Source organism: Myotis yumanensis, unplaced genomic scaffold, assembly GCF_028538775.1.
Source record: "Myotis yumanensis isolate MYYU_CA2020_CCGP unplaced genomic scaffold, mMyoYum1.0.hap1 SCAF_23, whole genome shotgun sequence".
Classification (NCBI taxonomy): domain Eukaryota; kingdom Metazoa; phylum Chordata; class Mammalia; order Chiroptera; family Vespertilionidae; genus Myotis; species Myotis yumanensis.
In genome coordinates, this window is record NW_027223774.1 from 5,641,929 (window position 1) to 5,694,182 (window position 52,254).

General features: G+C 44.1%; 2 protein-coding genes and 1 pseudogene across 2 annotated transcripts; 2 read left to right on the forward strand and 1 right to left on the reverse strand.

Annotated features, from left to right (window-relative positions):
- Window positions 1–6,246: 6,246 nt before the first annotated feature.
- LOC138999658 (zinc finger protein 615-like) lies at window positions 6,247–22,615 on the reverse strand. Its single transcript, XM_070401840.1, has 4 exons — window positions 22,432–22,615; window positions 17,680–17,806; window positions 17,321–17,416; window positions 6,247–8,839 (listed from the first exon to the last, which is right to left on the reverse strand). Exons 1-4 carry the CDS (start codon window positions 22,510–22,512, stop codon window positions 6,813–6,815), a joined length of 2,331 nt encoding a protein of 776 aa, XP_070257941.1. The 5' UTR covers window positions 22,513–22,615; the 3' UTR covers window positions 6,247–6,812.
- Window positions 19,836–20,006, forward strand: LOC138999929 (small ribosomal subunit protein uS14-like). Its single transcript, XM_070402146.1, has one exon. The coding sequence runs from the start codon at window positions 19,836–19,838 to the stop codon at window positions 20,004–20,006; it is 171 nt and encodes a 56-aa protein (XP_070258247.1).
- Window positions 22,616–40,748: 18,133 nt separating the features above from the next.
- Window positions 40,749–46,401, forward strand: LOC139000175 (gamma-soluble NSF attachment protein-like; annotated as a pseudogene).
- Window positions 46,402–52,254: the final 5,853 nt, after the last annotated feature.

The window sequence follows — 52,254 nt, forward strand, 5'->3', positions numbered from 1 at the left end:
CCATAGTAAAACAAAGATTTATATTTTTGATATTTATCTTATATATTTAAATGCCATTTAACAAAGAAAAATCAACCAAAAAAATGAGTTCATAGGTTCGCCATCACTGATCTAGTCTGTTCCCAGCAGTCAACATCTGAGCCTCAACCTACCTACTGTCCAGGGTCCCTGGGTGTGCAAAGCTCCAGCTTCATGTATGTCTACAGACACACTGGCCTACTCCCCCAAACAAAAAAAAAACACAAAAAAATCGGATACCAAATTAAATCTGAAATATGAACCGGAAACTTGCGTTCACTAACTGGCCCCCTGCCCAGGATTCTCTGTGTATCACAATCCTGGCAAAGACACCGCATTCAATGACTCTCACCTACCACTCCAGTTTTGGGTTTTCTGTTGTTAATCCACACCCGAGGATATTTTCCCATTGATTTGGAGAGTGGAAGAGAGAGGGAAAGGCAGAAAGAAATATCGATGTAACAGAAACACATCTCCTGCATGTGCCCCGACGGGGACACAGGCCAGGGAGGAGCCTGCATCCGAGGTACATGCCCTTGACCGGAATCGAACCTGTGACACTTTGGTCCACAGCCTGAGGCTCTATCCACTCAGGCAAACCGGCTAGGGCTCCCGTTCTTGATCACTGAGCCCCACAGCACCACCCAGGCCGACAACAAACCCTGCCTTTTCCATTTTCCATCATTAATGTCTTCATAAACTCGGTAACACCTACACTAAAGCCAAGACGCCCTCGTGATTGAGACATAAGTCCCCAGAGCTGCCCATCTCTCGCCTCACAGGCACCCCGCTCCCCTCGTCCGCAGCCCCTCGCAGACCCACCTGATGCTGAGCTTCTCAACACTCCACGGCAGCGACCAGTGCCCCAAGCCCTCTCTCTCACTGTTGCTAGGGACGCTTCTCGGGAGTCCCGTTCTGGCCGTGGGCGTGGCTCTGTTACGCAACGTGGCCACGCCCACCACGTCGACCGCGCCACTCAGGCCCCCAGTGGCCATCGTGGTGTCTGCGCCTCAGCGCGCAGAGAAGAAATTGAAGTCACTTTGTGGACGTCTCTTAGCCTCCTTGAAAGTGCCAACAACACTGCGTTGAACAAGCCTTCAGAGGCCGAGCCTAGTCGAGGCCAAGGTGGAGCAAGTTGTATTCCCTTCATGCTTTGGGCAGAAACGGGAAGATGGCGGCGCCCTGGCACGATTGCTGAGCAGCACCTTGGGGGCAGCCATCTTACAGGAAGTGCAGTTCCCTGGGGGCAGAGGGGACCCCCGGGACCTCATGTTGTGAGAAGACTTGGGATGAAAAACTGCAAGTTTGTAGGAGCCGAGGCTTACGAGGTGGCGGTCAGACCTCACACGGCGCCCAGGAGGCCTTTCAGTCCTGGTGAGAGCTGGGCATGGGGTGGGGCTGGGGGTGGGATTGAGTATGGCCAGTCTGGATGATTTTTGGTCAGATACCTGTTGTAGAGACAAAAGCAATGGTGAGGGCGAATCGAGGCCCACAGGTTCACTGGAAAAGTGATTCTCGGGATGAGGAGGACCCAGAAGGTGGGAAGTCAGAACTCCTCCCTCACGAAGACCAGAAATACTTTCTTTCTTTCTTTCTTTCTTTCTTTCTTTCTTTCTTTCTTTCTTTCTTTCTTTCTTTCTTTCTCTCTCTCTCTCTCTCTCTCTCTCTCTCTCTCTCTTCTTTCTTTCTTTCTTTCTTTCTTTCTTTCAAATATATATTTTATTGATTTTTTACAGAGAGGAAGGGAGAGGGATAGAGAGTTAGAAACATTGAACAGCTGCCTGCAACAGCCTACTGGGGATGTACCTGCAACCAAAATACATGCCCTTGACTGGAATCAAACCTAGGACCCTTCAGTCCTCAGTCCAACACTCTATCCACTGAGCCAAACTGGTCAGGGCCTTTTATTATTTACTAGAGGCCCCGTGCACAAAATTCGTGCACTGGAGGGGGGGGGCGGTGTGTCTCAGCCCAGCTCTCGGGGAATCCCCAACTGACAGCTCCCTGTAGAGAGCGAGCATAAGCCAGCACTGTTGTGGAGGCAGGAGAGGCTCCTGCCACCAACACTGCGCTCGCCAGCCATGAACCCAGCTTCTGGCTGAGAGGCGCTTCCCCTGTGGGTGCGCACTGACCACAAGGGGGCAGCTCCTGTGTTGAGCGTCTACCCCCTGGTGGTCAGTGTGCATCTTAGTGACCGTTCGTTCTGCCGTTCGGTCGATTTGTGTATTAGCCTTTTATTATATAGGATTTTAAAATCTTTATTGTTGAGCTCTATCTGGTTTGGCTCAGTGGATAGAGCATCAGCCTACGGACTGAAAGGTCTTCCGGTCAGGGGCACATGCCCAGGTTGTGGGTTCGATCCCGGGTGGGGGCTGTGGAGGAGGCAGCCAATCAATGATTCTCATCATTGATGTTTCTATCTCTCTCTTCCTCTTCCTTCCTCTCTGAAATCAATAAAAAAATAAACTTTAAAAAATCTTTATTGTTGAAAGTATTATATATGTCTCCCTTTTCCCCCCCATCAACTCCCTCCAGCCTACCTCTGCTCCCCACCCCATGCCCTCACCACCCCACTGTGTGCATCCACGGGTTATACTTTTATTAATTGCCTGTTTGGCAGCCAGTTTTTTAACTACGTGTACTTCTCACAGCAAAGCTATGAGGAAAAATACAATGAGATACAGTTAAGTTGTTCAAAGGCACACAGCTTAGGATTCAAATCAGGCGAGTGTGAGTTCAGAACCCACTCCTAAGCATTATTCAAGGTGAAGGGTGGATTTCATTGGAACATAAGGATCCTGGGTGTGGTAGTAGGCTTAGGTGTGCGCTAAACTGCCTTCACCTGGAGTTGTCAAGCTTTGAAAGGTCTCACAGCAGCCTGGCTAACCTACCTTTGCTTGGGTCCTGACTGTTCATTCCCATGATGTTGGAAAAAATACTGTAGTAATTTCGCCAGCATAAATGAATACTACATACCTACAACTATAGTCTACATATTTCAATCCAAGAGTCACTTGTAATAATGTTCAGCAAATGATTAGCATCTGATAATACTGCATCTCACTTGCTAATTGGTTCTGTAACCATATGGAATGACTTTCTACAGCAGTTTTAACATGTGCACCAGCCAGTGTTCCAACTTGTGCTAAGCCACAGCCTAACCTTGTAGACATATCCTGTATAAATGTAAAATTATGTATGTACTGTAGGACACATCATTGTAATCCTAAAGTATGGACAAATGGAAAAGAGTTAATTTAGCCCAGCCGACCTGGATATCATGGTTAGATTCCCCGTTGGGGCACATGCCTGGGTTGCAGGCTTGGTCCCCAGTAGGGGGCATGCAGGAGACAGCTGATCAATGATTATCTCTCATCATTGATGTTTCTATCTCTTCCTCTCCCTCTCTGAAACTAATAAAAAAATTTTAAGTTAATGTTAAATTAAAAATTCATACAAAAGTTGGAGTCTGGAGTGTCTGTGTCTTGTATAAGTGAGCACTGTAGCATAAAAAAGCAAACTGTATCAGACATTTAAAAAAAAAGACAAGCCCAGCCAGTGTTGTTCAGTGGTTGAACGTCAACCCATGAACCAGGAGATCGCAGAACTTGGTCAGGGCACATGCCCAGGTTTCAGACTTGATACCTAGTAAGGGGCATGTGGGAAGCATCTGATTGATGATTCTCTCTCATCATTGATATTCCTATCTCTCTCTCTCCTCCCTTCCTCTCTCTGAAATCAATAAAATTTTTAAAAGACAAAATTAAAAAATTTGCATTAATATGTGATGTAGGTTCAAACACCCATCCCAGAAAACATATGAAATTGGCACATAAAACTTCAGTTGAAAAAGCATTGTTGAAGTGGTACCTGCAACAGCATTTTTATGGGATTCCAGTGCAGGCAGTTGAAATGAAATCTGCAGCAATGAAATTAGCAAACCATATGAACACACCATTCAAAGCAAGTGGCTTTGGCGTTTTCCCAAAAGGCACAGAATTATGAACAAATTTACGGCAAAGCTTCAAGTGCTCCATCAGAAGATATTGAACTATTTCGGCAAAAATTACTGGAACAAATAAATAATGAAATGCTATTACAGTCTCAGGTTTACAGTGCTGACAAACTGGTTTGTTCTGGCGTTATGTACCTGAAAACACACAAGCCTCAATATATGAACAATCAGCAAGGACAGGATCTCAGCACTGCTTTGTGCCAAAGCTGATAGATAGCATAAACGGACACCTGTAATTGTTGGCAAATCTCATAAACCTAGAGTTTAAGAAATATATACTGAACTACCTGCCTGTTTTGTACATCACTTACCCAGCCCATGGACCAGGGCCACATGCGGCTCTTTGGCCCCTTGAGTGTGGCTCTTCCTAAGCCTTAGGAGTACCCTAATTAAGTTAATAACAATGTACCTACCTATATAGTTTAAGTTTAAAAAATTTGATTTAAGTTCAAAGAAATTTCAATCATTGTACTGTTGATATTTGGCTCTGTTGACTAATGAGTTTGCCGACCACTGGACCAGGGGATAATTCTGGCAACAAAATGAATATACTGCACCTGTTTTTACTAGTAGAGGAAGTAATGGTTGCATTGCAGGGTGAATGAAGAAGATACAAGAGCACAGTGTACCTTACAAAATTTAGAGTTATAATTTAAAATAGGCAATTTTGAATTTTACTGAAACATTGAAAGGAAAAGTGCAAACACTGAAAAATGTTTGGAAGAATTTGCTTGACTATAAAGATGCAGACTTGGCTTTAAAAGGGATAGAGGGCCCTAGCTGGTTTGGCTCAGTGGGTAGAGCATTGGCCTGCGGACGGAATGGTCTTGGGCTCAATTCCAGTCAAGGGCATATGCCCTGGTTGTTGGCTTGATCCCCAGTAGTGGGTGTGTAGGAGGCAGCCGATCAATCATTCATGTTTCTAGCTCTGTCTTTCTTCCTCTCTGAAATCAATAAAAATATACTTAAAAATAATAATAGCCCTAACAGGTTTGGCTCAGTGGATAGAGCTTCAGCCTGTGGACTGAAGGGTCCCCAGTTCGATTCCGGTCAAGGGCATGTACCTTGGTTGCAGGCACATCCCTAGTTGGGGGTGTACGGGAGGCAACTGATCAATGTTTCTCTCTTATCGATGTTTCTAACTCTCTATCCTTCTCCTTTCCTCTCTGTAAAAAAAATCAATAAAATATATTTTACAAATAATAATAAATAAAATGGCTAGAGGTTACTGACTGCTGTAGGACAATACAGAATATTGGTGAAGAAGAAGCCAACTGTTTTACAGTGGTTAGAAGATGAAATGACCCTGGGCATCACAGCATGATGAAAGTGAAATAGCAGATGAGGTTATATCTTAGAAGATGAGGATGGAAGATGAGGAAAAAGAAACAACACACCCAAAAATAAAGTTATCAGTGACTAGATAACATCTCAACAATCTAATAACATTTATTGACAATTCATCTGATAACAAAATTCAGTTTTATTACACCCTTTTATCTCGTTAATCCTCACCCTAGGATATTTTTCCCATTGATTTTTTTTTTCTAGAGAGAGTGTAAGGGAAGAAAGAGTAACCTGTAACCTTGAGAATCTAACTCATGACTCCTTGCTTCAAGGGCCAATGCTCTAATCACTAAGCACACCAGCAGGGCTATTACACCCACTTTTGTAACTTTAGGGAGTTAATTACTTTAAAAAACTAGGAGACTAAAAATGTTCAAATAAAACTTGATAGTTTTTTCAAAGCATGATTACCTAAAGCAAGTGCTTTGACATTGAACATAAATGTCACACCACAATGGGAGTGTCTGGATATATCATCATCCAAAGACAAATAGTAAAATATATTTGCTTTTACTAATATAAAATTTAAATTTTGTTTTGTTTTTCAGAACATTACTTGTTTAGTTAAATAAAGTGTACATTCAGAAAAAATGTTTATTTCTATTTAGACTGCATACTTATTAGAGTCTCAAAACTACAGTGCGTATATAGCAATAATGCATACAGAAAACTTTTGTGAAATTAAACTTTTCATATAATTTTAAATATTGTTGCAAGTGTTACATATGTCCCTTTTTTTCCACCATTGACCCCCTGCTGCCCACCGCCCCCTGCCTTCACCACCCTATTGTCTGTGTCCATGGGTTATGCATATATGCATACAAGTCCTTTGGTTGATTACCTCTCACCCACCCACCCTCCCACCACCTTCCTGCCAAGTTTCCACACTTTGTTTCATGCTTCCATGTCTCTGGATCCACTCTGTTCATCAGTTTACTTGTCACTTAGATTCCAAATATGAGATCATGTAATATTTATCCTTCTACGACTGACTTATTTCACTTACCATGATATTCTCCAGGTCCCTCCATGCTGTCTTAAAGGGTAAGAGATTCTTCTCTTTTTTTTATGCTGCATAGTATTCCTTCATATAAATGTTTCACAGCTTTTTTATCTACTCATCTTCTGATTAGTCCATTATGTTGGTTTTACAGCATAAGGTTTCTCTTAAGTATGAGTTCACTGATGTAAAGTGAGATCGCTCTTCATAGTGAAGCCTTTTGTACACCCATTACACACACAGGGCTCCCCTCCTATATATTTTTTGCTGATGTCTGATGAGATGACTCTTCGCTGTAAAACCTTTCCCACATTCACTACATACATAAGGTCTCTCTCCTGTATGAAACCGTTGATGTAAAATCAGCTGCATCTTTCTTGAGAAGCCTTTTCCACATTCACTGCATACATGGGGTTTCTCTCCTGTGTGAGTTCACTGATGTGAAATCAAAGAACTCTTCACAGTAAAGCCTTTCCCACATTGATTGCATGTACACGGTTTCTCTAAAGTATGAATTCGCTGATGTACAGTGAGACTACTCTTAACGGTGAAGCCTTTTCCACATATACTACATACAAAGGGTTTCTCCCCTGTATGTGTTAGCTGATGTTTGATGAGAAAACCCTTCCTGGTGAAGTCTTTCCCACACTCATTACATATGTAGGGTTTCTCTCCTGTATGAGTTCGCTGATGTGTGGTGAGATGGTTCATCATGGTGAAGCCTTTCCCACACTCATTACACATACATGGTTTCTCTCTTCTATGAGACCGCTGATGTAAAAGCAGCTGCATCTTCACTGGAAAACCTTTTCCACATTCACTACATACATAGGTTTTCTCTCCTGTGTGAGTTCGCTGATGTAAAATCAGAGAACACTTCACAGTGAATCCTTTCCCACATTCACTGCACACATAGGGTTTTTCCCCTGTGTGAATTCGCTGATGTAATATCAGAGAACTATTCACAGGAAAGCCTTTCCCACATTCACTACATACATAGGGTTTTTCTCCTGTGTGAGTTCGTTGATGTAAAATCAGAGAACTGTTCACAGTGAAGCCTTTCCCACATTCATTGCATATATACGGTTTCTGTAAAGTATGAATTCGCTGATGTACGTTGAGATTACCCTTCATGGTGAAGCCTTTTCCACATACATTACATACATATGGCTTCTCCCCTGTATGTGTTTGCTGATGTTCAAAGAGAAGGTTCTTTCTGCTGAAGCCTTTCTTACACTCATTACATATGTAAGGTTTCTCTCCTGTATGAGTTTGCTGATGTCTGGTAAGACTGTTCATCAAGGCAAAGTCTTTGCCACACTCATTACATATATAGGGTTTCTCTCCTGTATGAGTTCGATGATGTTCAACAAGGTGACACTTCTGGATGAAGCCTTTTCCACATTCACTGCATATATAAGGTTTCTCCCTTGTATGAATTTTCTCATGTTTACTGAGATTAGACTTTGTAGAGAAGGTCTTCCCACATAGACTGCATCCATGGGGTTTCTCTCCTGTATGAGTTTGCTGATGTATGGTAAGAGTGTACATAACAGCAAAGCCTTTCCCACACACGTTACATAAATACGGTTTCTCTCCTGTATGAGTTCGATAATGTGCAATAAAACGACACTTCTGGATGAAGTCTTTTCCACATTCACCGCATATATAAGGTCTTTCTCTTACATGAGTTTTTTCATGTTTCTTCAGATTAGACTTTGTAGAGAAGGTCTTGCCACACAAACTGCATTTATGAGGTCTCTCGCCTGTATGAGTTCGCTGATGATAAATGAGGTGCCTCTTTTTGAACACTTTCCCACATTCACCACAAATATAAGGCTTCTCGCTCATCTGAGTTTTCTGATGTATACTGAGCTGTGATTTCTTGAGGAAGGTTTTGTCACATTCAGTGCATTCATACTGTTTCAGTCTTGTATGAATTCTGTGATGTTCAGTGAGCCTGGATTTTCTGGAGAAGGCTTTTCCACACAGACTGCATCCATAAGATTTCTCTCTAATATGATCTCTCTGATGATGAACGGGCTGAGATATCTTGATGAAGGCTTTCCCACATTCAATACATACGTGGGCTTTCTCTAGGTCGTGAGTTCTCTGTTGCTTTATAACCTGGGCATTGTTATTGATGTTTTTCATATTGACAGGAAATTTAATTTCAGTGTCAAATTGTTCATGGTTGCCATGCAGAATGCCTGTCCCATCTCCATTCAACTCAACAGAATTAATTAAGTTACAGCTTCTGTTTTGGTTTTCAAAACATAAATTTGATTTTAAAGGTTTCTCACATATCTCAAACATATCATGATTTTGCTTTAATAGAAAATGACCTTCACTTTGATTAACATTTGTAGATATATTATGTTCACAGCATTGTTCCACACTATTCTGAAGGCTTCGATTTTGCAAGTGATAATGCAGAGGATCATCAACTTGCTTGAGTTCTAGGGAAAAAGGAGAACAGTAAATTCTGTAATCTCTCATAATCTTAGTTTGAAATAGAACTGTTTTTATAAAATGCTTTCACGTGAAGTAATTATTTAGTGGCAATTCTATGTGTTGTAGAATAAGAAATATATTTGCTCTTGCCGGAGACCAATGCCAGCATGTCATAATTTCAAGAGTTTCATCAAAAGGTTGATGAGACTTGGGGACTCAACAGGGTTGAGTCACACATGGAGTCACCTGTTGGGAATGGCTGAAGGCATTTCCCCAAACCTGAATAGGAAACGGATTGTGGCTGCCAGACAGTTAAAAGGCATCTTAATCTACATGTTATTGCCTCCTACTGGCCAAACACCTGAACAGCCGTAGGCTAATTCTTCCATTCTAACAATGGACTCTGTACAAATCCCTGACCCTTTAAAGTGTATTATCTCTGCCTCACCTCAGGACAAATTGTGTTAATAAAAAGCATGGGGTCCTGGGGACCGAGAGAACCTAAGAAAGAACCTAAGACCTTAGACCTAAGATCTTGGATCTTAGCTCCTTTAGCTAAGCTCCTCTGACCCCCAATGCCTTTCAAAATTATATCTCGTCTCCGGACTCTTTATTAGTCTCTGGATTCCTATTAAATCTATACACAGCCTTCTCCAGATTCCTCAACCCTTCTTGATGCTGGGACAAGAACCCCGGCAGCTCTTTGTCCACAGTTCTTGACACTGCTTATAAAACCCTTGTAATTTCCTAAGTGATAGGAGTATCTTTTGTTATATATTTAAAAAAAGCCTTCCAGCCCTAGCTGATTTTGCTTAGTGGTGAGAGTATCAACCTGCCAACTTAAGAGTTGCAGGTTCGATTCTGATCAAGGCCATGGGTACTTTGGTTGCAGGCTCAATCCCTAGCCCTGGTCAGGGCACATGCAGGAGATAGCCAATGAATGTGTCTCTCTCAAATCAATATTTCTCTCTTGTCTCTACCCTTCCCTTACTCTCTCTCACAAAATTAATGGAACAAGTATCCTTGGGTGAGGATTAACAATAACAAAAGAAGACCCTTATAATAACAGCTGAGTTTATGCTCATGAAATAACTTAGCACAGGGTTTCTTCATACACTCAGGATGGAGATAGTTACCGGAAAGACCAATTGATGAGAAGGCTGGACTTTCTCAATGACCTCTGGGAAAGGAGGGAGAGACTAGGAATTGAAACTCTATAAAAACTCTTAACCAGATTTCATCATCTTCTGGGTTAGTGAACACATACATGTGCTCGATGGGTGGTTCGCTCCAGTTCCATGGGAACAGAAGCTCCTCTATTCAGGAATCCTTCAGACCATGCACTATGTACCTATTCATCTGTATGCTTTATAATATAAGTACTTCTCCCCTGAGCGCTGCTCTAACAAATTAATGGAACCAAAAAAAAAGCTCATGAGCACTTCCAATTTATAGCCAGTTGGTCAGAAACACAGGTGACCATATAAACTTATGATTGAAATCTGAAAGGGTATAGTCTTATGGGACTGAAATCTTAACTTGTAAGGTCTGACACTATATCTGTGTAGATTGTTTCAGAATAGAGTCAAATTTGTTGGGCCTCCAGGTTTAATAATTTGAAGGATAGACACCTAAAAAAAAAAAGTAATAAAGGCAACCACAGTCTCTGAAACATGGTTCAAGGAGCAATGGAGATGTAAGAGGTTGAGGAAACCAGGATATACAGACTCGGGCAAAAGTAGGTTTTATAGTTGTTTATACGGAAAATCATGGAATAATTAATAGATAATAATATAAGTAGAAACCCTGTGTTTTATGTACCCACCAATAAAAACCTACTTTTGCCCTGTATTTGAAGAAAAGACAAAGTTCAATGATGGGATTGCTGAGATAAGCGGGACAAAGTTACTGAAAGTGAGGACTCAAAGATTACTCCAGGAATTACGTGGTGTGAGGCCCTGGGTAGGTGGAATGCAACAAGAGATATTATTGAAGTTCAGAATAAAGGGATTTAGAGTGAATTGTGAAACAAAGTTTAAGATAATTATTACATATCCACGTACCAAGATGAAGAAATTGGTTGAATGTATAAAACTTATGAAAGATCTATTCTGAAAATACAGGTATGATTCCCATCAACATACACAAATTCTTTAAAGAAAGAGACTGAGACTGGTTTTCTTTTTTAGTGGTTTTTTTTTCCTCTGATAATCCTCACCCAAGGATATTTTTCCCATTGCTTTTTAGACAGAGTAGAAGGGAGAGACACAAGGAGGGAGGAAGAGAGAGAGAGAGATTGAGAAACATCAATGTGAGAGACACACATTAATTTGTTGCCTCCCGCACACATTCTGACCAGGGCTGGGAATTGAACCTGCAATCCAGGTACATGCCCTTGAACAGAAATCGAATTGGCGACACTTTGGGCCGACAGTCTAATCACTAAGCCACACCAACCAGGGCTTTAGTGATTTTTTTTTGAGTTGTATAAAAACTGGATTTATTTTATACTGTGGGTTTGTGGAAGGCAAAAGCAATGACCATTTGGGGTCACATTTCTGTATATCTTAATATGTGAAACATTCACCTACACAACAACAGTTTGATAAGTAAAACATATATATATATAGAGATAACTGAACACAAATATTCCCAGCAGATGTACTTATAATACCCCAAACCTGGAAACAGCCAACATCATAGACAGATCAATAGGCAAAGTCATTATTCATAGAACACAATACTACTCACCAATCAAAAATTAACTTAAGTGTTGAATCTCAAAATAACCGTATTGCATGAAGAAAACCACTATTTGTCACACAACACACCTGATAGTGCCTATAAAATTATGAAAAATACGAACTAATCTATTGTATAGGGATCTTTAGTGGTTTTTTAAAAGTTGATTTTCGAGAGGGGTGGGGGTGGAAACCATAAATGTGAAAAACATCAATTGGTTGTCTCCCATACAAGCCCCAACCCAAAGATTGAACCCGCAACCTAGGAATATTCAATAGGAGTGAATCTCCAGCAATTTTATGTACAGGTCAACTCTCCAACTGAGCCACATGGGCCAGGGCTTTATTTATTTATTTTTTTACTGAAAAAAAAATTTTTTTAAGATAGAGGAAGAAGATGGAAAGAAACATCGATATGAAAGGAAAACTTTGATCAGCTGCCTTCTGCATGCCTTTAACACAGCGGTTCTCAACCTGTGGGTCGCGACCCCTTTGGTGGTTGAATGACCCTTTCACAGGGGTCGCCTAAGACCATCCTGCATATCAGATATTTACATGACGATTCATAACAGTAGCAACGTTATAGTGATGAAGTAGCAACGAAAATAATTTTATGGTTGGGTCACCACATGAGGAACTGTATTTAAAGGGCCAGAAGGTTGAGAACTACTGCTCTAACAGGACTTGATCCTGCAACCTGGACATGTGCCCTGACCAGAAATCTAATTGTGACTTCCTGTTTTTACCTGGTTCATAGGATGACACTCAATCACTGAGTCACACTAGCTGGGATCCCATTGATTTTTTTGTTTTTGTTAATCCTCACCTGAAGACATTTTTTTTTTAAAAGAGATTTTTATTGCCCTAACTGGTTTGGCTCAGTGGATAGAGCGTCGGCCTACAGACTGAAAGGTCCCAGGTTCAATTCCAGTCAAGGGCATGTACCTTGGTTGCGGGCACATACCCAGTAGGGAGTGTGCAGGAGGCAGCTGATCGATGTTTCTAACTCTCTGTCCCTCTCCCTTCCTCTCTGTAAAAAATCAATAAAATATATATTTTTTTTTAAAAAGAGATTTTTATTGATTTCAGAGAGGAAGGGAGGGGGAGAGAGAGATAGGAACACCAATGATGAGAGAGAATCATTGATGGGCTGCCTCCTGCACACCCCCTACCAGGGATCAAACTGGCATCCTGGGCATGTGCTCCTGACCAGAATCAAACCTGGGAACCTTCAGTCCACAGGCCGACGCTCTATCCACTGAGCAAAACTGGCTAGGGCAAAACATTTTTTCCATTGCTTTTCAGAGAGAGTAGAAGAGGGAGGGAGGATGAAAGAGAAAGAGAAAGATCGATGTGAGAGAGACACATTAACTCGTTGCCTCCCCCATACGTCCGACCTGGTACCGGGAGTGAATCTGCAACTGAGGTACGATGTGCCCTTGACCGGGAATCGAACCCCTGACCCTTTGTTTTGAGGGCTGATACTCTAACCACTTCGCACACTCGCCAGGGCTTTCCATTGATTTTTAGAAAGACTGGAAGTGAGGAGAGAAGGGGAGAAGAGAGAGAGAGAGAGAAAGGAGAGAGAAACAGCAATGTGACAGAGACAAATTGATTGGTTGCCTTCCACATGCCCCCGTACCAAGGGTGGGGATCAAACCTGCAACCCAGGTACCTATGCCTTTGACCAGCAATCCAATCCTGAATGCTATAACCATTGAGCACACTGGACAGGGCATCTATCTTTTGTACTGCTAACTTCAAAAATATTAGGCTCTCAAAATGCAAGTTTTAGCCAGGCCAGTGTGGCTCAGTGGTTGAGCATCAACCCATGAACCAAGAGGTCATGGGATCCATTCCCCGTCAGGGCACATGCCCAGGTTTCAGGCTTGATCCCCAATAGGGGGCGTGTAGGAATCAGCCGATCGATGTTTCTCTCTCATCAATGTTTCTATCTCTAACCCTCTCCTTTCCTCTCTCTAAAATCAATAAAAATGCAAGTTTTAAAGAAATAAGGCAATCACAAGTATGGAACACATTAAACAGTGTTTAGGAAGATGACAGAAACTTTCTCATCAAGATGATAGCGTATCACAGAGATCACTGAAAGATAATCTGCAATTTTATATGACAAGAAACTTGTTTACCTGGGAGGAAGTGTCATTTGAGCATGATGGGAAAATAATAAATTTTATTTTTATATCCTAGCAAAGGATAGTCTGAAAATGCAAACAATACCATTTAGTAAATAATAGCCGAAACCGGTTTGGCTCAGTGGATAGAGCGTTGGCCTGTGGACTGAAGGGTCCCAGGTTCGATTCCGGTCAAGGGCATGTACCTGGGTTGCGGGCACATCCCCAGTAGGAGATGTGCAGGAGGCAGCTGATCGATGTTTCTCTGTCATCGATGTTTCTAACTCTCTATCTCTCTCCCTTCCTCTCTGTAAAAAAATCAATAAAATATATTTAAAAAAATAAAAAAATAAAAATAATAATAATAAAAGAGAATCTCATACTTAGGAACAAACTTAAGAAAAGGAACTGTAAAACTTTTTTTTTTTTTTTAATGAGACTTAAGAAATTAAAGACCAAATTAGAGCCCTAGTCGGTTTGGCTAAATGGATAGAGCTTCAGCTTGTGGACCCAAGGGTCCCAGGTTTGATTCTGGTCAAGGTCACATACCTCAGTTGCAGGCTCCTCCCGGCCACAGTCTGGTGGGGCTTGTGCAAGTGGCAACCAATCGATATGCTTCTCTCAATATACTCTAACCCAGTGAATCATATTTAATTTAATTACATGTTTTAAATAGGTAAATTGTATGGTCTGTGAATTTTATCTAAGTAAAACCATTAAAAACATGATGTGGCCCTGCCGGTGTGACTCAGTGGTTAAGCATTGACCTATGAACCAGGAAGTCATGGTTCAATTCCCGGTTGGGGCACATGCCCAAGTTTTTAAATTTTTATTTACTTAAATTTAAATTCTTTATTGTTTAAAGTATTACATAAGTCTCCTTTTGCCCCCATTGACCTCTCCCTGGCCGCTCCCACCCCCCAGCACATGCCCTCACCACCCCCTACTGTCTGTGTCCATTGGTTATGCTCATATGCATGCATACCAGTCCTTTAGTTGATGTCTTTCACCCTCTCCCCTGCCTTCCCTCTTAGGTTGGATGGTCTGTTTGATGCTTCTATGTCTCTGGATCTATTTTTGTTCATCAGTTTATGTTGTTCATTATATTCCACAAATGAGTGAAATCATGTGATATTTATCTTCCTCTGATTATGCCTAGGCTTTGAGCTCATTCCCCAGTGTGAGACGTGCAGGAGGCAGCCGATCAATGATTCTCTCTCATCATTGAAGTTTCTAGCTCTCTCCCCGTCTCCCTTCCTCTCTGAAATCAATTAAAAAAAATATTTTTAAAACATATAATGTGAAAACAAAAGCTTTAAAAAATGAATGCAGCCATTCATTTTCTAAGAATGAAGAAAAATCTGAATTAGGAAAACTGGGAAATAAGTCACATGAAGCAGTTATGATGTAGGTTGGGCTGAAACTCACGTAGCATGCTAACAAGATCTTTTCTACTTAATCGAATGAAATGGTAGAGACCTTTAAGAAGAGAGCTAAACATGTAAAGAACATCCCAGGTGATGCCAGGATGGACAGAATTGAAAATGTATAGTGCAGGAAAACAACCTAAATTTAAAATAGAATGGAGGAAAGATGATTGCTGCTCTTACACCCACAAAAAAGAGACGTCATAGGCCAGCTGCCATGATGATGAGTAAAATACATAGAAAGAAAGTGGACATTAGACAATTTTTTTCTACCTCCACGCCCCTCCATCCCTACCCCAACCCCACTGCACTCAAGATTTTGGCTTTAGGGAAGAGTGAACAGCATGAGTACCTTTATTTGACCACTAAACAGTGGATTTACTGTTTGCCTTTCTTTTCTGAACGTTCACCTTTCCTCCCCACTCAAAGAATTACCTCCTCTACATCTAGAAAGATCCATTCACACCAATTTTCCCCAATCTCTCATTTGGTCCAGGACTTCATTCATTAGCTCCATTGATTACGCTTGCCTTTTTTCCCCCTTTGAATCCTGCCCTATGTGTAGCTTTGGGCCAAACTTCTCCTGAAAACTGATCCTTCAAATGAATTTCTGGTGATCTCTACGCTACCCACTAGGAACATCTGAATCTCAGTTCAGACTCAAACTGGAAAACAGTTATATGGACTAGTAAATTTTACCAAACACTAAATGTACACATTTCTTTTTTTTTTTTTTTAATATATCTTATTGATTTTTTACAGAGAGGAAGGGAGAGGGATAGAGAGTTAGAAACATCGATGAGAGAGAAACATCCATCAGCTGCCTCCTGCACTCTCCCTACTGGGGATGTGCCCGCAACCCAGGTACATGCCCTTGACCAGAATCAAACCTGGGACCTTTCAGTCCGCAGGCCGACGCTCCATCCACTGAGCCAAACCGGTTTCGGCGTACACATTTCTTAAAGTAAAACAGGCCAATAAAAATATCTTCCAAATTGAACTTGACCCAAATAGATCAATCTTCCTGGTTCAATTCCAGATACAAAATTGTTTTGATTTTCAACCTCATCTCAAGATGTTTAGAGAGGAAACCAGTTAAAGACACCCGTATCTATTAGTTCTATTTCCAGGTCTCTGGCAGATTCTCCATTAGACAATACTGAGGGAGTAGTCAATTTGGGAGTCCATTTCACAGAACAGAAAGTGGTCAACTCATGGCAATAGAGGAGATGTTTAATATTGATGAGAACTGAGTATGAAGAACCTTGATAGGATCAAGGCAAAGAACACATAAATGCACTGTGAAAATAAGGGTATCACGGGACCCACCATCCAAGATGGGGTTGGATGTTATGAAGGAAAATCACTATTTTCCAACAGAGCAGGTAGGCCCTGTCATAAGAAAAAAATGATGAATTGCCTGGCTCAGTGGATGAGTGTTGACCTATGAACCAGGAGGTCACAGTTCAATTCCCAGTCAGGGCACATGCCCGGGTTGCAGGCTCAATCCCCAGTGTGGGGTGTGAGGAGGCAGCTGATCAATGATTCTCTCTCATCACTGATGTTTCTGTCTCTTCCTTCCTCTCCCTTCCTCTCTGAAGTCAATAAAATATATATTAAGAAAAAGGTGATGAATTCAAAGTTCCGTCTTTCCAGAGAGGCCTGGAAAGTGGAATTTCATAGCAAGAGAGGTGCTAACATAGGCAGAGACAGTGTGGCTGTGGATAAAGAAATAAAAAAGATCTGAGAATCGCCCTGACCAGACTGAAGGGTCCCAGGTTCGATTCCGGTCAAGGGCATGTACCTTCGTTGTGGGCACATCCCCAGTGGGAGATGTGCAGGAGGCAGCTGATCAATGTTTCTCTCTCATTGATGTTTTGGACTCTCTATCCCTCTCCCTTCCTCTCTGTAAAAAATCAATAAAATATATTTTTTTAAAAAAGATCTGGGAATCATAGGGCAAAGAAAATCTCACAAACAAAAACAAGAGTAGAAAAAATAAATGGGTCAGAGCTCAGAAGAGACAAATGGGGTATGTTATATTCCAAATTTTTACAAAGAAAAAAAGGGTTCTCATATGTGGAAGAATGGTTTGAGTTTCCTCATTCACTGTCACTGCTCTGATGCCATTTCTGACTAGAATGTGACTTCCCGGCCGCCCACCTTGCTGGCTCTCACCCCCTCACCTGGAAAGACTGGACAGTGGAGTTCATCCTGTACTATCCACAGTTCCTCCCCTCGTTCTAATTTGGAGAGCGCGTCTGGTTTGGGGGCTTGACATCCTGCGCAAGAAAAAATGACAAAAGACTTAGACATACTGAATTGGGTGGGATTTGTCAAGAAGGGAGAATGAACAGTTTTTACAGCTAACACAATAATTTTTCTATTAGGAGAGGAGACATTATAATATCTTGCGTGGGGCAAGAGAAGGATCTGAGATTGCATCATGTCAGAGAACTGGAGTTATTCTGAAAGTTAAGCAGCTGAGAAAGGAAAAAGCCACTAACAGGGCAGCGTCTGAGTGACACAGGGAAGTTGTCCTCACCCAGGGCCATTAGGTGGCTGTAGGTCTCCATCATCACGTCCCTGTACAGGTCCTTCTGCTCAGGGTCCAGGAGCTGCCACTCCTCCGAGGTGAACTCCACGGCCACATCGTGAAATGTCAGGGATTCCTGTAACAACAACCTGCTATTTAATGGCGTGAAGTCTTTTTTAAAAAAATATATATTTATATTTAGTGTTGACAGTATTACAGATGTACCCCATTTTCCCTTCGACAGATACATTCTTTTTAATATATATATATATTTATTGATTTCAGAGAGGAAGAGAGGAGAGATAGAAACATCAATGATGAGAGAGAATCATTGATCAGCTGCCTCCTGAACATCCCTCACTGGGGATCGAGCCGCAACCCAGGCATGTGCCCTTGGCCGGAATCGAACCTGGGATCCTTCAGTCTGCAGGCTGACGCTTTATCCACTGAGCCAAGCCTGCTAGGGCAATGGCATGAAGTCTTTTAAGATGCTATGGAGCTCTAACCAGTTTGGCTCAGTGGATAGAGTGTCGGCCTGCGGACTGAAAGGTTCCAGGTTCGATTCCGGTCAAGGGCATGTACCTTGGTTGTGGGCACATCCCCAGTAGGAGGTGTGTAGGAGGCAGCTGATCGATGTTTCTCTCTCATCGATGTTTCTAACTCTCTCTCTCTTTCTCACTTCCTCTCTGTAAAAAATCAATAAAATATATTTTTTTAAAAAGATGCTATGCCAGAACCCGTTTGGCTCAGCGGATAAGAGCGTCGGCCTGGGGACTGAAGGGTCCCGGGTTCGATTCTGGTCAGGGGCGTATACCTTGGTTGCGGGCACATCCCCAGTGGGGGGCGTGCAGGAGGCAGCTGATTGATGTTTCTCTCTCATCAATGTTTCTGGCTCTCTATCCCTCTCCCTTCCTCTCTGTAAAAAATCCATAAAATATATTTTTTTAAAAAAGATGCTATGGAAAAAATGTTATTTTTCTGATCATTTTCACTTTATAGGCTGCATCTATATAGTGAATGGGGTTTTATTTTATATACAGTGGAATAACCACATGCCTCGTAAAATACTATTTTATAATTGTTCATTCATCTATGAATTCATCCAATTAGGTGTTACTATAATGTAAAAAAGTTAAATTTTTTTGTTAGCCTAGAAACACCTTTCATATATTCTAAGTCATATATTTGAGACTATATATGTATATATTTTTTCCAGATTAATGAAGGTGTATTTTTTTAAATCCAAACCCAAGAAATCACTTATTATTATATTTTTTTTTACTGATTTATGAGAGAGAGAGGAAGGGAAAGTTAGAGAGACACAGAGAGAAACATCTTTTGGCTGCTTCCCTCATGTGCCCCTGACCGGGGATTGAACCTGAAACCTTTTTGGTGTACAGACCAATTGTGCCACTCGGCAGGGCATGAAGTTGGTTTTTATAGACTTCTACAAATCCGTTACTGAAGAAAGAGAAAACAAACCCAATCACCTGAGCCTGGAGCATGTTCTTCTGTTCTCTGAAAAGAACTAGTAACAGGGAGGCTCTGTCTTTGGTGTGTTCGGGGTCTGCTCTAAACTTCTGCTCAGAAATCTGTCTTCAGTCAGGTATGTCCGAGGAAATGCTGATACCCAACCCTGCAGCTTCCCCCTGCTTCTTCCTAGAATAAAAGAACATTATTCTATTGTTCCTGGTGTCGTCTTAAGATACATCCAAACCTGTAGAGAATTTTTCTGAATTTATTTGAGTCAAACTGAAAACAATTGCCAGGAAGCAAAATAAGAACGGATTAAGACTTCTTTACAGAACAAGAGTTCTGCACCTTATTTTATACATCAGAATCAAAGAAAAGGAGGGTTACATCAAATCCAGTGGTGAGAGATTAGGGAAGGGGGAGAAAGCAAAGGAGGGAATTCTCTGGGACTGGGTAAAAAGTAAAAGAAATAGACACATACTTCTTCTACGAAGGTGGGATAGGACAGTTGACAGTTAATAATTAATGTGATAACAATAACAATGATGAGCTCTGAAATCGCTTGCTCTGTGGGAGATTGGGTCCTGAGGGGTCTGGAAAAAAAATTTAACCCAACATTCCAAAGGTATGTTATCTTTGATGCAAAAAGACAATGGACAGACTGTTTGCTTCGTTGCTACAGAGAGAGTCAGATGGGTCACCAGCAGCTCTACTGGAGCCATCTGAGGAAATTCGGCCAGAGTTCTCGTTCTTGCTGGGTTTGCTCAAACCTCCATGGTCTGATCCGGAAATATGGCCTCAACCTGTGCAGCCAGTGTTTCGGTCAGTATGCGAAGGACATAGGATTCGTTAAGTTGGACTAAGTAAACGTCCATGAATGAGTCATTTAAGACATATACCTTATGACAGAATGCTATCTCTTTTTACATAAAATTTAAAAAAACCTTCAAAAAAAAAAAAAAAAAAAAGACAATGGACAGGCTCCGTTAAGGCATACAATGACTCAGCGGATTGAGTGTTGTCTCATGCACCAAGAGGTTGCTGGTTCGATTCCTGGTCAAGGCCTGCAAGAGGCAGCAGATTGATGTTTCTCTAACATTGAGGTTTCCATCTTCTCTCTCCTCCTTTCCTCTCTGAAATCAATAAAACTATCTCTCTCTCTCTCTCTCTCTCTATATATATATATATATTTTAAAAGAATGGAATCAGCCAAATATCCTACTATAGACAGTGATTTAAAAAGCCCTAGCCAGGCCCTGGCCAGTTTTGCTCAGTGAATAGAGGGTTGGCCTGCGGACTGAAAGGTCCCAGGTTCGATTCCGGTCAAGGGCATGTACCTTGGTTGTGGGCACATTCCCAGTGGGTGGTGTGCAGGAGGCAACTGATCGATGTTTCTCTAACTCTCTATCCTTCTCCTTTCCTCTCTGTAAAAAATCAATAAAATATATTTTTAAAAAAGAAGAAGAAAAAAGCCCTAGCCAGGCCCTAGGCCAGTTTTGCTCAGCGAATAGAGCGTTGGTCTGTGGATTGAAGGGTCTGGGGTTCAATTTCAGTCAAGGGCATGTACCTTGGTTGCAGGCTCAATTCCCCGGGCGCATGGGGGAAGCAACCAATCAATGTCTCTCTCACATCAGCGACTCACATCGATGTTTCTCTCTCTCTGTGTCTCTATTCCCCCCCCCTCCACTCTCTCTAAAATTAATGGAAAAATATCCTCCAGTGAGGTTTAACAACAACAAAAAAGTAAATGTCCTTCACAGCTTCTACTAGGTTTTCAGAGCTTCTCCCAGGTCTGCAGTTTCTTCAAGTCAACCAGCCTAAATTAAGAATCAACATCCCATAGAGACATGTTTTTAGGGTGGGAAATGCTCCCCTTCATCCTCAAGGAATTGTGTATTTAAAAGAGAAAATTCTTTCCCAGAAACGACTAACAGATTGTCACATATATAGCCGGTTAGAACTGTGCCATGTACCTAAGCTCATTCCACATTGATTCAATCACTAGCAATGGGAATTGGACCCACCAAGGTTGTCTAACACAGATCAGTACTTACTAATACACTGGCATACGGGTCATGTTACCAAAGGGATGGGTATTAAATAAAATGGAGATTCAGTTAGCAAAGAAATACCTATGAACATATGACAGGCAAATAGGCAACAGTGTCTGCTGCTGTATACTCAGCGGTGAGTGCAGGCGATGAGTTGGCAAACATTCTCTGAAAGAGAGAGATGAACATTTTCCAATTTGCAAACCAAAGCCTGTATCACAACAACCCAGTTTTGCCTTTGCAGCGAGAAAAGTGCCACAGAGGATACATGACAAATGCATGTTGTTGGTTTATCTTCTGAATTTGTAGTTAGTCAACTACTAGATTAAAAGTTAAGCCCTAACTGGTTTGGCTCAGTGGATAAAGCGTTGGCCTGCGGACTGGAGGGTCCCAGGTTCGATTCCGGCCAAGGGCATGTACCTTGGTTGTGGGCACATCCCCAGTAGGAGGTGTGCAGGAGGCGGCTGATCAATGTTTCTCTCTCATTGATGCTTCTAACTCTCTATCCCTCTCCCTTCCTCTCTGTAAAATATCAATAAAATATATTTTAAAAATAAAAATTGCCCCGACCGGTTTGGCTCAGTGGATAGAGCGTCGGCCTGCGGACTGAAAGGTCCCAGGTTCGATTCTGGTCAAGGGTATGTACCTTGGTTGCAGGCACATCCCCAGTAGGAGGTGTGCAGGAGGCAGCTGATTGATGTTTCTCTCTCATCAATGTTTCTAACTCTCTATCTCTCTCTCCTTTCCTCTGTAAAAAATCAATAAAATATATTAAAAAAAATAAAAATAAAAGTTAAACACACACACACACACACACAAAGATTGGAAATAGTACCCTGGGCCCTAAGGCCTTCTGTCCCAACAGCAGCCGAGGCTGTAACCTTAAACACCAAGAATCCCCCCGAGTCCAAAACTTCACCCTCACAAACCTCTCCGGACCACGGACACCGATCACACTTCCTTTATTAAACAGAAACCTCGGTCGGACACCCGCATCGGACGGCCACCCGCACAGGCCCCAAATCTCTAAGCTGCCTACCAAAAAACCCCAACCTGAACCCGACTCCGCCAATCTTCCTAAATGCCTCCGAGATCCCTTACCGGTGGGGCGCCCTGCAGAACCCCAGACCCCCGACAGTCAGGACAAGGGCGTGATCGCTACAGACCCTTCATCTGGGTCCCGGCCCCCCGGGGGCACCCCGAGCACAGACAGATGCCTCTGGTTCCCTTCAAATACCTCACATCCCCTGTCCGTGTAGTTCCCCTTCGCAACCTCCTCTCGGGCGCTCCTACCCTCCCTTCCGACCCCGGTGATCATTCCAAGCTCCTCACGACACCACGTGCACACGTCACACTGAAAGAAACAAAACTTCTGCTGTGATGGAAACACGTCCGGATACAAAGCCACACACTCACCTGAGTTTTTCCCAAAAAAACCACAAGAGGAACGCACATGTGGTTTTCCTCTCACCCCCCCCCCCCCCCCCCCCAACCTCTCCAGCGGCTGGACCATCCCGCTCCTCTACGGTGGCCGATCGGGATCTCGGGCTTTTGCAGGTGACCCATTGCTGGCTTCCAGCCCCAATATGTCTGCGCCGGGATTCGCGGTGCCGCCACGGAGGCCGCCATGTGGCGGGACCTGAGTTGCCGTACAGAAGGCAAAGATGCAAGTTCGCAACCAGGAGCCCGTGAGAGCAGGAAAGTGAGAAGCTCCAGAAATTGTCCCCTTTCCCGGCACTTCTGCGCTTGTGGAAAAGGAGTGTCTTTTCAGAGATCCGAGGTTCTTGCGGGAAATGGTGCAGCGAGGAAAACATCGGTCAGAGGGCGCCGGGCAAAAAAGTCATATGGGCCCTACCCGGTTTGGCTCAGTGGATAGAGCGTCAGCCTTGGGACTCAAGGGTCCCAGGTTTGATTCCGGTCAAGGGCATGTACCTTGGTTGCGGGCACATCCCCAGTGGGGAGTGTGCAGGAGGCAGCTGATCCATGTTTCTTTCTCATCGATATTTCTAACTCTCTATTCCTCTCTGTAAAAAATCAATACAATTAAAAAAAGAAGTCATATGACCTCCGCCTTTATTTTACAGTTTGTTTGTGTGTGTGTGTGTGTGTGTTTTAAAAATATATATTTTTATTGATTTCAGAGGGAGGAAGAGATAGAAACATCAATGAGAATCACTGACCAGTTGCCTCCTGCACGCCCCCTATGGGAGATGGAGCCCACAACAGAGGCATGTACCCTTGACCAGAATCGAACCTGGGACCCTTCAGTTCACTGGGCAACGCTCTATCCACTGAGCCAAACCACCCAGGACTAATGCATACCTTTTTTATGTGATTCTAGTTACCATTCTACTAGCTCATGCATGATATTATTATAGCCACTTCATATTAATTACATATAGATCAGCGGTGCTCAACCTGTGGGTCACAACCCCTTTGGGGGTCGAACGACCCTTTCACAGGGGTCGCCTAAGACCATCGGAAAACACATACATAATTACATATTGTTTTTGTGATTAATCACTATGCTTTAATTATGTTCAATTTGTAACAATAAAATTGGGGGTCACCACAACATGAGGAACTGTATTAAAGGGTTGTGGCATTAGGAAAGTTGAGAATCACTGATATAGATGGACATGAATATTTTATAATATGGAAATACTTATGAGGAATTAAAATGAAATTAGATTATACATTTTTCCCCAGTTTGAGATATAGTTAACAAAGATTAGACCTACTTTATTTATTTTCACTGCAGGATATTTTTTTCATTGATTTTTTAGAGAATGGAAGGGAAGGGAAGAGACAGAGAGAGAGGAACACTGAGGCACATCAATTGGTTGCCTGCCAAACGCACCCTGATCAAGGCCAGGCATTGAGCCTGAAACAGAGGTACATGCCCTTGACTGGAATCAAACCCATGAGTCTTGTAAGACTGAGAGCAGAGGGCCCAGGTAAACTGTGTCTCAACTTCTGACTGATAGAAACTGAGATAATAAATGTGTGTAGTTTTAAACCAGTTTGTGGAAATTTGTTACCCATCCATAGAAAACAAGTACAGTGATTGATACAGAAAATTTTAAATAACAAAACTAGTGAGAAGCAGCTAAACCAGTATATGGAGAGAAATTCATATCCTGGTTTATGCTCTAAACTTTCAGATACATTTGTGTGTTTTTTTCTCCTGTATTTCTGTTTTTTATTACAAGGATGTTCCAACCAGAACCCAAAAGGGTAGGGAGAAAATTAGTTTTCTTCCCCTACAGAGCAATAGCCTTGAACCATTTCTTTGCTTTTCAGGAAACTTTTAGGATGATTGATTAAATGAACTCTTTGAAGATCAGGTATATAAATGTATAACAGTTATTTTAAGGATCAAATGGCTTGTGGAACTAGTCTTATAATTGCTAAAACTGTGCTTCCCCAACAGAGATGGTAAAAACTGGCCAGTAGTTAAAACTTACTTAAATTCACAACATCTCTTGGAAAGCCTGTTCAAGGCACGCAGCTAAGGGGGAGAGCACTACAAAAGTGAAAGATTTGCTCATGCCACTTACTCTTCAGCCAAAATTATTTTCAGATAAAAGACTGCTCAACTAGAAAATGCCAGTAATACCAAGAGCAATGCAATTGCTCTATTAGACTACAAAATGTAGAAGCCAGGGCCCAGCTGGCGGGGCTCAGTGGTTGAGCATCAACCTGTGAACCAGGAGGTCACAGTTTGATTTCTGGTCAGGGCACATGACTGGGTTTTGGGCTCAATCCCCAGTATGGGGCATGCAGGAGGCAGTCAATCGATGATTCTCTGTCATCATTAATGTTTTTATATCTCTCTCCCTCTCCCTTCCTCTCTGAAATCAATAAAAATATATTTTAAAATAAATAAATAAAATTTAGAAGCCAGGAATTTTTTTTAAAAAAGGCACTACTGCCTAGCTGGTTTGGCTCAGTGGAAAGAGCATTGGCCTGTGGACTGAGGGGTCCATGGTTCGATTCCGGTTGGGGGCGTGTGCCTGGTTTGCAGGCTGGGTCCCCAGTGCGGGGCATGCTGGAGGCAGTCAGCCGTTGGCTCTCTCTCATCATTGATATTTCTGTCTCTCTCACCCTCTCCCTTCCTCTCTGAAAAAAAAAATTAAAAAATATATATATATATCACTACTTATAATTGCATAGAAATATCTGTAGGAATAAGTATAACCAGAAATGGCTGAGATATACAGAAAAAGAGACACAACAAATCCTGGAGGTGGGTGGGAGAATCTGGATGAGCAGGGATCACAATGGGTTGCAAAAAAAACTATACCTGAGTACATAAGCCAAGCCTATCCAAATTAATGTACACATTGAATGGACTCTAGTCATCTTATCAGTAGCTCACCTGCCTAATGAGACACTATTGCAGACATTAAGAAAATCTGCAATCATTTTATACTATAAAATATGTTTCTAATTAGAGATTAAGTGATCAAATGGAAGGATATCTATGCTATACAGATCATTTCAAATATGAAGGAAGCACAGACTTTTTTTTTTTTTTTTTTTTATTTTCCTCTTAAAGTATTACAAAGGGTATTACATAAGTATCCTTTCCCCCCCCCCCCGCCCTTGACAAACCACTACCCTCCCTTACCCCCCAGTGTCTTATGTCCATTAGTTATGCTTATATGCATGCATACAAGTCCTTCGGTTGATCTCTTACTCCCCTCCCTCCTGCCCCCCAACTCTCTCTGGCCTTCCCACTGCAGTTTGACAATCAGTTTGAGGCAGCTCTGCCTCTGTATCTATTATTGTTCAAAAGTTTGTAATGGTCTTTATTATCCATGAATGAGTGAGATCATGTGGTATTTTTCCTTCATTGACTGGCTTGTTTCACTTAGCATAATGCTCTCCAGTTCCATCCATGATGTTGCAAATGGTAGGAGTTCCTTCTTTTTAACAGCAGCATAGTATTCCATCGTGTAGATGTACCACAGTTTTCTAATCCATTCATCTACTGATGGGCACTTAGGCTGTTTCCAGATCTTAGCTATGGTGAATTGGAAGCACAGACTTTTTAAAAAAGACATATATGCTGCCATGGCCGGTATAGCTCATGGTTGGAGCATTGCCCTGCACCCTGCAGGGTCACAGGTTCGTGAAAGATCAGACAGAGGCCGAAAACCAAGACTACAGGCTTTATTAGAGGAGAAGGACCTGCTGGGCTGTCTGGCAAGGGGAGGACAGCAGCACGTGCAGAGGTGAGCACGTCTTTTGGGGGGCGGAATGGGAAGGAATGGGGGCTTAATGTACTCGGCGTGCGCTGATTGCTGGCTTAATGTATGGTCCATATAGGAACAAGGGCTTAGGGTATTTGGCAGGTGTTGATTGGTGATTCAATGTATAGTCCATGTAAGGTGCCTGGTTAGGTACTCAGGTATTTATGGGCTGCAGGTTAGGTCATACTCCGCCCACCAGTTGAGAGGAAGGGAGGATCTATCAGTTGATTCCCAGTCAGAGCACACACCCAGGTTCCGGTTCCATCCCCAGTTGGGGCACCTGCAGGAGGCAACCCATCGATGTTTCTCTCTCACATCAATGGTTCTCTCTCCCTCTCTTCCTCCCTCTTGAAAACTTTTTTTTTTTTAATCTTTAAAAAAAAATTAAAAAGACACACATCCAGTGCTTTCACTTATCAGAGCTCAGGGTAATAAAAATCATTACTTGTGTAAAATGAGCATGAAAGGAGATACCCAAGACAACTGTGGAGGGGAAGTTCGAGGCAGAGAACAAAACACAGTATTTTATAACACACACTAGATCATATCTAACTACTTTGTTAGGAAGGTAACTTTAGAGTATTTACATGAGAAGACAAAAGAGGTTTTAATTAGTTCTTTGAGGAAAGAGTGAACTAGATTAGGATCAGCTGGATGAAGTATCATGTTTCCAGCAAACTGAGCTGCAACCCACCTACAGCCCCAGGTGTCTCCACAGACATACATTGGCCTCCCCCAGAAAACAGAAAACAAAAACCTGATTTCAAGTTAAACCTTAAGTCTGAACCAGGAACTCCCGTTCATTAACACCCCCAAAACCACCCCACCTTAAGCTTCCCCCTACCCGAGCCCCCAGTAAATTGCGATTCTGTAAGAGACACCACCTTCACTGACACCTACCAGTCCAGTTCTTTTTCTCTTTTTTAAAAATATATTTCTTTATTGATTTCAGAGAGGAAGGGAGAGGGGAGAGAGAGAAACATCAATGATGAGAGAGAATCATTGTCGGCTGCCTCCTGCATGCCCCCTACTGGGGATTGAGCCCGCAACCCAGGCATGCGCCCTTGGCCAGAATCGAACCTGGGACCCTTCAGTCCTCAGGCTGAGGCTCTATCCACTGAGCCAAGGCGGCTAGGGTTACCAGTCCAGTTCTTAATCACTGAGGCCCACAGTATCACACACTGACGGTTGACCCCCTGGGTCGTTAACATCTTCATATGCTTAAGGACACTGACCGCCAAGGGGAGGACCACTAAAGCCAACTCCCCAGTGGCCGAACCCAATGTCCCCCAAAGGCCCTTCTCTCGCCGCACAGGCCCCCAGTCCACAGCCCCGCGCAGACCCCGACCCACCTGATGCTGAGCTTCTCAAGACTCCATGCAGCTACCAACAGTTCAAGTCACTTCCAAAACAACCATCCCCTGGCGCTAATGCGGAGGCCCCCCCCAACTCTGGCTATTGCTAGGGACGCTTCTGGACATTCCAGGTCTGGTCCCGGTGGTGGTGGGGAGACTCTATGACGTCACGTGACCACGCCCACCTCCCGGACCCAAACCCAAGTGGCCAACCTGAGGAGGAGGAGGAGGAGCAAAGAAATTTTAAAAAAATATATAGATTTTGCCAAAACCGGTTTGGCTCAGTGGATACAGCGTCGCCCTGCGGACTGAAAGGTCCCGGGTTCGATTCCCGTCAAGGGCATGTACCTGAGTTTCGGGCACATCCCCAGTAGATGTGCAGGAGGCAGCTGATCGATGTTTCTTTCTCATCAATGTTTCTAACTCTCTATCTCTCTCCCTCTCTGTAAGAAATCAATAAAATATATTTAAAAATATATATATATTTTATTGATTTTTTTACAGAGAGTTAGAAACATCGATGAGAGAGAAACATCAATCAGCTGCCTCTTGCACACCTCCCACTGGGGATGTGCCCACAACCAAGGCCCACAACCCCTCAGTCTGCAGGCTGACGCTCTATCCACTGAGCCAAACTGGCCAGAGCAGAAATTTTTTAAAAATATAATTTTGTTGATTTCAGAGAGGATGAGAGAAGGAAAGATAGGAACATCAATGATGAGAATCACTGATCGGCTGCCTCCTGCACGCTCCTACTGGGGATCGAGCCCACAACCCGGGCATGTGCTCTTGACTGGCATCCAAGGTGACCTCCTGGTTCATAGGTCTACGCTCAACCACTGAGCCACACTGGCCAGGCAGCAAGAAATTGAAATCACCTTTTGGACACCTCTTAGTCTCTCTGTGGATTGAGAACACCGAGCCGCATAAGTTTTCAGAGGCCAGCGTGGAGCAGTTTGTATTCTATTCAGGCTTTTGGGCAAACTAGGAAGATGGCAGTGCCCACGTGCCATTCCTGAGGAGCATGATGGGGGCGGCCACCCTCCTGGGGCAGAAAACAGCCCGGGAGCTAATGTCCTGGGGAACCTTTGGACAAACAATGAAGTTGGTGGAGCTGAGATGTTGGAGGCAGCAGTCAGACTGGGGACAGAACACTGGGAGGCTTGAAGTCCTGGTGAGAGTTGGGCATGGGGTGGACTGAGGGTGGGGTTGACTGAGGCCAGTCTGGATGGCCTTGATCAGACACCTGTTGAGGGCAGGGCTCTGTGTAAATCCAGCCTACAGGCTTCACTGCAAACAAGCAAACTGAAGAGGATGATCCAGAATATGAGAGGAAGGAGGGATTCCCCCTGGCTAGAACCAATAATGATACTTTCATTAATTGCCTACTTGACAGACACTGCTTTTTAAACTACATTCACTTCTTTTTTAATTTTATTTTTTAAAATATATTTTTATTGATTTCAGAGAGAGAGAGATAGAAACATTAATGAGGAGAATCATTGATCAGCTGCCTCCTGCACGCCCCCTACTGGGGATCGAGCCCACACCCTGGGCATTGAGCCCACAACCTAGGCATGTGCCCTTGGCCGTAATCGAACCTGGGACCCTTCAGTCCGCAGGCCAATACTCTACCAACTGAGCCAAACCAGCTAGGGCTTTTTTTTTTTTTTTTTAAATCTTCGCCCTAGGATATTTTTTCATTGATTTTTAGAGAGAGGGAAAGGCAGAGAAATATTGATGTGAGAGAAGCACATAGATTGGTTGCCTCCTGCATGTTCCCATCCAAGGCCTGAGCTGGGGAGGAGCCTGTAACCAAGGTACATGCCCTTGACTGGAACCCCAGAACCCTTCATCCACAGGCCAATGCTCTATCCACTGAGCCAAACCTAATTGGGTTAAACTACATCCACTTTTAACAACAAACCTGAAGCAGACAATACTTTAGAGATCCACTGAGACGTAGGTGAGTGAAGTGACTTGCTCAAAGGCACACATCTTAGGATTGAAATCAGGCAGTGTGACTTCAGGAACCACTCCCAAGCACTATTCAAGGTGAAGAGTGGATTTTATTGGAAACACAAGGATCTGGGTGTGACAGCAGGCTTAGGTGTGCACTAGGCTGCCTTCACCAGGAGTGGTCAAGCTTTGAAACGTGAGCTCAGCACAGGAAACAGCGTTCAGGGAAGCCTGGCAGCAGGTCCCAGGGTCCTGACTGTTCAGTTCCAGGTGTGAGCTGATGTGACCTTGCCATGGCCACATCTGGAAATCACAGGACCAGAAGTGTAAGCCTGGTTGGTGGAGCTTTCATGACCGATTCTTTGCTGGAGACTGTATGCCCTGAATCTACCCCATTACTAGCTATACTGTGAGGGTAGTGATGGGGACATTAATCCAGATTAAAATTTCTCTAAAGGCTGTTCTTGTGCTGTGTAAAACTGTACTTTTTTCCCTTTAAATTCAACAATCTAGAATATATTTTTATTTTCTTAAAATATATTTTTATTGATTTCAGAGAGGAAGGGAGAGGGAGAGAGATAGAAACAAAAGATGATGAGAATCATGGATCGGCTGCCTCCTGCACACCCCCTACTGGGGATTGAGCCAGAACATGGGCATGTGCGCTTGACCAGAATCGAACCTGGGACCCTTCAGTCCAAAGGTTGATGCTCTATCCACTGAGCCAACCCAGCCAGGGCTAAAACTGTACTTTTTCACAGTGATAGCACTTTATTTCTACAAGCAAATTATCAGAATGTCTTGAACTCTGAGACAGCCACAGCATGGCATATTTCCATTTCTTTTCCTATGCGTAAGACTCAATGTAACTGGAACATAATAGTCTCATGAGATCAAGAGAAAGAATTCTGAATAAAGGAGAAAGTGAAGAACCCAGGGCAGTGGGAAGGAATGAGGGAGACGAAAGTCCCATGTATCAATTCAGCAGGTCCCAGAGAAGTCGTGATCCTTATCACAGGTGACAGGCCAAATTTATAGATTCATCTCCAAAACATTACAAATAGATGTCACTTCCTCATTCTTAGAGACTAAGGTTCTCATTTTGTTTTTTGTTCTACTTATTCTAGGAATCATCTTCCTTTTCTGCCTTCTTTATAACCAGTTAATCTCTCTGATCCTATACAAGTTTTGGGTGACAATTCTGTTCTTTAGAACTATTTTCTATGAAGTAGTTATAAAAATTAGCCAGTTCATTCATTCACTTTCCAAATCTATATGAAATAAGGGGTTTGGTTTGGTTTGTTTGTTTTGGTTTGGTTTTTAAAATATATATATATTTTATTGATTTTTTTACAGAGAGGAAGGGAGAGGGATAGAGATAGAGATATTGAGAGAGAGAAACATCGATCAGCTGCCTCTTGCACACTCCCCACTGGGGATGTGCCTGCAACGAAGGTACATGCCCTTGACCGGAATCGAACCTGGGACCCTTGAGTCTGCAGGCTGATGGTCTATCCACTGAGCCAAACCGGCCAGGGCTGTTTGTTTGTTTTTATGTAGCTGGCAAATGTAAAATCATAGAATCTACTACTCACTGATATCATTTTCTAATACAATGGAAATAACAGTAATTTCTCTGAGTCTCAGTTTAATTCATTGTCCTATATCTAATCCTCACATGACTGCTGAGCATATGAAATACGACTAGTGTAAAATAGAAAATGATTTTTTATTCATTGGTGTTCAATTATTTTTAAAAAATATATATTTTATTGATTTTTTTACAGAGAGGAAGGGAGAAGGATAGAGAGTTAGAAACATCAATGAGAGAGAAACATCAACCAGCTGCCTCTTGCACACCCCCCACTGGGGATGTGCCCACAACCAAGGTACATGCCCCTGACCGGAATCGAACCCGGGACCCTTCAGTCCACAGGTCAATGCTCTATCCACTGAGCCAAACCGGTCAGGGCCGGTGTTCAATTATTTTAACAATTAAACTTTAAGTAAAGCCACTAAAATTAGGAACTTTATATCCCTGTGGAGAAAAGTAATGGGCTTAAAAATAACTTATTTGTGTTCTGTGGTACTTAACTGCAGGCCATTAAAGAATCACTCCCCAATCCCTAATAATAATATGCAATTTCAACAATAAATTTTCACATCCCCTTGAACCAATTGCTCCATGTCCATTTCACCTAAAAAAGACATTTACATTCTCTAACTAGATTAGCTGGAGTATAGAGATACCACTTAAAGATAACCCAACTACCTCAGTGCTCTCTTGCAGAAACCATGGGATTTTGTTGTGATCACCACTGTATCCTCAGCTCCTGGAGAAGAGCCAGGTACAAAGTATTTGACAAAAACTTAATACAAATGAATGAATTGACTCAATCTGAACCTGTTGTCTCATAAATCCTTCTGCATAATATAAATGTCTAAGAGTTTATGGTAAACATCCCAGTTTTCTTTTCTTTTTTTTAATATATTTTATTGATTTTTTACAGAGAGGAAGGGAGAGAGATAGAGAGTTAGAAACATCGATGAGAGAGAAACATCGATCAGCTGCCTCCTGCACACCTCTTACTGGGGATGTGCCCGCAACCCAGGTACATGCCCTTGACCGGAATCGAACCTGGGACCCTTCAGTCCGCAGGCCGACGCTCTATCCACTGAGCCAAACCGGTTTCAGCAAACATCCCAGTTTTCAATTAACCCTTTACCTTGGACTAAGGAAACTGAATTGATATATACATGCCGAATATCCCACCAATCCATATTAGCTCCTTTCTGTTTTTTGATTCATATTAACATTCCAGAGATAATTTTTAAATTTTTGATTAGAGAGAGAGGAAGGGAGAAAGAAAAATATCGATGTGAGAGCAGAACATTGGTTGGCTGCCTCCTGCACACCCCCTACGAGGGATGGAGCCCACAACCTAGGCATGTGCCCTGACTCGGAAAAGAACCAGCAACTTTCTGGTGCACTGGACAACATCCAACCAATTGAGCCACACTAGCCAGGGCCAGATACAAAGTATTTTTATGTTTTTAAAAAATGCACTTATTGGCTCCACTTAGCTACTTTCTCTTTCATTTAATTAACACAGTAGACAAATTGCTGTGTTTGGTTTAACATCATATTATGCTTCTGTGTCAATGCACATATTTAATAGGATGAGAATATCACAACTTCCCCTTCTCAGCATTTATTCAAAAAATTTCTCTCCTTATATAATTTTCAAAAATAATCTGAGCTACATTTTTTTTTTTTATCTTTTAAAAACATATATATTTTATTGATTTTTTACAGAGAGGAAGGGAGACAAGTAAAGAGCCAGAAACATCAATGATCAGCTGCCTCCTGCACACTCCCCACTGGGGATGTGCCCGAAACCAAGGTACATGCCCTTGACTGGAATCGAACCTGGGACCCTTCAGTCCGCAGGCCAACGCTGTATCCACTGAGCCAAACCAGTTAGGGCTGAACTACAGCTATATTTTGTAAAAAATACTTTTGATTTTGAGAGAGGAAGGAAGAAGGAGAAAGAGAGACATCAAAGTGAGAGCAGAACTGCCTCCGGCACACCCTCTACCAAGGATTGAGCCCACAACCCAGGCATGTGCTCTGACCAGGAATTGAACCAGCAACCTTTTGGTGCATGAGCTGATGCCCAACTGAACCACATGGGCCAGAGCTGAGATAGAAATGTCACATATATATCTTTATTCATTTTGGAGAAGAAGGGCAAGGGAGAGAGAAACATCAATGATGAAAGAGAATCATTGATTGGCTGCCTTCTGCATGCCCCACACTGAGGATCGAGCCCACAACCCAGGCATGTGCCCTTGGCTGGAATCGAACCTGGAACCCTTCAGTCCGCAGGCTGACACTCTACTCACTGAGCCAAGCCAGCTAGGGCTATTTACTTTTATTGATTTCAGAGAGGAAGGGAGAGGGAGAGATAGAAACATCAATGATGAGAGAGAATCATTGATTGGCTGCCTCCTGTACACCACCTACTGAAGATCAAGCCCTTGACTGGAATTGAATCCAGGACCCTTCAGTCTGCTGGCTGATGCCCTACCCAATGAGCCAAACAGGGTAGGGCTGAGCTGGAAATTTTTTTTTTTAAATATATTTTATTGATTTTCTACAGAGAGGAAGGGAGAGATAGAGAGTTAGAAACATCGATGAGAGAGGAACATCGACCAGCTGCCTCCTGCACATCTCCCACTGGGGATGTGCCCGCAACCCAGGTACATGCCCTTGACCGGAATCGAACCTGGGACCCCTCAGTCCGCAGGCCGACGCTTTATCCACTGAGCCAAACCGGCCTCGGCGAGCTGGAAATTTTTGATCAAATCTTTGCACACAGAATATCTCTGGATTTTATCTTATTGGTTTCCTGTGACATAAAATAAAACATAATTGCTCACTGAAGGTGAGACCACACTCACTGTATTCATAAGGTTTCTGTCCTGTGCAAATCCACCTGAGGCTGCACAACTGGCCACAGGCTGGCCCACGATGACTACATTTCTGTTTTCTAGAGGCCCACTGATGTTCAATACTGTCTGAGGGATCACAATGGGCACCTGCAGAGTCACCGTATTAACAAGGTTTTTCTCCTGCAGTACGACACTGGGCTGTGATGAGCTGGGACTCTCTGAGTGAGGATGTTCCACCTTGACTGAATGAATTTTCTGATGTTCATTGAGGACTGATTTTGCTCTGAAAGTTTTCCCACATTCATTACCACCAGAGGGTCTCTCCCCCGTATGAATTCTCTGATGTACAGTGAGCTGTGGCTTCCTGATAAAGGTTTTCCCAGAGTTACTACATTCAAAGGGTTTTTCTCCTGTGTGAATTCTTTCATGTTTAATGAGATCTGTCTTCTGGGAATAGGATTTTCCACATTCACTGCACAAAAAGGGTTTCTTTCCCGTGTGAAATCTCTGATGTGTCGTGAGAGATATCTTCTGGCTGAAGCCTCTTCCACATTCGTTGCATATATAAGGTTTCTCACCTGTATGAATTCGTACATGTACCTTGAGGTTGCTCTTCTGGATAAAGCGTTTCCCACAGTCACTGCATACAAAGGGTTTCTCTCCTGTATGTATTCTGTAATGTTTCTTGAGCTCTGACTTCGTGAGAAAGCCTTTGCCACACTCTGTACATGGATGAGGTTTCTCTCCTGTATGCGACCTCCGGTGTTTGTTCAGTGAGACTCTTCTGGAGAAGCTTTTCCCACACAGACTACATTGATGAGGCTTCTCCCCTGTATGAAGATTCTGGTGATCACTGAGCAAAGACTGACTTATGAAGGCTTTCCCACATTCACTGCATACATGAGCCTTCTCTCTTTTATGAGGTTTCTTATAATTAATGAGTTGGGACTTAGTGTTGACGAGTTTCTGGTTTTCCAGGAATTTCATTTCAGTCTGAAACTGTTTACTGTTAACGTGGGAAAAAGATTTCCCATCTTCAGGAAGTTCACCAGGCTCCTTGATTTCATAGTCACAATTTTCAAATAACTTATTTTTGTGACATTGTTCTAGGCTATTGTCCATGCTTTCATTTTGTACGTGCTCTGGCAGATGGTCATCAAGTTTCCAGATATCTAGTAAAGAAAAGGAATTTCCCATCATCTTGATTTGTAAGAAAGGTAATGAAAAATATACCTTGATGTGTGGTGCCTTTTATACTGAGTGTAACTAAAACTTCGTGTTTGATGTTCCTTGTTCATTAGTACAAGTAATGAAAAAAAAAGTAAAACTGAATAAACACTTTGTCTACTTTCTGAATATTAGCCTTGCCAAATATGCACACTGTGAAATACAAACAATTTACGGTTTCTCACTTCTATTATCCTTCAGCATATACCAGGCTATCACACCACAGGTGGGGGGGCCACCTCATCCGAATTGGAGAGCGATTCCTTCCACATTCCTCACTGATGACTACTGTATACCAACATGGTCCTAGGTTGGGGACACACAAACACAGTCCTGATGTTCACAGAGCTTACACTGCAGTTTGGTGAAGCCACTTAAAGGGCAAAGACACATGCAAGAAACACCTGCAGCCCTGACTGGTTTGGCTCAGTGGATAGAGCGTCGGCCTAGGGACTAAAGGGTCCCAGGTTTGATTCCAGTCAAGGGCATGTACCTTGGTTGCCGGCATATCCCCAGTGGGGGATGTGCGGTAGGCAGCTGATCAATGCTTCTCTCTCATTGATGTTTCTAACTCTCTATCCCTCTCCCTTCCTCTCTGTAAAAAAATCAATAAAATATATTTTAAAAAATTGAAAAAAAAAAAAGAAAAAGAAACACCTGCAGGTTGTGAAAACGGGTGGGAAGGTGCAACGGAAATGGAGAGAGGTGAAGGAAATCAGGCTACATTTTGGAAGAAGCCAGGACTCACTGTGGACTCATTATTGTGCTGGGTGGGCACGAAGCAAGAAAAGATGATGACAGAGAAGAGAACTTGCAGCACTTCTGACTCTAAAACTACATCTCAGAGAAGTGTTCTGTTTCCCAAGGAAGTAACGCTAGCCATTATGCTGACTTAATTTCATTCCAGCACTTTTCACCCCATATACCTACAATTTACTTTTTTATTTTTATTGATTTTAAGATTCCACCTTTTAGAATGAGAGCTCTTGGTGTATTTGTATGCCTTTTCTAACTTCTATTACCCTTCAGCATATACCAGGCTATCAAAAGTACTTTATAAGCCCGGCCAGCATGGCTCAGTGGTTGAGCGTCGACCTATGAACAAGGAGGTCAGGGTTCGATTCCCGGTCAGGGCATATGCCCAGGTTGCAGGCTCCAATCCCAATGTGGGGTGTGCAGGAGGCAGCCGATCCATGATTCTCTCTCATCATGAATGTTTCTATCTCTCTCCCCCTCTCCCTTCCTCTCTGAAATGAATAAAAATGTTATTTTAAAAAAAAAAAAGGTACTTTATAAGCCCAGCTGGTGTGGCTCAGTGGTTGAGGGGTGGCCTAGGAACCAGTAGGCCACAGTTTGATTCCTGGTCAGGTCATATGCCCGGGTTGCGGGCTCCATCCCAGTGTGTGGCATGCAGGAGGCAGCCAATCAATGATTCTCTCTTTCATCATTTATGTTTCTATCTCTCCCTCTCTCTCCCTTTCTCTCTGAAATTAATTAAAAAAAAGAAAACCAATTTTTAAAAGTACTTTTAAAAAGATAAATCAAGGAAGCAATCTCAAGTATGGACCATACTGTGGAGTTTAGGAGAGAAGATGTAAATCTCTGCATGAGCAAGATATACTATATCACAGAAATCACTGAAGAATTTCATGTCATGTGAGAGGCAACAGTTAACTGGGACTTAATGTTGTCGGAATATGATGGAAAGAAAAAGGAAACATTTCAGGAGGTAAATACAGTGGTAATATCTATGACAAATAGTTAAGAGAAATCAGAATACACAAAGGAATTAATTTGAAGTAGGCAACAGTTATGGTCTGGTTTAGGCTAAAACTGTATGCAAGTTAAACTAAATGTTCTAGTTAAAACACACCATGAACAGCAGACTCCTTTAAAGAAGAGAGTGCTGTGGGTAAGGAATAACTGAGGTGGTGGCCGGACAGCCAGGAGGACAGGTGCACAGGAGTGAAGGAGAACCTAAGCTTTCAGGGGTTCTCTAGGAGGGACAATGATTCCACAATTTGGGAGACTCGTGCAGGGAGCAAAATAAGCTTAGCTAATTAGAATGAAGAAAACTTTGAAGGGTTAGTGGTTCAGATGACAAAATGGAAACCAGAACCTTCGAAGACCCTCAGGGTGAAGAATAGACGAAGCTAAGATAAAAAGAAAAGCAAAGGCACAATGAACCAATTAATTTTGGAGGCAGAGCATCCAAGATGGGGTGAATCTTAGGAAAGGAAATCAGTATCACCAGGGGCAGAAAGGAGCAATGGTCAGAAAACAGTGAGCACAGTTTCTCTTTGGATGGAGGCCTTGGACAGTGGACTTTCATAGCAAAAGAGGTGAAGGAAAAGAAGACTAAAGGAAAGGTTTCAGAATTCTAAAAAAAAAATGCCGAAACCGGTTTGGCTCAGTGGATAGAGCGTCGGCCTGCGGACTGAAAGGTCCCAGGTTCGATTCCGGTCAGGGGCGTGTACCTGGGTTGCGGGCATATCCCCAGTGGGAGATGTGCAGGAGGCAGCTGATTGATGTTTCTCTCTCATCGATGTTTCTGGCTCTCTATTTCTCTCCCTTCCTCTCTGTGAAAAATCAATAAGATATATATATATATATATATATATATATATATATATATATATATATAAATAAATACTTAAAAAAAAGAATTCTAAAAAAAAAAAAAGAACCATACAACCAAAACTCAAGGTGCAGATAAAGAGGGATCAAATCCAAGAAGAGATAAAGGGACCTATTTTTCTCTAAACTCCTACACACAGAAAGGGGTCTCTCTCTCACTGGGAAGGACATACACTGAGGCACTGCTCACCTATCCTCAAATCCCTTCACCTCTGAGCCCCTTCTCTGAGTGACTAAAATGTGATTTCCACAGCCCCCCTGTGCTGGTTCTCACTCACCTGAACGGGTCCCACAGTGGATTTCACCTGCCACTGTCCATGGTGCTTCTCCGTGATCCAACTTGGAAAGTATGTCAGGTTTGCTGGCCTCATAACCTGTTCATGGGGAATGATGGAAGCCTTAGACACACTGAATAGGACTTGGGGTCTGTGAAGACCACAGAATATAATAAAGACAAAACCATTTTCACACTTAGACAGTAAAAGTATTCTCTCAGGAGAAGGGAGAATATTCTTCTCTGGGGCCAGGGCGAAAACAGATTCATCTACCACTTCAGAAAACCAGACATGCCAGAGCTTTCAGAAGCTGAGAATGGAAAGGCCACTGACTGAGGACCATCTAACTGACACGGGGGAGCTGTCCTCACCCACTGACACCAGATGGCTATACGTCTCCAACATCACATCCGTGTAAAGGTCCTTCTGCTCGGGGTCCAGGAGCTGCCACTCCTCCCAGGTGAAGTCCACGGCCACATCGTGAACTGTCAGGGGTTCCTGTACCAACTCCATGCTGTGTAACGGCGTGATGTTCTTTAGATGACATAGGAGAAATGTTAGTTTTTCTGCCCATTTTCACTTTATAGTCTACACCTATATAGCCAGTGAGGTTTTTTTTTTTTGTTTTTTTTTTTTAAATATATTTTATTGATTTTTCACAGAGAGGAAGGGAGATAGATAGTCAGAAACATCTATGGGAGAGAAACATCGATCAGCCGCCTCCTGCACATCCCCCACTGGGGACGTGCCCGCAACCCAGGCACATGCCCTTGACCGGAATCGAACCTGGGACTTTTCAGTCCGCAGGCCGACGCTCCATCCACTGAGCCAAACCGGTTTTGGCGTAGCCAGTGAGGTTTTAATTTAGTATACAGTTGAATAATCACATGCCTAGTAAAATACATGGTGGAGAAAAGTAGTGTTACAGTTGTTCCTATGGAAAATAATACAATAATTCATAAACAATTATCAACTGTTTCACATACTAACAAATGCAAAGCTACTTTTGCCCCACATTGCATCTTATAACTGAGCATTCAGTTATCCATGTGTTTATCCAATTAGGAGTTTCTATAAATGTGAACTTAAATGTACTTATTACCTAGAAATACCACATTCGTGTATTTGAGATACAATACAGGGTGTCCCAAAATATGTATACACACTTTGAATAATTATTAATTCCAGTGGGTTCAATCTGAAACAAAGGAAATACAAATCGTGATATTTATAGGCCTCTAGAAATCCATTCATGAAGACGGAATAGGACAAAACAAACCCAATCACCTGAGGCTGGAGCATTTCCTTCTGTTCTCTGAAAGGAGCTGGCCACAGGGAGGCTCTGACTTGGTGTGTTTGGGTTTGCTCTAAATTTCTGTTACCCAACTGTGCAACTACCTCCTGCTTCAAATGATTCTATTGCTTCTGATGAGTCAGAACCTTAGGGTTAAGGTGAAAATTCAATGAGTGATACATTTCGTCTGGGATCCATTGCTTACTAAATGCCCACAGTATCGCTGGTGTCCCTTTAGTTCAGTGGTTCTCAACCTTCTGGCCCTTTTTAAAAAATATATATTTTATTGATTTCTTACAGAGAGGAAGGGAGAGGGATAGAGAGTCAGAAACATCGACGAGAGAGAGCCATCGATCAGCTGCCTCCTGCACACTCCCCACTGGGTATGTGCCCCCAACCAAGGTACATGCCCTTGACCAGACTCGAACCCGGGACCCTTGAGTCCGCAGGCCGACTCTCTATCCACTGAGCCAAACCGGTCAGGGCCCTTCTGGCCTTTTAAATACAATTCCTCATGTTGTGACCCCCAACCATAAAATTATTTTCGTTTCTACTTCATAACTGTAATGTTGCTACTGTTATGAATCCTAATGTAAATATCTGATATGCAGGATGGTCTTAGGTGACCCCTGTGAAAGGGTCGTTCGACCGCCAAAGGAGTCGAGACCCACAGGTTGAGAACCGCTTCTTTAGTTGGTCTCCTATAAATATTCACTCTTCAGGTCAATAAAAACCTTAGGTTCTAAATGTGGAGGTATTCCTGTATTCTGTGGGATTTAAGTGGTGCATTGTGAAAGAAGATGAGGGAAATGCCATTATAGGGGCAGAATAATTGTTCCTTCTCTTCTAGGTTCTTTGGCTGATCTAATAATTAAATTCATATAACAGATTAACAGAGGAAAACAATCAAAAATACCTCCTGTATACATGGAAGCACTCAGGAAAATGGAGTATTGGCCAAAATGGCAAACATCACCACCTGAAAAACCTTTACCTAAAGTCCAGACATGTTGGGGGCGGAGAGTCAGCTGTAGAGGTTACTGGAAAAGGCACAATAAAGACACTTAATGTTGGTCAGCCGCGGGACCCTGGAGATGGCGGCTCAGAAGATAAACGAGGGGCTGAGAAAGACCTGAAAACTGGTTTATTAAAGTGGAAGCGAGATTATAACAGTGCTGCTGATGAATAAAGAAAAGCAGCTCTAGCCCTGACTGGTTTGGCTCAGTGGATAGAGCATCGGCCTGTGGACTGAAAGGTCCCAGGTTCGCCGAAACCGATTTGGCTCAGTGGATAGAGCGTCGGCCTGCGGACTGAAAGGTCCCAGGTTCGATTCCGGTCAAGGGCATGTACCTGGGTTGCAGGCACATCCCCAGTGGGAGATGTGCAGGAGGCAGCTGATCGATGTTTCTCTCTCATCGATGTTTCTAACTCTCTATGTCTCTCCCTTCCTCTCTGTAAAAAATCAATAAAATATATTAAAAAAAAAAAAAAAAAAAAAAGAAAGGTCCCAGGTTCGATTCTGGTCAAGGGCATGTACCTTGGTTGCGGGCACATCCCCAGTAGGGAGTGTGCAGGAGGCAGCTGGTCGATGTTTCTCTCTCATCGATGTTTCTAACTCTCTATCCCTCTCGCTTCCTCTCTGTAAAAAATCAATGAAATATATATTTAAAAAAGAAAAGAAAAGCAGCTCTTGCTTTTAAAAATGCCAAACAGTTTGACCAAGCAAAACATGCCTGCCTGAGAGGAGCTGTGGCCCATGAGAGTAACAAGGCTCTTTTCCATGCTGCTAAAGCTTATGAGCCAGCTGGCATGATGCTGAAGGAGATGCAGCAACTCCCACAGGCTGTCCAGCTAATTGAAAAAGCCAGCATGATGTATCTGGAAAATGGCACCCCCGACACAGCAGCCATGGCTTGGAGCGAGCTGGAAAGCTTATAGTGTGGACAAAAGGGGCCGCATGCTGACCTGACAAGCTCAGAAAAGGCCTGCATGGCAGTTTTGCAGACTCGGAGACCTAAAGTAACCACAAAGGATAGTCTGAAATTAAACCTTAACTAAAAGCAGTTATGGTGGGCAGTTACAGTCCCAGGACAGATACCACAAATCCCACCCCCACAAAGATGAATATGCAGGAGGGCTGTGCTAGGCTTTGCCGAAGGGAAACATCCTCATTAGGCATTCATGGACTTGGAACTTGCCTAAGGGTACCCACATTTCATTGTGGTCTTGGCTTTGAATGCTAAGCCGATTATCTTCACTAATAAGGCCAACCTTTACTGTAACTGAGCCTATCTGTCTTTTTGCATCTAAGATAACACATCCTTGGGATGTCTGGGTAACTTGTGACTCCCCTTTTTATGAAGCCCCTGGGGCACAACCAGGTGTGCTGGGTCCCAGGACAGAGACCACAAATCCTTTCATCATCATGTTAATTGTTCCTGCACCCACCTAAGTATGTGTCCATCATTTTACTTTTTATCCTATCACAGAGGTTTCCCCCGCTTCCCTTAATCCCACCTCCTTAAATCTGTCACCAATGAATTTCATGTATAAATATGGATGTAACCCTGCCATTCTCTGGAGCACCATCTCAATTCGTTGAGGTTGTGCTTCCCAGCATATGTTGAGTTTGGCTCAAATAAACTCACAAAAATTCTTTACAGGTTTCAATGGTTTTTTTACGTTGACAATAGGAAATGTAAACCCGGAAAAGGCTGTACGTATAGTTATACCAACAGACTGCTAATGTGTTTGAAAATGAGGAACCTTTACGACAGGCAGTTGAAAAACTAGGAAAAGTGTCCAGACTGCTAGTACGAGGACGCAGGTTTGATGAGGCGGCACTCTCTATTCAGAAAGAAAAAAATATTTATAAGAAAATTGAGCCCTTGCCGGTTTGGCTGAGTGGATACAGCATCAGCCTGCGAACTGAAGGGTCCCAGGTTCGATTCCAGTCAGGGGCACATGCTCAGGTGGTGGGCTCGATCCCCCGTGGGGGACTTGCAGGAGGCAGCCAATCCATGATTCTTTCTCATCATGGATGTTTTTACCTCTCTCTCCCTCTTCCTTCCTCTCTGAAGTCAATAAAAAAATACATTAAAAAAGAAAAAAAGAAAATTGAGAGAATTATCCAACTTGCTATAAGAAAACAATTGCTCAAGTCTTAGTTCACCTTCACAGAAATGAATGACTATGTGGCTGCAGAAAGATGCATCAGGGAGAGCTACAGCATTCCAGGGTTCAATGGGAGTGAAGACGGTGCTGCGCTCAACAGCTGCTTTAGGGCTATGACCAGCAAGACCAAGATCAAGTGTCAGAGGTCTGCAACTGGCCCCTCTTCAAGTACATGGACAATGATTACGCTAAGCTAGGCCTGAGTTTGGTGGTTCCAGGAGGAGGAATCAAGAAGAAACCCACAGGAGAACCAAGATGGCGGCATAGGTTAACGCCGGAGTTTGCTGCCTCGAACAACCACTTCAAAAATACAACTAAAAGGAGGAACCAAGATGGCGGCGTAGGGAGCGGACCTGTGTGTGCTGCTCTCTCACAGCATCATTGAAACTATCAACTATGAAGTAAACAACCGCCACTCAGAACCATGGGGAAGTTGGCCCAGTGGGAGATCTACAACTGGAGGAAAAGAAAGAAGCGCAGTGAGACTGAGTGGGAGCTACGGAGGCACCAAAACCAGAGGTACGCAGTCACACGCCACGCGGGCTGCAAATGGATTCTCGGTTTTTTACGAACCCTCGAATCCTCTGGGCTTGCTCGGGGCGGGTCTCGGAGGCCCCAGATCCCACAGGGAGAGGCGGCCACGGCCTTGCAGTGGTCGGAGAGCGAGGGAAGCTCTGACACGCGGCTGCTCGCCGGCACCGAGGGACAAGAAGTCCTGGTGTCCCGGGGAGGCGAGGGGCGCGGAGACGCCGCCATCGCTATTTCCTCCACGCTGGCGACTCCCTGTGACCCCGCCCTACCCTCAGGGCTGTGCCAGAGGCACAAGAGGGAATGACTGTGCTTTTACAAACTCTCAAATCCACTGAGCTGGTTCGGGCGGGTCTCTGAGGCCCCAGGCCCCAAGGCGAGAGACGGCCCGGCCTTCCAGCGGTCAGAAAGCGAGGGAGGCTCTGGCGCTCGGCTGCTCGCCGGCACTGGGGGACGCAAAGTCCTGGAGTCCTGGATAGGCAAGGGGCCCCGGCGACTCCCTGTGACCCCGCCCTACGCAATTTACATTCCCATCTGGGCTGTGCCAGACTCACAAGTAGAAACGCCTTTGCTTCTGCAAACTCTCAAATCCACTGAGCTGGTTCAGGCGGGATCATGAAGCACCAGACCCAACGGGGAGAGGCAACACGGCCTTGCAGCCATCAGAAAGCGAGGGAGACTCTGTTGCACAGCTGCTCGCCGGCACTGGGGGACACAAAGCCCTGGCAGAGAGTCAAGGGGCCGCGGAGACTCAGCCTGTGCTATTTGCTCCGCCATGGCGACTCCCTGAGTCTCAGCCCTAATCAATTTACATCCCCATCCAAGCTGTGCCAGGTGCACAAAAAGACCCACCTGCGCTTTTGCAGCCTATCCCAACAAATTGCAGACTTCAACTGCTTGCAGCCATGAGAGACACACTCAAGAAGCAGACCCAGGAGAACCAGGATGGCGGCATAAGGAAGAGACCTGTGCGTGCTACCTCACACAACAACATCGAAACTACCAAATATCAGACAAACACCTAGCATACAGAACCATGGGAAAGTTGGCCCAGTGGAAGCTCTACAACTGGAAGGAGAGAAAGAACATTGAGACTGAGTAGGATGTGACACCAAGTACAGAGCCCAACCCAACAAACTGCAGATTTCAACTCCTCGCATAGAAAGAAGCGCATTGAGACTGAGTAGGATCTGCAGAGGCACCAAGTACAGAGCCCATCCCAGCAGGCTGCAGATTTCAGCTCCTTGCATCTGGGAGGGACGCAATCGGGGGGCAGAGTCGGGTCCGGGGCCGGCCAGGGCTGGGCCTGACTCTGCCGGCACTGTGGAACTGCTGTACCAGCAAGCGCACAAACATGCCCACTGGTCCCAGTCTCTTGTGGGGCGCTGGGGGACAGCAGACAGGCAGTCTGTGCACTTGGTGGAGGGCAGGAGTGCTGGATGTTCAACCACCAGGAACGCCTGGAGATTTTGTCTAATGGGGAGCCGCCGGCAGGGGACAGAGGGCCAAACTTCCTGTTTCCCCGGTAAGGCTGGGATGGCCCCGGTGAGGTTGGGATGGCCCCAGTGAGGTTGAAACAGTCCCGGTGTGGTAGGGACGACCCCGGTCAGGTCGAAACGGCCCCGGCGTGGTAGGGACAACCCCAGTCAGGTTGAAACGGCCCCAGTGTGGTAGGGACGACCCCGGTGAGGTTGAAACAGCCCCCGTGAGGTAGGGACGACCCCAGTCAGGTCGAAACGGCCCCCGTGAGGTAGGGACAACCCCGGTCAGGTCGAAACAGCCCCGGTGTGGTAGGGACAACCCCGGTCAGGTTGAAACAGCCCCGGTGTGGTAGGGACAACCCCGGTCAGGTTGAAACAGCCCCGGTGTGGTAGGGACGACCCCGGTGAGGTTGTAACGGCCCCCGTGAGGTAGGGACGACCCTGGTCAGGTCGAAACGGCCCCGGTGTGGTAGGGACAACCCCGGTCAGGTTGAAACAGCCCCGGTGTGGTAGGGACAACCCCGGTGAGGTTGAAACGGCCCCCGTGAGGTAGGGACGACCCTGGTCAGGTCGAAACGGCCCCGGTGTGGTAGGGACAACCCCGGTCAGGTTGAAACGGCCCCCGTGAGGTAGGGACGACCCTGGTCAGGTCGAAACGGCCCCGGTGTGGTAGGGACGACCCCGGTGAGGTTGACTCCAGTGAGGTTGGGACAAATAAAGGGGACCAGTATGGACTGATGAACAGGGGTAGATACAGAAGCAGAGAAACATTGAACAGAATGTTAAACTACAGTGGGAAGCCTGGGGAGGGTTGGGGGGCGGGATTAAGAGACCAACTGAAGGACTTATATGCATGCATATAAGATTAACCAATGGACACAAGACACGGGGCGGGGGGGGGGGGGGGGTAGGGGCCGGGGGAATGTCAAGGGGGGGAATAAAGGAGACATATGTAATACTCTTTGTAATACTTTAAGAAATAAAAATTATTAAATAAAAAAAAAAATAAAATAAAAAAAAATAAAAAAATAAAAAAAAAAAAAAAATACAACTAAAAGACGGAACGGACATCACCCAGAACCACAGGAAGGCTGGCTGAGGAGAGACTCTACAACTAGAAGTAAAGAGAAATCCATACCGAGAATCAGAGGAGGCGCAGTGCGGAGGTGAAATACTAAGGTGCGGAGGTGCGCGTGGAGCGGGCCGGCGGCAGAGGGCGCGATTGAAAACAACAATCGGGAGGGAGTTTCAGACTCTGAGCTCCAGATCCAGGAGAGTCTCTAGGGACCCAAACTCAAATGGAGAAGCAGGAAGGCAGCTTTCTCTCCGAGGTTTGCAGCGGTTGCAGAACCGCTGGGGACGGAACTGAGAGCAGCCATAACTGCTCGCCCCGCCCACCCCGCCCGCCCAAGCCCTGCACAGAGGCATTTGCCAGATAGCCTCAGGCAAAGGCTGGATTAGCACCGCCCTAGAGATCCAGCACAGAACTCTCCCACTGCAGACACAGCTGACTCTCAGTTAGTCTGGAGGCCAATTTACCCCTAGTATTGCCGACAACACTTAAGGCTTAACTAGAACAAGACTGCCCACAAAGACCACAAGGGGGTGCACCAAGAAAGCATAAAAAATGCGGAGACAAAAAAAACATGACAGAAATGAAGGATGCAGAGCTAAAAAACGCACTTTTGAGGGCTTTCAATAATTTGCTAGAAACTGCCGATAAACTTGATGAGAGCCTCAAGAAATCTAATGAGACCCTCGATGTTGTGATAAAGAACCAACTAGAAATAAAGAATATTATACAGACACCCAACAGCAGACCAGAGGTGCGCAAGAATCAAGTCGAAGATTTGAAATTCGAAGCAGAAAACACCCAACCGGAAAAGCAAAATGAAAAAAGAATCCGAAAATACGAACATAGTGTAAGGAGCCTCTGGGACAGTTTCAAACGCACCAACATCAGAATTATAGGGGTACCAGAAGATGAGAGACAGCAAGATATTGAAAACCTATTTGAAGAAATAATGACAGAAAACTTCCCCCACCTGGTGAAAGAAATGGACTTACAGGTCCAAGAAGCACAGAGAACCCCAAACAAAAGGAATCCAAAGAGGACCACACCAAGACACATCATCATTAAAATGCCAAGAGCAAAAGACAAAGAGAGAATCCTAAAAGCAGCAAGAGAAAGAGACTCAATTACCTACAAGGGAGCACCCATACGACTGTCAGCTGATTTCTCAACAGAAACTTTGCAGGCCAGAAGGGAGTGGCAAGAAATATTCAAAGTGATGAATACCAAGAACCTACAACCAAGATGACTTTATCCAGCAAAGCTATCATTCAGAATTGAAGGTCAGATAAAGAGCTTCACAGATAAGGAAAAGCTAAAGGAGTTCATCACCACCAAACCAGTATTATACGAAATGCTGAAAGGTATCCTTTAAGAAGAGGAAGAAGAAAAAGGTAAAGATACAAATTGTGAACAACAAACATGCATCTATCAACAAGTGAATCTAAGAATCAAGTGAATAAATAATCTGATGTACAGAATGAACAGGTGATTATAATGAATCAGGGACACAGAAAGGGAATGGACTGACTATGCTTGGGGGGGAAGTGGAGTGGGAGATGCGGGAAGAGACTGGACAAAAATCGTGCACCTATGGATGAGGACAGTGGGTGGGGAGTGAGGGTGGAGGGTGGGGCGGGAATGGGAGGAGGGGAGTTGGGTGGGGGGGGGAAGAGGAACAAATGTAATCTGAACGATAAATATTTAACAAAAAAACAAAAAAAAGAAGAAAGCCACAGCAGCACCCCAGGCACCACTGCTTTCCTCCTCCCTCACCCCCACAAAGATGAATATGCAGGAGGGCTGTGCTAGGCTTTGCCAAAGGGAAACATCCTCATTAGGCATTCATGGACTTGGAACTTGCCTAAGGGTACCCACATTTCATTGCAGTCTTGGCTTTGAATGCTAATAAAGGTAAATTTTGTTGACCACTTCCTCAAATCACCCATTGTACCTGCTCCCTGTGAAGCACTTTTTTTCTTTCTAAATACACCGGAAGGAATTAACCGGAAAAAGTAGTGTCACATTTTAATAGTTGATTTTAAAGTTTGCAAGCCAAATTCTAAGACAAATGATGTCCTAAGGAAAACAAAAGAGCCAATAGACATATTCTTTTTCTTGTAATTTATAGTTAGAGAATTTTCTTTGCATTTTTTACACAACTGCTGCTAAAATTGAAGTGTACTAGTTAAACAAAATATTTTAAACATTTGTTTTGTTATAGGAAATTTATCCCTTGTAATATTAGCTACATTTCTTTTTTTAAAAAAAATATTTTTATTGATTTCAGCAAGGAAGGGAGAGGGAGAGAGAGATAGAAACATCAATGAGAGTGTCATTACTAAGAGGTGATGCAGGCGTTGGCAAACATTTGCTGAAAGGGATAGATGAACATTTTCCAATTTGCAGACCAAATGCCACAGAGGATACATGACAAAACAGGCTGGTCATTGCTGGTTTAGTCCCTGAGTCTCCAGTTGGTCAATTAATGGACTGAAGGTTAAAAAAACAGAAGGACTGCCCTAGCCGGTTTGGCTCAGTGGATGGAGCGTCGTCCTGAGGACTGAAGGGTCCCAGGTTCGATTCTGGCTGGTCAAGGGCACGTGCCTTGGTTGCGGGCACATCCCCAGTGGGGGGCGTGCAGGAGGCAGCTGATCAATTTTTCTCTCTATCCCTCTCCCTTCCTCTCTATAAAAAAATAAATAAAATATATTTTTAAAAAAACAACAAAAAACAAAAAACAGATGAACTGCCTTAGCCGGTTTAGCTCAATGGATAGAGCGTGAGCCTGAGGACTGAAGGGTCCCTGGTTGATTCCAGCCAAGGGCACATGCCTGGGTTGCGGCCTCATTCCCCAGCAGGGGGCGTGCAAGAGACAGCCGATCAATGATTCTCATCACTGATGTTTCTATCAATCTCTCCCTACCCCTCTGAAATCAATAAAGAAATAAATAAATAATAATAATAATAATAAAAACACACACAGAAGGAATGGAAATAGAACTCTGGGACCAATGCCTTTGGCCCCAACAGCAGCCCGGGTCCTAACCTTACAACAAACACCAGGGATCCTCCACTTCCAAAACTTCACCCTTACAAGCTTCTCAGGACCACGCTGACCACACTTCCTTCTTAATCCGAAACCCCGGCGAGACACTGCCGTGTGCAGACCTCCCTCGCCGACCTCAACATCGCTGACCCGCGTTTTCGACCCCAACCTGAACCTGACACCGCCATCTTCCTAAATGCCTCCTGCACTTCTTACACGTGGGGTGAGCCGCGGCACCCCCAGAGCCTCACAGTCAGGACAAGGGCGTCGTCACCTCTACAGACTCTCTTCATCTGGGGACCGGCCCCGCGGGCACCCCGACCACCGACAGACGCCTCTGCTTCCCTTCAAATACCTCACCTCCCGTTCCTACACGGGTCCCCTCAGCTACGTCCTCCCGCCGCTCCTACCCTCCCCCTCCGTCCCCGTGATGATTCCACGCTCCGCACAACACCGCGCCCGCACGTCACCCGTGAGAAACCAAACTCCTACTGCGACGCAAACACTTCCGTGCACTCACCTGAGTTTTCCCTCAAAACGCCGCCTTACCGCACAAACAGCGCGCGAACCCTTTCAACTTCTGCGCGCGTCCCGCTCCCTCTACGGTGGCCGAGGAGGTTCTCGGGCTTTTGAAGAAACGAGGCTTACGCTTTGCCGTACGTTTTCCGTACGGCAAGATGTCCGCGCCCACGCAGCTGGGGCCCTTGGGGGACGCCATGTTGGGACGCCTGACTGCCGTACAGATGCTACAGCTGCGAATTGCATGCACGTAGCCAGGGATGGCGGACAGGTGAGAAGCTGCTGGAAGGATCTCCTTTGCGGGCACTTGGACGCTTGCGGAAAAAACGGGTACATTTTGAGAGCTTCGTGATGCCGACACGGTGCGAGCTCAGTTGCTTTCAGCGGGCTGGGCAGAGAAGTGTATTCTCCACTTTGTATTTCCTGTGCACACGCAAAACGTTCCCAAAGGGTCCATGAGGACCTCAGGTGGCAGAAGAGCAGCGCAGGAGGCGCTCCTTGTTCCACTTCTTGGGAACTTACGCACAGGTGGACCCAAGCGCCTCCTTTGGATATACCAACACAGACGTCAAATTGTACTTACTATTTTTTTAAAATTATACTGGCTGAGTGAACTGCCAATATTTTATTGTTATTAAGAATATCTCAAGCATTCATTGACTGCATTCATTTATCTTAATTTTTATTTTTTATTTTTTTAAATATATTTTATTGATTTTTTACAGAGAGGAAGGGAGAAAATAGAGAGTTAGAAACATCGATGAGAGAGAAACATCAATCAGCTGCCTCCTGCACACCCACTACTGGGGATGTGCCTGCAACCAAGGTACATGCCCTTGACCGGATTCGAACCTGGGACCCTTCAGAACACAGGCCAATGCTGTAACCACTGAGCCAACCTGGTCAGGGCCTGAAGCACTTTTTAATAACAGAAAGGTTTTCAGAAGCTGGTACAGTGTGAGGCTGGGCGTCACCAACTAGGAGAGAGGAACTCTGGGAGAAGCCTACATTGTCATGGGGGGTGGGGACCCTGAAAAAGGCCACTAAAGTGAAGGCAGTAACAGTCTGGAATCAATGGCAAGGCCACATCATGAATCCATCCCATTACGAGGTATATTGTAAGGGTGGTGACGGGGCTGTAACCCAGGATTTAGGGCAAAGAATGTCAGATTGAGGTGTGCATGAGGCCGCTGTTAAAACTCAATAGTCCTGGAACCCCGTTCAGTACTGGAGTTTCTGGTTTAGGGGGTGTGGGATGTGACCGGGAATCTGCATTCATTTTAAGATTCTGAGGCAGGAAGCCTCAGAATCAGCCCTGTGCTGGACTTACTGGGGATCATTTTGTAAGTTATACACATGCCTAATCACTGTACCCCTGAATCTAATATAGTGCTGTATGTCAACTGTAATTGAAAATTTTAAAAAATATATTAAAGGATAAAAACCATCCTGGAATGTTCTCTCTCTCTCTCTCTCTCTCTCTCTCTCCCTCTCCCTCTCCCTCTCTCTTTCTTTCTTATAATCTTCACCAGAGGATACTTTTCCATTGATTTTTAGAGAGAGTGGAAGAGAGAGGGGAAGATAGAAATATCGATGTGAAACACATCGATTGGTTGCCTCTTGCGTGATCCCCGACCACTGGCCCCGGGGCCAGGCAGGAGTCTGCAACCCAGGTATGTGCCCTTGACCAGAACTGAACACGGGACCCTTCCGTCCAAGGGCTTATGCTGTACTTACTGAACCAAACCGGCTAGGGGTGAAATGTTCTCCTCTCTCTTTTTTAAAAATATATTTTATTGATTTTTTTACAGAGAGGAAGGGAGAGGAATAGAGAGTTAGAAACATCCATGAGAGAGAGCCATCGATCAGCTGCCTCCTGCACACCTCCCACTGGGGATGTGCCCGCAAACAAGGTACATGCCCTTGACTGGAATCGGACCTGGGACCTTTCAGTCCACAGGCCAACGCTCTATCCAGTGAGCCAAACCAGCTAGGCTGGAATGTTTTCTTGATACACACATTATGATGGGTGACTCCCCACAGTCCCTCAGTCTTGGTTCAAAATATATCCAGAAAAGCCTAACAGAGCAGGGCCAGAGTACCACCCCCCCATCCCATTACAACCTACACATTATTATAAATTAGTATCTATTGCCGTCTGTTATTCTTCCTCATGGGATTTATCACCTGCTGAGATTGCACAATCCATTTACTGTCTCCCTCCCGCCATTATAAGATCCATAAAAGCTGTTCCTTTGCCTGCTTTGCTCACTGATGGAACTTCAGTGGGTACTACAGTGTCCGGCACAATATTTGGTGCCTGAAAATATGTCTGAAGGAGTATAAATTACCCCAAAACCAGCATTTGAGATTAAATCCTGAAAGAGCCACCACATGGCAGAGTGAATTTCCATTTCTTTCCCAAAAGCCAAACTGTTTATAGTGTGGATCGTGGGAAACTATGGGACAGGTATGAGACTAATTGAGAGTGCCCTGGAGAGCGAGAGAACCAGAGTCCCTCTCCCAGGAGAAGGAGAGGGAAAAGGAAGAGAAAGCACATGTCTCAATTCAGCAGGAAACAGTGGAGCTGGAAGCTTTGAAATGGTGGCAGCTCTTACGAATGATTGATAGTCCCTTGGACAAATGCAAAGGCTTTGCTTGACAACATCCCTTAAGGATCTCACACCCCATCTCCCACATTCTCTATTCTTAGAGACTAAGATTCTTGTCACCCTTTTTGCTCTATTTATTCTGAACACCTTTTTCTCTCCTGCTCT

Bases quoted from the DNA above. Each gene is read 5' to 3' on its own strand.
- LOC138999929 (XM_070402146.1), top strand. From the start codon at position 19,836: ATGGGTCACCAGCAGCTCTACTGGAGCCATCTGAGGAAATTCGGCCAG.
- LOC138999658 (XM_070401840.1), bottom strand. From the start codon at position 22,512: ATGATCACCGGGGTCGGAAGGGAGGGTAGGAGCGCCCGAGAGGAGGTT. The intron at 17,417-17,679 runs GTGAGGACAACT...TTTCTTGCGCAG, and splicing joins CAGCCACCTAATGGCCCTGG to GATGTCAAGCCCCCAAACCA. The intron at 8,840-17,320 runs GTGAGGGGGTGA...CTTTTTCCCTAG, and splicing joins CCACTGTCCAGTCTTTCCAG to AACTCAAGCAAGTTGATGAT.